The following is a 60,948-nucleotide window of genomic DNA, read 5'->3' on the forward strand; positions in this document are numbered from 1 at the left end:
TTAACTCATTTCCCTTACACTTTAATGAATTTGAAGAAAAGAATATGGTTACAACTGACAACGCTTAAAAATGTTGCTTTAAATAATTACATTTATATTCCTTAATGTTATAAAGTACTAAGATAAAAATAACCCATAATTTTACTGTGCCAGAATCAAATTCATCAAAACATTAATGTTTCCCTCTCGATGGTGAAATTGTTTTTATCTTTTGTTTTTGTTTTACTTTTCCAATTTTTTTTCAGTAAACTTTATTAGAAAAACAAAATAAACAAATAATCAATTACATTTAAAGGACCCATACGTTAGTTTGAGTGATATGAAGCTGCCATTATTACAGGTAAATTACCACCAAATATTAGACATCTCATATAAAATCAGTATGATAAAATAATTGCCACGTTTTTAGTAACACAGGGATACAGCGGCTTTGGGAAGATGCTCTACACATCAAACTCACTATTCGTTTTGACAACACTGTGCCGCAGCCCGAGATCCCTGAGAGAAAGTGCACTTCCTGCTACCTCCTTCCTCGAGGGTCTTGTCATCAGGCACCCGCAATAACAGAAAACACAACAATCTGGTTTTTCTTTTAGAGTACAGGTATCCCCTGCTTTTCAAATTTTGCTTTCTGCCATTTTGCTCTTACAAAAAGACTTATATTTGTACCTTCTTACTAATCAAAAGAAGTCCAAAGAGGATTTTCACTTTTATGGAAAAAGGATGAAAAGTGAATGTAGCATTTAGAGAGTTTTGCAGCCACCGTTACAGAGGCGGCGGCGCGGGGAGCACCGCGCACCCTACCCACCCACCCCAGCTCCTTCCCTGGGCCCACGCTCGCCTCGCCATCTCAGCATCGGTCCATCGCTCCGAGCCCTGTCTGACAGCTACTGGCATTTGTCTCCATCGAGTCTGCGCATCATTAGCAACACGGGGCCTGAGGCGATTGCTTCTTTGCTTTATGCGTTCTCGGCTTACGGAAGGTTTCACAGGAACTCCCTACTTTCAGATGGAGGGGGACACCTGTGCTCACGCAGGGGCAGGACGGGGCGCTGACGTACCGTGCACCTGCCCACTTTACTGCAATGCCATCACCCCCAAGTTGGTCCCATCTTACTGGAAAACTGAGACAAATCCCCGTTAATAATCGCAAGCGTTCATTCATCATTCAGTGTTGTCCTTCCACCTCCTTTCCTCACTCCTTTATTCCCCTTGAGTCTCATGCCGACGTCCAGAGAGCCCTGAGGCCACAGCATTCGGAATCCTTCCCAGCGTGTGCCTGTCGGAGCCGGCGGCACGGCGCGAAGCCTGCACCGCCCGAGCAGCCTCTCTCCACCTCGGAACGTGGCGCCCGGACGCCGCATGCCCGGCTGACCCCGCGCCTGGGGCACCATCCGAATTTGGTTACGTGTTTTAAAACATACTAAATTCAGTCAAAAAGGGAAAGTTTTAGATGCCGCTGTTTCTGCTAGCAGAAACATTTTAGAGGAAGATGATTATATTTACCCACCAAGCAAATTTTCATAAAATATCACAAAAATCAGTTTGCAGTGAATCATCTTTCAGATATATTCAGTAAGAATTTAAATTTCCTTGGAAACACACATGGAAAAAGAAGAGATAACCTTTGTTTTGGAGCTGCTGGCATTATTTTTTGTTATTTCTAACCACGTTTAGAATGCAGACAGCTAGGAACGCTGGACACTGCAGGCGGGGCTTGAACGAAACCGGCCTCTTGCCGTAATTCTTCCACGGCCTTCTCCGCTGGACTCACACACAACACTCGCCCGGCTCTCCGCTTCTGGATTCTTCCTGCGCTGTCTGCAAAAGCCTCGCCCAGACGCACGTCGCTCCGCGCCAGGGAAAACGCGCAGGAGCCGCAGCGTCCCCGCTTCTCTCACTACCCACGCGTCGCGTCTCCCCCGCCGGAGGTTTAAACAGACGGCAAACTCGGCAAACCCGACTCTTCCTTCCATTCATCTAGAGGGTGCCCTCTGGCCGCACCACTTTGTAACATGAGGACACACACGCCCTAGCCTGAGCCTCGCCATCTCTCAGCTTTCATCTGTCCCTTTCCTTTCATTTGGATCTCCGCTTCATATTATTTTCTATAACTGCAGTCACACAGAACAGGACATGTGACTACAGTTAACAGAAAATATGAAACTTAAAAGCGCTGATTCCAGAAGATGCAAACCATGAAAATGGCTACGTCACTATGACCGGGGAAACAGTAAACTCGACAGGGCCGGTGAGGGTGCTCGGAGCGCACCCACCCCGCCCTCCGCTGCCGCCGACTCCGAACTCACTGGACAGAGTGAAGTTCGACCGTATTCGTTCTTACACCCCGCCACCGACCGAGGTCATCTCAAGTGCCCCGGGTTCTCTATCAGGCCACCGCTGATTCCCAGGGCGGCGGCCGTCTCCGATGCCTTTGTGCCCTGACGTTCCTGGCCGTTTCCACGCAGTGATACAGCTTTCTTCGTGAAAATTCCCTTTGCTGCTTTTCTGCACATTTGGGATTCCCAAGTTTCTTGGTTAATTGTTTTTTTTGCTGAAGCACATGTACAAAAGTTCCAAAGTGTTTGCGAGTAAGGCACTTTCTGAATCTTTGCGTATCTGAAGTGTCTTCTTTTTTTGTCCTCATTTTTGAATGGCAGTGTGTCTAGGTATAGAATTCCGGTTGGCAAATACACACTCACTGCTCTGAAGGAGCGGGTCTGCTGGGACGAACCCCACGCTTCCGAACGCTCACCAGGTTCACTGCAGTTTGTTTCTCTCTGGAAGCTTTGAAACTTTCTCCCACCCTCTCCTCCCTTCTCACTTCACTCATTCTCACTCTTTTCCCGGACTCTCTTTGCTTCCCTTTCGGTTTTTGAAAGTTCACACGACATGTCAAATTCAGATCTTGATTTGGTGTGACTAGGCACGCAGTGGATCATTTCTATTTTAATTTTGTTCAACATTCTATTATTCTATTTTATTTCATCAGCCTCTGCTTACTCTGTTATCCCTCTGGAAACCCAAGAAATCTGATGTAGTATTTTCCGGTTCTATCCTCTCTTTTCTGATTTTTATTTTTATTTATCCTTTTGTTCTAACTTTTAGGTGATTTCTTCAATTTTGTGTTACGATTCATAATAATATTTTTGGAATCATATTTTTAAATTCCAAGAGCTATTTGTTTGCTTGCTAATTATTTCTGTTTAGGTTTTCTTTTTGGATGGAATATATCTGATCAGGTAATAACAATGAGGATTAATTTTGTCTGTTCACTTTATATTTATTATGTACCTTTAATTACCTCTTTTTAATCTTTGGTTAGGTTTTCTGTTTGATTTGAATTTTTTGTTGTTATTTTATTTGTTGCTGTTTGTTTCTGTTCGATCATATACAAAAATGAAGCAAAAAAAAAAAAAGATAAACTGAAAAGAATTAGCATTTAGTTCATTAATGATGACCCTAGAGACGGCGGAGGAAGCGGACCCCGGCGGCTGAGAACAGGAGCTCAGAGGCATCTGCCACCTCTAGGTCTGGTTTCAGGAGCTCACCTCGGAGACCTCCACGAGGAAGGAAGCACCACGCAGGCCTTACGCACACCAAGTTATATTAAGACATTGCGCTTAGAATCGCACCGGGTGGAGTTCCAGAATGTCAAAATGGATTTCACATTTGCATATTTTATACGAGATTCTACAAAAGGGAGGTTTTAATTTATGGATAAATTATTCTAGAATCTTCGCGTTGTTGGGGCCTTGGAACATCAATTGTCAACGAGGTGGCTGTCCCCGCTTGTGAGTGTGACTTAGGTATATGGAACAAGAATGGGAGAGGGAAAGGGGCCTGGGTCCCTCTGGGGCACACGGGGAAGGGGACCCCGGCGGCTGAGAACAGGAGCTTGGAGTCCGGGGGCAGCACGCAGGCACCAGCTCCCGCGCCTGGCGGTCGTGTGGTTTCGGATGATCTCTTTTCCTGAGCCTTCGCTTCCTCATCGCTGACACAGGGTGATAACGCTCGCTTACAGGATTACTGCGAACAATAACTTACGTGACACAACGGGATGCGTAACGGCTCTGACACTGTGTCTGGCTCTGAGAAAATATCCCGAATAAACTCCAAAGCTGCTCAGTCTCTATAAACTAAAATAGCTGTTTAACTGCCACAAAAAGTGACATTCATTTTTCTGAAGCAAGATTTTTCTAATCAAATACTTGAATATAAAATATTAAACAAGAAGAAACAAATGCTGCAGATCTAAGGTCCTAAAATTATGCTATTGATTTTTTTCAAGTAGAACGTACTATTATACCTTTTAATTACATAGAAAAACTTTATTCCTTTCTTTCCTTGTTTTGTTATGAATTTTAAATGATGTTATATTTTCAAAACACTTGGAGAGATTATATTTTCCAAAAATGTAAAAATAAATCACCATTAAGAGTACTCAGGAAAAAATACAAGTTAAAAATACATCGGTGAGCGAGTAAAACCTTGGGAGGACATGGGAGGGGAGATGGAAGCCACCAGCTCGGGGGACCCAGGCCCCTTTCCCTCTCCCATTCTTGTTCCATATACCTAAGTCACACTCACAAGCGGGGACAGCCACCTCGTTGACAATTGATGTTCCAGGGCCCCAACAATCTGAAGATTCTAGAATAATTTATCCATAAATTAAAACCTCCCTTTTGTAGAATCTCGTATAAAATATGCAAATGTGAAATCCATTTTGACATTCTGGAACTCCACCCGGTGTGATTCTAAGTGCGACGTCTTAATATAACTTGGTGTGCGTAAGGCCTGCGTGGTGCTTCCTTCCTCGTGGAGGTCTCCGAAGTGAGCTCCTGAAACCAGACCTAGAGGTGGCAGACGCCTCCGATGTGCGCCTCTGGGAAAGGCAACGAACTTGCCCCTACAGCCTTTCTAATAAGTTTAGAAACAGTTTTATTAGTCAGACACAACTGTGCTAAATTTGCTTTCACCACCTTCACAAAAAAGCGCCTTCCAGAGCTGTGATCAACTCAGCTTCGCTAGAGTTAACTCTGCTCCGAGGAACATTAACTATGATGATGCTCAAGTTGGCCGTGAATAACTAAAAAGATTTATCTTGCTGTCAGTCCCAACCTAGCTGAATACATCGAGCATGTGAAATTTAAGGAGTTCAAAAATAGTAAGCTATGCTAATCAGGAACGTCCTCTTCGGTGCACAACTCCCTGGAGTCCTGTGGAGGTTTATACACAGACGGAAACATTTTCATGTGACATGAGAGTGTGGAAAGAGGCAAGAGTGCTTGACCACTGACAATCAGATGATCGCTCCATGAAGTTCTGGGGTCAGCGAGTCGGTCAGGAGCCACGTACGCCCGTGGGCTGGAGCTGTTTCTGACGACACCTCTGCCGCCTCATGCTCCGGCTCCGTGGCTGGTGTCTCTCTACCCTCAGCTTCACCCTCGCTCTCAGGAAGCCTTCCGTCACCACGGCATCGTTTTCTATCAAGCTGCCCCTTTAATTTCCTTCAAAAGACTGTAGCAAGCAGTGATCATGGTGTTTGCTGCTTTAGTCTGACGTCTCTGTCCCCCACGACGACGCGCACGCTGCATGAGGCAGCGCTCTTACGCGCCTGGCTCTAGCTCACCCCACCACGCAGCACAAGGCCCGCTGCACAGTCTGCTGGACACACATTATGACAAAGACAAGACCCAGGTCACACGTTTAACCTATCTGGGGGCTACTTTAACACACTCCTGTGGCCTACAGGGACATAGAAAATGCCGTCAACCCCTGTATGTAAGTTCTGTTATAAAGGAGATTGTACGAGTTAACAGCACGTTAGCCCTGAATCTCGACAGCATAACCTAGTTTATTTCTTGCTCGTGTAAAGACAGCGATGGGTCTCCGAATGGCTCGGTGGCAGTTTTAGGAACTCAAGGATCTTCCTGTGACTCTGCCATCTTTAATACCTGGCATCCGAGGTCGTCTCTGAAAGAGGACCAAGAATGGCTCGTGGCGGGTGCGCAGCACTGCGAATCACGTCTACGGCCAGAGTCTAGTCACCCAGCCGCCCGTTACTAGCGGGGCTGGGAGATACAGCCCTGCTGTGTGGCCTGGGCGGAGAGCAAATGGGCTGGCGGACCTGCCTCTGCCACGGGGATTACATACACATGTATCTGTCGCCATTTCCGAAAACCTTAGGCTTTACTCACACACTGAGTAACACAGTGACGGAAACATAGTTGGCCTGTAATCAGTATCTGACCTAGATACGTTAGACTTACATTTTAAGAATGTCTCAGAAACTCATAATTGCATGCTGAATCTACGATGTTTCCATTTTTTGTCTCATAGCATCAAGTATAAATGTAATACTTTGTTTTTAGATTAACAAAAACACAAACTTAGATGACAGTCTCTGATGTTGATAATTCATCAATGCCACGCACAGTGTAAACCCTGAGTGTCATCTGGTTACACGTTTGGCGAACCTGGATCCTGCCTCAGTGCCCTGCCCTCCGTGGGGGCTCGGACTCTGTAACTCAGCAATTCCACGAGATCATCATTAATCACCATAATATCAAAGTCACACAAAGCAAGCGCTTGCTGGGCCTCTGAACGCGCGTCATCTGCGTTTTCACGGTTCCACTGTGCTAGTGTTCAAGACGGGCTTCAGAAACCGAAGTGAACAAGTGAATGAACCAAAACCCAGGCAGACCGCGGCATCGGGAGTTAGCACCTCGCTCGCAGGCATGTGACACTGAGAGTTACATGACCTGAGTTTGTTTTCTCACCTGGAGAACAGTGATCGTGAAACCTGCTCGAGTAAGCCCTGCGGTGCGGAAACACTGCAGAGATACGGACCTCGCTCTCACCGTGCGCGGTGCGCCTGTCAACGCCCGACCTCATTATTTTTGCCTTATCAACAACTTCTCAGTAAAGCTGTAGGGAAGAGCTTTAATTAGCTATATCACATTGTTCATATGCACATATATACATGGATTATTACAAGATTGTATATTCTGAGTTCGAAATTACTGATCTTTCACTGGGCTTATATGTGTTACAACTTCAAAATCCCACCAGGGAAAGTTAAGCATTTTTAAGGATGAAGGTGTATAAATAAAAAATAATAGGACTAATACAGCATCATGGGTATAAAAGTCTATGTTAAGAGTGTCAAGAGGCAACAATGGATTGGAATCAAATTGAAATCAAGATTAATTTAATTCGTTTTAAATTAGTTAAAATGACTCTCGGAGTTTATCGACCTATTTGTAACAAGAGAAACCATGGGGATTTCTGAACAGAATGGATTTTGAGGTCAGATCAGCCTGAGTCTGAGTCCTTGCTCTGCCGCTTGTTAGCTGTGAACATACACCTGGTCTGTTAGGACTTGAACTTTTCATCTTCCAAAACTATTAAAAACCATTACCACACAAAGTTCAACAGCTGGGAGAAATGACAGGTCTCAGAATAACACGGACACATGGCGTCGGGGAGACAGAGCCCTCCATCTCGCGTCACAAACTGAGCACATTGCAGGCTTGCCATCTCCTCTCGTTAGTCTTTGAGCCTCTCTATTCGGCCTGCACTGCAAGCGGTCAGGGCTGTCTTGGAAGAACTCGCATCCGGATTCAGCACGACCACGATCTCGCTGTTTTCCACCCCCGGAGAACTGCTCTCACTGAGCTCCAACCCCACGTGTAAACGGCTACCCGAGAGCATCGCTTCCGGCCTCCAGCCGCTGACACCGCAGCGGGCTCCCCCGCGAAGAACCCCTGCTCGCCCCAACCTATGCACACGGTGGTCGCCGATCTGGTTCTACACAAACGCCTGGGATTTCTCAACGACGTTGCCAAACTTCGACTCTGCTCTCCCAGCTCCCCAGCACGCCTTCCCGATGCGCTTCTTCCGCTACCCCCGCCCTTCGGGGAATCTGTCTCTCTCCCTTTGCGTTGCTTGTGCACCGACTGTGTGGCGTGGGCGCGTGTCTGATGCTGACACCCTCACAGATGTCAGTGTGTGCATTAATGGGTATATTTTTGCCTATAAGTTTGCGTGGTACTGTGTGTGTGTCCTTTTATGTCCCTTATCATCCAACAGCCCCTACACAGTCCTTGCTTATTTTTTACATGTGGCACTGTTCTTATGCAAATTTCATTAATACTCACTAAATATTTAAAATAATACTTTGTATCTATTAATCACATTATTTTTCTTTATCACATAAATCCCAATATGTAAACACATTGGCAAAAGAGCATGATCATAATGGATTGAATATTTTAATGTGCCTCTCTTTAGTTGGAACTGGTATAACTGAGTCTGGAATTCAATGTGTCATTTACATATTTTTGAACCTCATTAATCCAGGCCAGAAACAAAACTATTTTTTTTCTAACTTGTGAAATAGAGCATGAATACAAGATCCAAATGTATCTTTCAAATGTATCTTTCATGAAAAGGGTTCAGGACACATATTGCTGGTTTTTCCAATACAATAATCCTTCATTCTTTAAATACAAATGTGCTACACTGAGATTTCTAAAACGAAAGGAGCTTTTCTAATAGCAGCCCCACTTCCCATCCGCACGACTGAGACGTCGGGGTGACCACCGGCACGGCACCATCTACTGGGAACAGAAACATCTGCAAATTAATCAAGTGATAGTAATTTTTAAATTACATTGAAAACTTGCTTTTTTAAAAATGTAATGCATTATAGATATAAACCACATACCATACACTTTTCCCTTTTTTAAATAATTTTTTTTTTGTTTTTTAATGCCTACGGCACCTCGTATTTCCAGGTGGTCTCCCATCCAAGTACTAACCAGGCTCAACCCCGCTTAGTTTCAGAGATCAGATGAGATCAGGCACGTTCGGGGTGGCATGGACATAGACCAATTTTCCCTTTTAAAGTGTATAACCTATTGGTTTTTAGAATATTCACAGAGTTGTGCAACCATCACCACAATCTCATTTTAAAGATTTCCATTACCACCCAATAAAAAACCCTGCACCTTACCCCTAACCCTACGGAACCATGTACTCTATTTTGTCTCTACAGAATTGTGTATTTTGGGTTTTAGGCATTACGTACAAATAGAAAAGCATGACATGAGGTCTTTTGCGACTAGTGTCTTTTTTTTACCATACCGTTTTCAAGGTTCATTCACATTGATTTGACATTTAACCTTTTTCTTTTTTTATTGCAGAATAATAGCCTATTGTGCAGCCATATCACATTTTGTTTATCCATTCGTCAATTGATGGACATTTAAATCATTTTTTACTTTTGGCTAATATGAATAACGCTTCTGTGAACATTCACATGCATTCCTTTACGTGACATATGGTTTTAAATTTCCTGGGTATATACCTAGTAATGGAATTGCTGAGTCAGATATAAAATCTGTTTTAACGATGCCTCTTCCCAGCAATTACATGTAAAATATTTTTATAGAACAAACCCGATCCCGTCTGATCTCAGAAGCTAAGCAAGGTCGGGCCTGGTTAGTATTTGGATGGGAGACCGCCTAGGAAGATCAGGAGCTGTAGGCATACAAAATAAAAAAATAAGGGGTTATAAGCTGAAAATTGCCAGACAGATCCCAGCTCAAGCACAGACCTGCTATCTTCCCCACAACGGTGAGGCTGCAGCCTGATGTCTGAGTGACCCACCGAGCTCCATGGCGGTCCAGTCTCACGAACATTACTGCTCCATGCACAGCCCCATCTGGAGACCCCAGAGTGCAGACAGGCGGAACCAAGGAATAGAGGAGTGAGTGTTTCACTTTCCTCCAGAGTTTAAGAAACCTGGGCAAATATGCAATTCCCAGGCACAGCCATGAACAACAGAAAACAAACTAAAATGACTCTGGCAGTCACCAGCTGTGCTCCGACTCCAGAAAACACCTGAAGCCGAAGACAGGCGTAAGCTCGGGAGCAGCGGCCTTACTTCTCTCCTCCAGATGCTCCCCGCAGGACGGCCTCATCTCAGCTTCCAGAGCTTTCATTTTCAGTCTACGCACTGTGCCCGCTGTTCGCCGGGTCCAAGAAAAGATGCTGGCATTCAAGGGACGCGGGGTGCGGCGAGAGACAGATTCACAACTGCCGAGCTCCTCCCCGTCCGACGAGGCCGGTGCAGCGCGGCGCTCCTCATTCACTCATCCTACAGCACGAGATTCCTCACTTGGAGTGGACTTATTGCACCAGTGAAAACACCAAGGAGTGGATACACATCTTGTCATAAAGGGAGGGACACGCTATTTATTTCATAGGTAACACATCCTTTTCTGATGAGAAAGGGGGGTTAAGAGAAGGCTGGTAATAGCCTTATTTATACCTGTGACATCAATCTGAAGGGAAATCACTGGGCAGAAGGTGGCTTTGGATCCATGTGAACAGCTAACCCGCCTCCCCCACCCCCATTAAGAACAATAGCCCACATGTGACATCTGCTCGGAGGAACTTCAGCAGTAGCTCAGAGGGCAAGGAGCGGAGGCAGGTCGCCCAGGGCGTGACCAGGAACGAGCGTTCAGATGGGGAGGTGGAAGGCGGTGGCAGCGCGCCCGGCCCTGAGCAGACAGGACAGTCTGAGCAGCGGGCAGGCGGCGGGCGGGGCGGCATGCAGGGCGGGCTGACGGGAATGCACCTCAACAGCAAAGTATTTTGTTAATTTCCCTATAGCTTCACTTTAAATTATATCTCACCTACATTAACACTTTTCAAGAAAGCATAGATTTATTAATTGTTCTGGTGATTTTTAAGGAGCTTAACTGAAAACTGGTTCCTTGTCAAAGTATCAAGGTGAAAATGAAGTATTGGACTGTAGAACAACTGTTCTAAACGCTTTCGTCTTTCAGGATTTGAAAGTTCTTTCTCAACATGAAAAAAATAAATTGCGAATTCCCACGTGACGGTGTTTGTTAGCACGGGTGGAGGGGCCACGTGCAGACCGAGCAGACGCAGTGCCCACCACGAGGGGTGCCTCGTGCAGCTCTGGCCTCCTAATGTGCTCACCTGTGCCCACGTCCCGAGCACCTGCATGTGCCCGAGCGCTGCCCTTCCTGTGCGCTGACAATCCCACGGGACGTGAAGTGAAAGCTGTCTTTGAGGGCTTGCATTCTAGCAGGGAGGGAGAGCCGACACACACACACACACACACGCACGCACACACTGGTCCGTACTGCAGGTGGATGAGGACCTGAAAGAAAACACCTGTAAATCAAGTAAAACATCAGCATTTCTAAATGCTTCTGGAGACCTTCCTTAGAAAGACTCCCTTTGAAACTGTGATTTTGTTTTGACTACCGCTCCGCATGGCAAGTGGATCTATTTTAGTCATTTTCTTGCCACAATAATTGTGCTGAACAAATCAAGTACTATGTCTCTGATGCTTGAGACAATGTTTTCTTTTGAAAACATTACAACCTGAAACAGGACAATGAGTTTTAGCATTAGATAATACGCTAAGAATACTCAGGATATAATTACATCTTAGGGAACATCCATTCAAATATGTCCTACTTTGAAAAACTATAATAGTGTTCCCTAAGGCAACTACACTCTTAAACCACTTTACAGAAAACCTACAGTTTATAACATGATAAGCTAATTGAAAATTAATAGTCATGTCACCAGATAAACTGTGACAACAGACATCAAAAATCAGGAATAAAAAACATCTGGAACTTTATCAAAGTACAAATGCCAGTAATATCACATTTCCAAGCAAATGAACTAAGCCTTGCTATCATTTTTTTTATCAGCTTGTATTAAGATCAAACATCATTCCAACCTGTTACTATGCCACTGTAAACATCCCCTTAAAGTCCACTGCTTTCCATATATTAAAGAACACCATTTAACTAAATTTCAGCCAATAGAGACTTTCATTTATTTAAAGAATAGCTATTGTGTCTTTCAAACCCTTTTAAAATTACAGGTTGAAATATTCCATTTTGCTTTAAATGAAATTCCATTTCTCCTGCTGAAATCTTCCACCTGTTCATTTCAAGGTTGGAAATATGGTAAATAATCATAATGATAGTGTTCAGCTTTTAATCATCTTGGCTTTTTCTATTTTAAATGATAATTATTTAAAAAAAAAACTCTTAAAGCTTTTAGGAATGAATTGCAAAATGACATATTTTAAAGTGGTACCTGGAAAGAACCTCAAATGAAATCATTACTCTAAGAATCATATCTACCAGCAGACAGTATGGAACATTTTTCTTTCTCAACCCCGTCCTGCCTAATTCCTTTTACTATGCTGCATCGAGTTCCACAAAGGAGAACCTTAAGGCACAGTGAGAAACCTGAACAGCAGGCAGACAGAAAGCAGTATCATTTCAAGCAACTTCAGATGAAATTCACACCACGTACAATGGGAAAAACAATGTGAATACTCAGGCTCTTACTACAGAAGCCCGTCTACAAGCATCACTGTAACTGCTGTATGGCTGGCTAGTCTGTTCACACACCTCGTGTCTCGGCTGCAAATATATGAATGAAATCTAAGATGAGTTCTGGAAATGCTGTGGGCGTAGGGACCCTTAGAGGGAGAACTGGGGTGGTCAGGAATGAGCTGTCACGAAAACCAGGATCTAACCGGCTGGGTTCCTTACGATGAGTCTGATGACCACCATCACGCGCTGTTTCTGTTTACTGAGTGCTAACGGGATGGGGGCCTCCCTAAGCCTTGCACGCACCACCGCGTGCAACTGGCAGGATGTCAACCCCTTCTCTCAGGCAACCTTCTGAGGCAGGCACCATCACCCCGTTTTACAGATGAGCTGTCGCGAAAATGAGGCTTAGGAATATTAAATTACTTGCGGAAGTTGCAAACTTTGGATTTAACAAATGTCAACACTGGAATCAAATCTGAGTTTATTTGAAACTAAAAGTTTACATCCTTGTCCACACCATATTGTTTCCCACTACTGCTTCCCTGTTCGCTGTTGCGTGACTTCTGAAACTTCTGTCACCTTAGCCTGTAGCTCCCACCTCGCATCTGAGACATAATTATGGGTCACTCTGCTCGCCAGTCTGATTTCGCTGTTAGATCCCTTCACTGAGCTGCAGCCTGACAGCTCAGTAAGCTGCTTGGGTATCCCTCTCCTTGAACACCTGTTCACGTGACACTTTAGGGTCAAAACTGTATACTCCTTTGACTTTTCAAAGGGATACACTATATCAGTTTTAAATCATACTGGGTTTTGGATATTTTTATACATTTTAAGGAATTGGATAGAAATTTAATCATCATGTTCACATTTTTAAATGAAAAATAGTAGAAGGGCTATGAAATGACTTTCATTTTTCATTTTTACTTTCCCAAATAGATTTTGAATTCTGGAGATTAATGACTGTAAGTAGAGCTATATAAATCAATTAAAGGCACTGAGACTCACGTTCTCCTTCAAGCTTACACAGGCAAAAGCCGTCTTCCATGGAGGTATTTCCTTTTCCATTTAGAACTGTGATGCATTTTGACTAGAAAAGCAAAGTCCACTGATTTTTCCAGGACAAGTTTCTTCCCAAGACAAAGAAGTTGGCTCTTTCCCATCAGACTTCTTCTGCAGTAGCTGAGTGCACTGGTCAGGAATCGTGGTTACAAGTGACGGAAATCCAGAAAGGGAGTTTTGGCCTCTATTACTGAGAGTTTATAAGTGATAACTTATTCTAGGCATTGCTGGATCCAGGGTCGCAAATAACAGCATCTACCTCCATTTGTCTCTTTCCTCTGCTTGGCTCTTTTTTGGTCTCTTGGCTGAATCCTCAACACTACATGGTGGTCGAAGTATGGCTACACTCATTTTATTTATATCACTAACAGATAACATTTTTTAAAAAGCTTCTTTTTCCCAGAAACTTCTCCACTTTCCCCGGATTAGAGCTCAGGTACATGTCTGCAGTTACAGGACAATTGCTAAACCAAGTAGCAAGAGGGACTAATCTAGTGTCCCAGCCTGGACCACAGGGCTTCCTGTTCTGGACTGTGGACCCCACAGATTCATATGCTGAAATCCCAACCAACATGGCTGTATTTGGAGGCCGGGTCTTTAGGAGGTGATCGGGTTAAATGAGGTCCGAAGGGTGAGCTCAGAGTCCGTAGAATGTGTGTCATGACGAGACAGCAGGCAGGCCACCCCCACCCTCTCTCTTTCTCTGGCTAGTGAGAACAGAGCAAACCAGAAGAGACCTGGCGGGAATAAAATCCGCCAGCACCTTGCTCTGGGACTCTCTGGGCTCTAGGACCGTGACTGAAAGCTCCGTGGGTTAAGCCCCGAGTCCATGCTCTTCTGTTACGGTGGTGGAGCCGACTGACACGCACGTGCACCGACCGAGGCTCTGGTCAGCCCCCCAAGTCCAGGCGCTGAGCGGCAGAAAGGTCACTCTGCGTAGGACAGTGCCAACGGGCACTAGATGTCGGGTGAGCTGGGCTCCCGCACGGCCCCGGCTGAGGCTCGCGCAGAGCGCCCCCGTGAACTCAGGATGGCGGCTGGGACCGGGTGGGTCCCCCACGGGCCTGCAGCAGCTCCACGGGGCACACGGCTCAGGACCGAGGGAGCGAGGCTGGGTTGTGGGGCACAGGGACACTCCAGACAGCCGTCCCCCTTCGCCATCCCGCCCAGCCTGGACTCACCTCGGGGTTGCGGCGTCCAGCCCCAGGGTCACTGTGCCCGTGAGGTATGGCGCTGAAGAAACGGGTCCTTCGTCTCCGAGTCTTTCTCGTGTTACTCTGCTAGGAGAAAGCACCCTGCCCCCTAAAAACATGGCCTAGCCTTGGGAGGTCTAAGAAGTTAGTTCAAAGGACAGTCACTCCAGGAGTCCGCGGGCTCGGCAGACAGTCCTTCTCCCACAGCACTGCCACAGAGACAGAAAGCAAAAGCCCAGAAGTGCATGCTCAGTAATAAACACGGCTGTCAAAACAGGGGCTTTGCGACGCGGGTCCGCGGCGGGCGGCAGAGGGAGCAGACCTCCTCCCGGGCAACCTCAAGCGTTACCTGCTCCTGTCAGCAGGAGAGCAAGAACAAAGGTGAGGGGACGAATACGACTGCAGAAGAACCACCACGGGGTCACGCAGTTACTTTGTGACCAAATGTCTCACAAATTTAGCAAAGATTAGTGAAGCTACAGAATTTGCAGCCTGAACAAAATAACCTATTTCAGTATATAATTTCCAATCATTAAATGTGCTGTTGTATGCATAGATCAGATTCATCCAAAATACAACTGCCCCCCATGTCACGTGAATAAAAGGTGATTAAAAACATAACACCCAGGACTTTCTCAGCAGAGAATAAGACTCTGCTTTTATTCTGACACATTATTTACATCAAACCAATATCTCATTTCTGAATTCTTAGCGGTTTATTTCTCGGAGGATGTTAGTATTTCTAATAGCACAATCTCATATTCAAGCTGAATTAAAAGTATATGCAGATAAATCAAATTGCGGCCTAAATGTTAGAACTTATGAGGATATCACCATTCACTTGGGATGCAGGTGTCGAGAAAGTTCCAAATTTACATTAATTAAATTTAGCACAGTTTCATACACCCATGACATCCATTAAAAGTCACCCTTTTAGAAATTTGGGGGTTCTTCTGTTTTGTTTTTTTTTTATAAAATGCCACCCATAACAAACATTATGAATATAACTAAATTATGAAAGAGCAGAAGGCCCTGGAAGCCATCCGTGAAAGGGAGCACTCCTTCCTGCCCTACATGCTATACTTGACAGCAGCGAAGGGGCAGGGGTCTGTGAGACTCGCACTCCCAGTAAGAAGGGCGGAGAAAATGGGCCGGACCTCTGAGCTAGACCGAGGTGGCAAGGATGAAGGCCTCATGCAACAGCACTGCGGGCTGGGCTGGGTCTACAGACGGAGGTAAGCACACCCCAAAAGGAGATGGTTGAAAAATCGAAGTGTAGAAGATGAAACAGTTAATAACAACTGTGAGTGGGAAACACCACTCGGGGCACAGCCCGCAACCGGGGCCCATCGGAGGCACCGAGGCGGAAGGCGCAACCACAGAAGGATGTCTGTGTCTTTGATGATTCCAAAAGAGAAGGCTGTGTTTTAATTATAGTACATTCGGAAATAAAGCACAAAACATAAATATATGTGATTGATAGCTTACCACATTCAAACAACTACGCTGATGTCTTTTTTCTCCTTTTCTGATACATGGCTTTTCTCTAGCTCTTATGAAAATGTGGATAAAATTTTATAAATAATTCTTATTATAAATAGGATTTTGCATGTCATGGAAATACTTTGAAGCCTTTGCCCATAAGAACAAAGTCAACTATGCTTAAGAAGGGGCACTGCTCTGTCCCGGTGACGTAAAGTTGGGGCTGAGGACAGGTTGAGAGGTGGGGTGGGTGTAGACCACTGAGGGAAAGGAAACGATGTCTACAGGTGAATTTTAGGGATTTCTCTTGAGATTCCAGGAAATGTAAACTCTGAAGCTCCAGCTTCAAGAATACTTTTGTAAAGACCCACATTTTCTTTATTTTTAAATTAAATTCTATTTCTTTTTAAAAATAAACTTTATTTCTTAGACGAGTTTTACCTCCACCACTGAGCAGAGACAGGGAGTTCCCGTACACACCCTGCCCCTCACACACACACAAGGCCTCTCCCACTTTTAAAAGCCCACTCCGGAGTGGTTGACCTGCTATGATGGATGAACCTACATGGACACATCACACCACTACAATTCGCTCCAGGTGTTGCACATTCTATGGGTTTTGACAAATGTGTAAGGACATGTATCCATCATAGTATCCAACAGCAGTTTTACTGCCCTAAAAACTCTCTGTGTTCCACCTGTTCATCCCTCCTCCTCCTCCACCTATGGACGACCGCTGATCCTGTGACAATTGCCATAGTTTTCCCTTTTCCAGAATGTCACATAGTTGGAACCATGGTGTGCAGCCTTTCCGGACTGGCTTCTCTCACTTAGTCATATGCGTTTAAGTGTCTTTTCATGGCTTGATATGTCACTTCTTTTTAGTGCTGGATAAGATTCCACTGTCTGGATGGATCACGGTTTAGTTGTCCGTTCACCTACTGAAGGACATCTTGGTTGCTTTTAAATTTTGACAGTTATGAGTAAAACTGCTATAAACTATGGTGTGTAGGTTTTGCATATACACGTTTCTTTGGATAAACAGCAAGGACTGCAGTTACTGGATCGCATGGTAAGAGTATGCTTAGTTTTGTAAGAAATCACTAACTTGTATTCCGCCGGGGCTGCACCGTTCCCCATCCCCATCAGCAGGGTGTGAGGACTCCCGCTGCTCCCCATTACGCCGGCGTTGATCATGTCAGCATTTAGGATTCCTGTCATTCTAACGGGTCTGTAGTGGTAGCTCATCGTTTTAACTTGGATTTCCCTGATGGCACATGATATGAAACATCTTTTCATATGTTTATTTGCCATAACTATATCTTATTTAGTTGGCCTTTTGTTCAGGTTTTTTTGTCCATTTTTAATTGGGTTGTTGTTTTTATTGTTTAGTTTTAAGACTTCTTTGTATATTTTAGATAACAGTGCTTCATCAGGTGTGTCTTTTGCAAATAGTTTCTCTCGGTCTGTGGCTTATCTTCTCATTCCCTTGACACTGTCTTTTGCAGAACAAAAGTGTTCAATTTTAATGAAGTTCAGTTTGCCAATTGTTTCTTTTATGGATCTTGCCTTCAGTATTGTTTCTAAAAAGCAATCACCATACCCAAAGTTATCTAGGTTTTCTCCTACATTATCTTTCTGGAATTTTGTGGTTTTACATTTTACATTTAGGTCTATGATCAATTTGTGATAATGTTTGTGAAGGGTGCAAGTTCTGTGTCTAGATTATTTTTTTAAACATGTGAATACCCAGGTATTCTGGCACATTTGTTGAGATTAAATTTTATTTTTACCAAATAAATATATGTAAATAGTTTAAAGAATTACTTTTTCAATTGTTCCTTCTAAAATTTCTTCATCCTATTAATGAGCTTAACAGTAATACAGTAATGCTTAAAATTAATACGATACTAATTCATGATTTATCCATTTATGACATTATTTATTGATAAAGTTATCATTCCCTATGTAATTTTATTACAAATTTACATTATTATGACTAGTAAAGTGTTCACTGCAGAGCTGAACACTGCACTTTAGTAAATTTTCCTCTTTTTAAATTTAGTAGCTCCTAAAGCTAATAATTTTCCATCAGATCTTCCAAATGCCTACCGATAGTATTTTTCTTTCTACTGTAAAGAAAGAACTATTGAAACATAATAGAAGATGCATCACGTCAATTTTTTTTCTCCTTCCACAGGTCGTTTATAGTCATTTGCTTCAATCTGTATATTCTCTAAAAAAAAATCTAAACTTTTGAGAAAAAATTAAAATGTTTTGATGATTTAATCTTATTTCATAGTTTCCCTCAATCTTATACACCCGCCAAGGCACCAATGACTATGTACTCACTATCATATTCACAGATGAAATGGTCGCGGATCATAGTTTGTCATATTTAGGCTGTGATTCATATTTAATTAGAGTAAAACTTAATTTATAACATGTTTTCTCCCATAATAACCTATCATGCCATCAAACCATTTTCTGGATTTTAATCGCACATTTATTTGTTTCAGGCTAACATCTGTGCCCTCAGCTCCCTGATTCCTTTTCTTTTTCGATGATTTGCAAACGGGACTTGGTTCATGGTGGGTTCTAACTTCAGATCTGCAGCTCGTCTGTAGACTTTGATGAATATCGCACACATGTCCAACACATGTATATCCGCGTACACCACTCCCTAATCAAGTCCTCTCCAGCCCTTTCCCATCAGCTCTTGTGAGCAAAACAGGGAGTTACGTATGTGGAAATATTTATCGATCGTTTTTTAATTGACATGAAAGAAAATACACCCAACACAACATTACTAAACCCTATTGGCAATGTGTCAGCAAAAGCTAATTTAAATTGATCATTCTTTTTGGAATCCACATTTTTAAGGGAAAAATACATAAATATCATTAAAAATCCACATGCAATTGAGTGCATTTTGGTAGAACTTAATAAAAAATGAAACTGGCTTCCAAAAACGTTCCCTTTTTTGTTGGGAGTGAGTGTAGGTGAGAAGACAGCAGGAGCTCAGAAAACATTCATCATGTTCAACATGCGGAGCGGCAGGGGAGGGAAATTAAAGCAGAGAAGCAGACAAGAGCGGCAGCAATCTCGGGGCCAGCCAGCCCCCTCCGTGGGAGTGGAGCGCCAAGGGCCGCGCCTCTCAGGGCGCCCCATCTCCTGATCTGGCTGCGCGCCACCTGCAGTGTGAAACGGCAAAGCAAACAGGCTGCCAGCAACTGGAAGGAAAGCAGGAGGACAGCAGACTGAAACAGGTTCCCGCTGCGCCCGCGAAGGGGCTGTGCCGGGCGCCCTGTGCCTTTCCGCCTACTTACGCAGTTTCCTCACATACCACGATGAATATCTTTAGTCGAAAGACAGCCAGACTTCCCAAAAAGTGTCATATAGTTTAATAAGCCAAAAAGGACAGAAATCGAATGAAAGAAGTGGCAACCGCCTATCGGCTAATCCTAAGTAGGCACTGCACAAAACCCACTTCCCAGCGTGAGTATCTAAAACTGGCCAGCACATCACAGGAAAACAATGATGCGAAATGAGACTTTGACAAGCCCCCCACCTAAACGGTCACAGAAACGGAACTAGTAGAAGATGACATTTGGGGACTGCAGATTCTGAACCAAATTGTTATTATTTCCAAAGCAAGTAATTTCTCGGAGAGCGAAGCAAGCAAACAATCTAAACCTCATACTCGTGAACCTGTGAACACAAGCTGGTTTTCTGAACTGAAATTCAGTGGCCACCCTGTGTGATGGAAGATAAATTTTGACTGAATAATATAAGAACCAACTCAAGCCATTATTCCAAATCAATCTGAAGCAAAGTCAGCCTAAAAATTCATTATTCAACAGAAGTAGAAAAGAGGAAGAAAACATGTGCCGGAAATTGTAACTGTCATATAACGTGCGGAGCTCTCAGCACTGTAAAAAGAGGGAGCACGGACTGTTTCCACACATATTCATTGAGTAACACACTTTATGAGATTCCACTACATAAAGATGTATAACATACGACCCCAGCTCTTGAGAATTCTATAGTCCAGCAGGAAAGACAAACACCTCAGTACAATTCAATTTTAAAATGTCTATATGAGAACCACCCAAAATATGCGGCAACATAGAAGAGTGAGAATCTTAGAAAATACACCAAAGCGAACATACTGACTGGGGGGCTGTGTGTGCTATTTTGAAATAAAAATAAAAAGAATAGAAATGAAAAAAATATATATGTATTAAAAGTCAGAAGTCCAAAAATATTCCTTTTTCTTTTTCCTTTTTTTTTTGGGGGGGGGGGAGGGGGGCCGGGGGAGGTTGCTGAATAATACTTTCCAATCTTAGAGTTACATCTTATTTCTAAAAAACATCTATAGAGCCAGGGCAGCAACGACTACAATCACCCCAAATTAGCTATGCTGAAGTCACATTTGAAGTAATATTTGAAGGGGTCAAGAGTTGTGAATATATCCAATGTAAAAACAAACAGCATTAGTCAAGGAGTTAAATATTTATTACTCATCTGATTCCCTAAAAAAGCCACCGGTCTATGCATAGGCATTTAGATTGTTTTATCTTGCTCCAAATCCAATATTTTTAAAGTTTAATATGCAAATTTAGATGTTTAATGAAATTTATGTGTGTATATATATATTTAATTTTGAGTATATTAGTAAGACATCTGCATAAGGTTTTAAAAATATAGAGAATTTTTTTCCCTTTAAGTTTTAGCTTTAAGATTTATACATGTTGTCACAGGTTGATTTAGTTCATTTATTATAGCCCTTTCTCAAAGAATATGCATAATCTATTAGTTCATTCCCTGAGAGATACTTGTTTTCTTTTTTTATTTTGACTTCCAACCAGTGCTTTTATTTTCCCATTTGTTGACATATTTTTCATTAAAATTGGGGTGACACTGGTTAATAAAATCAAATAGATTTCAAGTGTACAATTTAATAATGCATCATCTGTATACAGCATTGTGTTTACCACCCAAAGTCAAATCTCTTTCCATTGCCATATATTTGGCCCCCTTTACCCTTACCTACCTCTGCCCTCCCCTCTTCCCTCTGGTACCCACTAATCCACAGTCTATGTTCATGAGTCTCTCTCTGTCTCATTCATTTGTTGCTTTTGGTTTTACACCCCACATGAGTGAAATATATCATACAGTTCTCAACTTTTTCCAACTTATTTCACTTAGCATGATAATCTCAAAATCCATCCATGTTGTCACAAATGGCAGTATTTCCTCACTGCATACGGCTAACATTCCATTGTGTATATATACCACAGCTTCTTTACCCAGTCATCTATCGAAAGACACTTCGGTTATTCAGTGTCTGGGCCACTGTGAATAATGCTGCTGTGAACATTGTGGTGCATATATCTTTGCGGATGTTTTCAAGTTTTTTGGGTAAATAACCAGAATATTGCTGTTCATGTGGTAATTCTGTCCTTAATTATCTGAGGAACCTCCACAGCGTTTTCCACAGTGGCTGCACTGGTTACATTCCCGCCAGCGGTGTATGAGGGGTCCCTTCTCCCCACAACCTCTCCAACACTTGTTATTACTTGCCCTGATGATGTCAGCCATTCTAACAGGTGTGAGGTGATATCTCATCATGGTTTTGATTTGCATTTCCCTGATAGCCAGTGAGGTTGAGCATCTTTTCACATGTACGTTGGCCATGTATGTCTTCTTAGAAGTGTTTAGTTCCTCTACCCATTTTTAAATTGGATTGTTTGTATTATTGTTGAATTGAATTAGTTCTTTGTATTTTTTGGATATGAGGCCCTTATCAGAGGCGCTGTTTGCAAAATCCTCTCCCATTTGGATGGTTGCTCGTCTTTATCTTGTGTTTTTGTTTTTTTGCTGTGCAAAAGCTTTCAGTTTGATATAATCCAATTAATTTATTTTTCCTTTTACTTCCCTTACCTTTAAAGTCAAATTTAGAAATTACTCTCTAAATCTAAGATTCATGAGTTGAGTATGTATGTTTTCTTCCATGCAACTTATTGTGTCAGGTCTTATATTTTGGTCTTTGAATCATTTTGAGTTAATTTTGGTATATGGTGATAGACAGCAGTCTAGTTTCATTCTTTTGCCAGCTTTCCCAGCTTTTATTTTCCCAGCTTTTGACTTTTTCCAGTTTTCCCAGCACCATTTATTGAAGAGGCTTTCCTTTCTCCATTGGATGCTTTGGCTCCTTTGTTGAAAATTACTTGCCCATATATACCGTGTTGTTTTTTTTCTGGACTCTCAATTCTGTTCCATGGGTCTGTGTGTCTATTTTTCTGCCAATACCATGCTGTTTTGATTACTGTCACTGTCACTTTGTAGTATAATTTGAAGTCAGGCAAAGTGATACTTTGGTCTTATTCATTTTTTCTCAGGATTACTTAGGTTATACATATAAATTTGATGAGTTTTTCTTTTACTTTAAAAAATGCCATTAGGATTTTGATGGCGATTGCATTAAATCTGTATAATACTTTAAGTAAAAAGTTATTTTAACTATGTTGATTTTTCCAATCCATGAACATGTAATATCTTTCCATTTCTTTGCATCTGAAATTTCATTGTGTATAGGAATACAGTGGATTTTTGCACATGGATTTTGTATCCTACAACTTTACTGTATGTTTAGTGTTTCTGACAATTTTTTGGTGGTCTTCAGGGCTTTCTATATAGAAAATCATGTAATCTGCAAAAAAGTGACAATTCGACTTCTTCATTCCCTATTTGGATGCCTTTCTCCGTCTTCCCTGATTGCTCAGCTAGGACTTTTAATACTTGACTGAATAATATTAGTGATAGCGGACAGCTTTGTCTTGTCCCCGATTTTGGAGGAAAAGTTTTCAGTTTTTCACTATTAAGTATGATGTTAGCTGAGAGTTTGCCATATATGGCCTTTAATATGTTGAGGTATTTTCCTTCTACACTGATTTTATTAAGTGTTTCAATCATAAATGGATGCTGTATCTTATCTAATGCTTTTTCTGCATCTATTGATATGATCATATGATTTTATCCTTTATTTTATGTGGATACATTAATCAAATTACGTATGTTAAACCATCTCTGTGCCCCTGGGATGAAGCCCACTTGATCATGGTGTTTAATTTTTTTAATGTGTTGTTATATTCGATTTGCTAGCATTTTGTTTACAATTTTTGCATCTGTGTTCATAAGAGGTACTGGTTTACAGTTTTCTTTTTCAGTGTTATCTTTATTAGGTCTTGGTGTCATGGTAATGACGGCCTCATAAAATGAATTAAGAAGTGTTGCCTAAGGGTTCAAGTTTTTGGAAAAAGAGGCAATACTTCCTATTATCATTACAAGCAATACTATAATGAAAATCTTTGTAAAAAACTTTGTGCCAAGTTTGATACTCAAAATATTTAACATTCAGAATCATTTTGGGCTGCCCGATAAAAACAAATGCCCTGCTACTCAAAACTAGCTAGCAATTTTTTTAAAAAGTATTATAACAGAGTAGACTGGCTCAATATCAGACCTTCCTTATGATGGACAAATATTTTTTTCTAGAATAGATATTCTATTGATTTATAAGAACTCTTTATATATTCTCAATATAAATTTTTTACAGATATTTTCTCCCAGATCATTATTTTTCTTTTAACTTTGTCATGGGGTCTTTTATTCTAGGGATTGTGTTGTACTTAAACTTTTTATCAAAATAACATATTTCTTTTTTTTCTGCTTAATTGGTCATTCTGGAAAATTCTTTCATTAAATAGCTCTTCTTCTAAAATACATACTTAATTTTTACCATAAGTATGTAAACAAATTTTTGTCTTCAAATTTTTTTTCATTTCGAATTTCCCTTAAACCTGTTTATTAAAGTTTATACTTTTTGTTCATAGTCTCAAATATTTTTTCTTCTCATAATTTTTGAGCTACATTTTCTTTATCATGTTAATGTAGTCTTATCTATTTTCTCTCACAAGTTCCTCATAACTTTTGGTCTTATTTTTCTTTCCAGCATTGTAAAGGGCACGTTTTATCTATTTCCTTTGAATTCTTAAAATTTTGGCAGAAGCAACTCTATCTCAGTTGATTATCTTGATCTAAATCTTAGTTTTGCAAAAATATTTTTGAATGCAAAAAGCTAACTGCCAGAAATATCAACTACCCACACCAGGGAGCTCTCTGAATAGAAGAACTTCAAGCTGCAAAACTGAGAAATTTCTTCATGAGGCAGACACCCAGACAGGACTGAACACACAAAGATGAAGGCCAGAAAGTGAGGAGGAGCCGGCCAACAGTCACGCTGGCCAGACCCTGAGTAAAGGTGAGGAAGGAAGAAACACCCTCGACCGGGTGCAATTTCAGAAAAAAAGTTGGCACGGCTTTGGGGGTCCTCGAGCCATAGCCCGGCTCCGAGAGATCCCCGCTTTCCCCGAGAATATGTGCCCAGCCCCTGCGCCGCTCACTCACAGACTGGGCAGCCCACATGAAGCCACAATTCCTGAGAAGCTACAGAAAGTGCTTGATGAAAACCTTTGCCTCTGCAGCAGGAGGTCTAACACACATACCATAGCTGCCAGAGTGATAAATCGGTTCTTCCTATTTCATTGAGGAGTACGTTATCTGACCTTTATCGGGTTCCATTAGGTTTTCACTCATTTAGTATGTCACCTTCAGAACGATAGGCATCGTATCCAATGTATTTCAAAAGATACCTGCAGGACCTTTGTCATTCATTTTATTGTAAAAATGTCAATTATTACTAACTTAAAACAATTATCCTATTTGTAGCATTTTATTCAACTGAAATGTTTATTGTAGAAAACAATTTTGTTTTTTGTAAGTATTGGGAGAACAAAATGGCATTTTTATTTCTATTAATGTGATGGACGAATGTAATCTTTTCACTTCATTCAGTTCAACAAGTTTACTCAAGACCAGTAAATAAATGAAACACAAATGGAAATCAGTATATCAGCCAGCACCACTCACCATCGGTAAGTAGCTTTTCTAGAATTTGAGTTCCACTTTCGTAACTATCATAGAATGTTCTGTAAACATTTCCATCACATTTTTCTGTATCCAATTTTTTTTGTCTTTGCTTCATCATTTATAGTTCCTTTTCTCTTTCTTATGACCGTGCTGTTAATTTATTTACAGGTACTTAAGTCAGTTAGTTCTCATTCTCCGTTAAGGCTTCCTTTCCTCATATTTTTCAGTTCTTTCCTAAACCTGCTATAATCTTAGGCTTTCAGTCCTTTGCCTTTCTGCAAGAAACGTGAAGTTCCAGCTGCAGCTGCTCTGTGGTAGAGACAGGCCAGCGACCGCCACCCCCCGAGGCTCGCGATATGACACCTATTCAACCCCAAATAACACAGCGATTTTTAGACGGCAGTGCAGACTGTAAATTCACAGCTAATTTGCTATCCAGTCACTTTCCTCTTCACTTCTGTCTCCTTTGGATGTCTAGACAACGTAGAGAAGCCACACGCTCTTACTGCTTCCCGCTGAGCTTACCCACTTAGCAGACACCCCGCTTCACACAGTCGGCACCCTGCGTGTGGAATCTGGATCTGCTTTCTCTGCTTACCTCTTGCTTGTAAGTTAAAATAATATAACATCAAATATTGCAGATGAGTATACACAATGCTTTGCTGTTATTCAATAAATGTTTGCTGAATTAATATATTAATGTGGGGATTTCATGTGAAAAACATTTTATGTGGCATGAGCTATTTGATAAGTATATCTTATACTATATAGTATTCCTTAAAGTTATATATACTCATTCAACAAATCAGAAAATATAGAAACCACACATAAACATACACATAAGAAAAAAATGAAAATAACCAGATCCTAAGGATATGTGTGAAATGTAAACTGTAGTCATGTTTAATATACATGTACACATATCACAATCGCCCATTCTTACAGTCCCACTTTTAAACATTACATATTTACATGTTTAAACATTTTACGAATACCTATACAGGCAACTGTAATCCTACTGGTGTCGTTTCCTGTAAGGTGAAGTCTGTGAATCTCTGAGCAGCTGTGAACAGATACAACCTGAACGTTCACTTCTAACTCCTGAGTTGCCTTGCGACATACTTGCCAACTCCCCTTACACGGGTCTCTTCTTTTAGACTGTTAGTCTCAAGAAGGCAGTGAGAAAGAACTAAGACTCCACACTTTGCCCAAGAACCTGCACTTTTCTGCTGGATGTCCAAAGGCAATCACCAGCTGTAGAACCACAGCAAAACAGCCACATCTTAATCTTGTCTTGGGAATACAGAGATGAGATGAGCTAAGGAGAACCCTGACAAAAACCATTCAAAATATTACTTAGGAGTGGCTCCATAGTGTAGCAGTTAGCAAGTCTGCTTTGCATGCAGAAGGTCCTAGGTTCACGCCCCAGTGGAGCCATGGACCATACCCCGGGTGTGGTGCGCCAGGCCCCAGGTACAGGCTGCGAGTGTGTGGGAAGGGATGGCCCACCTTCAGAGGTCCAGGTATCAAGGGGAAACAGCAATATCCACAAGTCAGGAGTGGGAGGGGGAGAGAATTAAAGAGGGAGGAAGAAGAAAAAAGAAATATTACTTAAAATGTGGGTCAAAAACGTGAAAGAGACCCTCATGATTGCAGAAAGCCTCAACCACTGGGAGCCTCGGAGTCCTCACATTCAAGTATGAGGAGGGGCGTTAGAGATCAACTAGTTAAGCCACTCATCTGAACCTGGAGGAAAGTGGAGATGGATTCGTGAATTAAGGCCTTTATCAAAATCACGTAACCCGCCTAGAGGGAGACGCATGACCAAGCTTCTCACAGGACTCTTCTGTCGCTAGTGGTCCCCAACTGGAACTCCTATTCCACATGCGCAAATGTTTATTTGGCTAGTCGTGTGTTCTTTTTCTAACAAATTGGGTTATTTGGTAAGATTTAGATATATAATGACAACAATCTAGAAAACTGAGGCCATCAAGTAACAACAGGCCCAGTGAATTAAGCAGGGGCTACCAACTCTGGAAGAGATGTGCCCTCTTGAGTGCGAATAGCTGTCCCCACCTGGCCCATTTAATTCAGTTGTCGTATGTCCAGCCTCTGCAGACCTGTGAGTTTGTGACCTGTGCACCAGTCCAAAGGGCTGCCTGCCACTTTAGAGTTACGTTTATCTCATTTTGGAGATAAATGAGAGGAAAGTAGGTTTCCTGTAACATGACTGGAAGTTTCCTCAGGATCTCAGCGCACTAACCCATTCCTTTCGCAGTGGCAGGATTCTCCTAAGTGCCCCAGTGTCCCAGGACCCAAACCGCCAGTGTACTTTGCTCCCTTGATAAAACCCTTTCCCGTGGATGAAATCAACTCCTCTAACCAGATAAAGGACTTTCCATGCTATGCTGAATGACGTTTGAAATCATGGCTGTCCCAAAGCAGCCACAGAGCAGCTTTCCTGCCCTGGCTCCGGGACACTAATCTCTTCTCTGTTTCCTAGTTTTCTTCTTTCTTTTCATTTGATAATAAGTAAGATGCTAGCACTCTTTGTCATTACGCTTTACAGCTATCAGTGTCTCACCGTCCCTCTTATGTAACAGCGATCACTTTCCCACCAAGAGTGAACAAGGAGAAGCAAAATGAGTCACAGCACTTAACATCCCCTTTGTTTAACACCCCAGTGGTGAAGCTCAGGCCCCCTTCTCAGCCTCTCTCCTCAGAGTCTGCGGGGGCTGGCCAACAACGAGTCGTTCATGTTCTCCCCAGTTTTCCCCTTTGAAATTGGCAAAGAACATCAGTGCCTTGCAGCTAGTATTGGTTTTACGACACGACTCTGGCCCATGCTGGCTTAGAAGTAAGAGATGGATCTCACAATTGCCATAATGTCTGAAATGAGAAAGTGTGATCACATCAGGTGTTGGTAAGGATGCGGCCGAGGGGCACTCTCAGACATTCTTGGTGGGACTATAAGTTGGGAACGTTTTTGGAAACTGGCATCCTCTAGTAACGTTTCGCACATCCTATGAACCGGGCATCTGCATGCCTAGTTATATTCCCAACAGAAACGTGGATGCGTGATTACCACAAAATAAAAGCGAGCGGGACGGTCGACAGCGCAGCTCACAGCAGTCTAACGCTGACGCAACCCAACGCCGCGCGGCAGGGAGGCGGCCAGGCAGCGAGCAATCCCGGCAGAGCGCCCTGTGCGACGGGAACGGGCAAGCCACAGGGCCGCCCAAGGGGACAGCAGCGTCGCGACTGCGGCGTTCGGCACACGACGTCGGCCACGAGAGGCCTCACTGCGTAATCCCGTCCCCGCTGGCTCCGAACCGGGAAAATCCGCCCCGTGGAGTCGGACGCGGGGCCGGGGGCCTCCGGGCGGCGGGCTGCAGGGGGCGCGTGCGTGGCGCGGGTGCGTCCGCGGCAGGACCCCCGCCGGGGCGCGCTCACGAGGGGCGCAGCTACTGCACGAGGGGGTCCTCGCGACCCCCAGCGCCCCGATCCAGCGGGAACGCGCGCGACGACGGACGCGCGGCGTCGCGCGGAGACCGGGGCCGAGGCCTGCAAACCGGGGACACCGGCAACGAGGACGCCACCCCCACCCCGGACGCTGCCGTCCGGGCTCCGCGTCGCCTGAGACCCGTCGGCTCCGCACGCGCTGCCGCCGCCGCCGCCGCCGCCGCTCCTCAGACGCCAAGTGCTGTGACTCAGGCCCTCTCCCGCCGGCCGCCGCCACACCTGAGGGCGACGCGAGCGCCAGGCCGGCCGCGCCCGGACGCCGAGGGCGCCTGGGACAGCGGCCGGCCTGGCCCCCGGGGGCGGGGACCGGCAGGGCGGGGCCCCACGTGCGGCCGCAGGGCCGAGGCCGTCTCCAGCCCGGCGCCCGGGGCTGCGGACTCGCGCCACTCACCGCCTCGGCCGCGAACTCCTGCGACGGGCGCCGCGGGGCAGCGAACGGAGCCGCCGGCGCCGCCCCCTCCGCGCGCAGCCGCCTGGGGCGTCCGTCTGCCTGGCGGCCGCTTCCCCGTCTTCCCGCGGGCGGGCTGCCTCCGCCTCCCTCAGGGCGCGTGGCCCAAGGCGGCCTCTGGCGCCGCGGCCCGACTTCCGGCCTGGACGGCGCGACTTCCGGCCCGGCGCGGCCCGCCCCCTCCGCCCACGGCGCTTCCGGTCCGGGCGCGGGCCGGCGGCGCGCAGAGCAGGGGCCCGCGTGAGAAGCTGCTGCCTGTCCCGCCCCGGGCCGCGCCCAGCCGGTGGCCACCCCTGCGCTGGCGCCGGCATCGCCCGGCTCGCGTGTCGCCCAGGTGGCCCCATCCGCTCGTGTGGCCCCCGCTGCCCGCGCGCCTGGCCCTGGTGGCCGCAGGGCTCGCACCCAGCGCCCGGGACCATGCGCATCGGCGCACGCCGAAAGCTGCGGCTGACGGCCCAGCTTCGGAGCAGCCTGCGCGTAGGTGCCGCGAGGTCTTCCCGCCTGGGACACGGGCAGGCCCTGGCACACCCTCCACGACCAGGGCCCACTAAGGCTGAGGCAGGCCGTGGGACAGCTACGGAGCTGGGGAGACACCAACCCCTGCATTAGCACACGGGGCTCCGGGCTCACCTGCCACGCGAGGCCGCGCCTTCAGGACAGGACAGGCGGCCGCTTCGGCTGATGCGTAGCAATCCGCAGAGTGAAGCAAAACGAACGCAGGAACACGTTCCAAACAAAGGCATGAAACTAAACCTCGGGAACAAACCTTAATGAAAAGGTATCATTTAAAAAAAAAAAATTATTCCTGCTTTAATGATTGCAAAGATGTCTGGTGTGGCAGGTAAAAACACAGTGTGCTCATGTTCGCAGAAAGGTCCTGCAGCCTCACGCCGCCGATGTGCCCTTGGACTCTCCCACGCCTTCAAGTACCATCAATTATAATTGGATGCTTCAGTCTGTCCTCTCAAGTCTGGGAGGTCTCTGCTGACAATGACCTGATATGAATCTCAGCACTTAGCAGTCTTCCAAAGAGCAGATGTATTACATGTACATTTGTTAAATGTTGCATGAATGCTTTCAGAGCACATTATAAAGCCATGGTATATTTGGGGTGTGTGGGAAATATATGCTACCATTTATTGACACCCCTTTTTCTGTTGCGGGAGCATGCAAAGTCTTTCTGTAAGAGGCCAGATGGTAAATATTTTCGGCTGTGCAGGCCAAATGGGCTTGGGTACAACTATCAATTTTGCCATTGGAGTAGAAAAGCAGCCACAGACAGGACTACATGGATAGCTATAGCTGTGTTCCAAAGGAAATTATTTACAAAAACAGGCAACGATCTGGATTTAGTGACCGGCCATAGTTTGCCAGCCCTGTGTTTTACCGCTTCAGGAAAACCTGCCCCGCCCCCTCCTAGCAATGAAGCTCAAAGGATGGGAAAAGTCTCTTTGTCCCCTGCCGTAAACTGAAAGGGTGGTGGAGACCGGGTTGCCAGTGTTCGGTCTGCACTTTACATCTGGAGTAGGTGGCACAAGGAAGAAAAGAAAAGCGGGGAGCCACTTCCTGTGACGACGAGGAGTGGTATCCGGGTGCTCCCCGCCTTCCCACCATTACCGTACTCCTGGCTTCTCACATTTCTGGATGATTATTCTGGAAAATAATCAGCTCTGATTATTTTCATGACTGCCAAATTTAAGATGCAGATTTTATATAAAATCTAAATTTTCAGTTCCCTTGAAATGCTGCTAATTCCCTTGGACGAAGCATGAGTCCACCACACCCCCTCCCCCACCCCAATGCCTTCCCAACTAAGAGGCTTAGTATCAGTACGGTTTTTCATCACACATTCTGTTGTGTTTCTCAGCCTGACCTTCTTTACTCTGTTACGTTCCCTGCCTAGTATGTGGAAAGATCTCAAGGTTCAGCTGCCACATCAGTTGTATACTTTTATTTTTAGGATGATCCCATATCTAAAACACTTTTGTCTGGATAGGCGTGAATACGTTGTTCCCTTAACCTAAATGAAACAGGCTCATCCAGAGGCGAAGGTGAATCTTGTCTGTATTGAGCATATGGCACATCTCAGTCCACATGCTCTGAATGGCTTTAAACCATAAACAAATGGTCTGTGCTCTCAGTTTGGGAAGAAATAACTGGCCCTCTGACTCCCTGACCCCCCACCCACCCACCCCTCCCTTTCTCAGAAGTGATGGTGCACAATCGCATTCCTTAGTTTTTAACTTGGATCTGAGGTTTCTGGACAAAAATTCAACGATCTTAACATTTCTTCCCTAACCCTAACCCTAACCCTAACCCTATCTGAAGTATCAAATCCTGTGAGAGGACCTCCACGAGATCCCACTGCTCTGTTACGTCAGTCCCTGAATGATGAACGTTGATTTACAGGCATCCGCCTTCCGGTTGCAATGCCAGTAGTCTTCTCAGAAAACTCAGCGAATCTAGCCGCATTTTGTTTGGTGCCCAGACAATGTCGTGTTTAGCATTTAAGGCGCTCCAGGTGGTTTCTGGTCAGTGGAGCAGCTATTTATGGCCCTCAGCTTGAAAATGGCAGGAGTCTCACTATGCCTTTTTCATTAAATAGGAAAAGGAGATGACTGGTTAAACGTACCCCCAAGGCTGACTTTTTTATCTGACGAACTTCAGAGGACCCCAGGGCCTCAGTTGGAAATCCGTCTCTGCCTGGCTGCGAGGCGCCCTATGCTGCTGTTCTTGCCAGTGAAAACATTCTTTTCCATTCCCAGATTACATTTTTAAATTGATTTTTCACGTTCTGCCCTCTGGAACTAGATTTTGGTGATTTAATATATGCACACTAGGAATCAGTAGTCAACATACATTTCGTTTGTGGTCCCTAAAAATCGTAATTATCTGATGCATGATGTAGAATACATTTTAGCAACCGCCAGGCTATTAATAGGGGGATGCGTTGCCACAGATTACAGAAAATTCTTATCTTGATTCTTGAAGTGCAAGTCTATGTTTCAAATATTATTAAAGAAAGGATACGGAAATAACTTTACTTAGTAAAATATTGCTTAAAAGATTACTGAGGCAGTCTTCTACTTACATATACTCTGAGAATACGTAGACCAAAACATATGAAGGGAGGAGAACCATATACTTCAATGTGGTACTCTAAGCTTTCAGTTTTTATATTAAAATTTTATATTCAAAATGTAAAAAAAAAAAATTATTTTTAGAATGCTAGCTGTTTCAGCAATTTAAAATTCTGATTCAAAATAATGTTCTTATACATCATATTTTCTACCATTCTTTTAAATGTGCAATTATTTTTTGTTTCTAAATTTGACGTTTGGGTAAAAGCGTAGTGTCTATTCCACTGTATCAAGTCCTGCTCTTTTAACTTTCTAAATAGTCCATGAATAGCTAGTCCTTAAAATCTTATTTTTCCTTCTCCATGGAAAATCTGTCCTGCATCTAATTTGAGTGGTAAATGCTGAGCTCTAATGACGCGGGCAGGTGGCCTGGGAGTGTCGACCCAAAGCAGGACACAGGAACAGATTCTTCCGAAGATGATCAAGAGACTAACAAATCTTTGCTACAGCCCTCTCAACCAATACTACTTGATTCATGAAATTTCCCAGAATTTGTTGCATGCAGATTTTTGTTAGTGACTGAACAGAGTACTTTGCAGGGGGAAAACATGGCTGCCTTGGAAGTGCTACCCAGAGTAAATATTTACAAACCTGCCAGCCTGGCATTGATTTTTATAGCGCGAATGCAAACAAGAAGTCCAAACCTGTCTTCTTCCTACACAGAAAAATATTTTCTATAGAGACTTTGTGCAGAGAACTTGGCCAGTTTACCCAAGCAAAATGAGGTGTATGCAGAGTTTTACTGCATTGTACGATAATCCCTCCACAAAAATAAAAAGACCTACAATAGAAGAAATCACAGGTTTTGAAAGTTTTCCTTAATGATATGCCTTATGTCATTTTTATGTATACCGCATTATAAACCAGTCCGTCTACTGCAGAAAATGTATTATGAGCAAATCCAGTCAGTTCTACAAATTCTGTTTTACAGTAGTAATAAATGCCGCCATGATTTATACAGTATATGAAGTAAGTAAACCCCAAAGAAGTCACTTAAAATCCTCTATACAGACCTATATTTTTAAAAGACTGCAGTTACCTATTAATATTCTTATCTTAATTTGATTTTTGCTCTCAGAAATGGAATGAGTAGATGGTCTTGTGAGCTCTTCCTTCTTGGCCAGAACCACCATCGTATACAACACACATACAAAAATCAACTCCCAGTACCATCTGTAAGAAAACAGCCTAGGGAGAACTAAAAAGTTTTAATTTCCCCATGCCTCGACCGAGCCGCGGCTGCAGAGGCCCCCGCGCCTGAGGAACTCGTAGGCTGGCAGAGCCCCGCGCCCGGGGAGGGGATTCGGCATCGGGGGTGCGCAGCGCCGTGCTGTGGGGCGCTCCTGCCTGGGAGCTCCTGGATGCCGAGGGCAGAGGGCCCGGCAGGCGGCCGTCCTGCTCCGGGAATTTGCCAGCCACACAATGCGGGAGCGCGCTTCACAATTTCACTTTAAGGGGTCTTTAGCAGAGGGTTGCTTCCCTCCTGTGTCTAGCATCCAGTCTGTCACCATGTCTGTCAGATCTTACATCCAAAGTGCCTAATCCCGTCCCTGGATAGTTTGCTAGGGCCACCACAGCGAAGTGCCAGGGACGGGAGGCTCGAACCGCAGAATTGTACTTCTCACTGTCCCGGCGGCTGGAAGGCCACGGTGTCGCCGGGTTTGGTCTCTTCTGCGGCCTCTGCCGTGGCTTGTGCACAGGTGGCCTCTGGCACATTCTCTCAAGTCCAGATCCCCCCTCCTTAGAGACGCCAGTCACACTGGGGTCGCTCACCTGAAGGACCGCCTTCTAACTCAGCACCTTTTGAAAAGGCCTGCTTCCCGATGAGATCGCTTTCTATGGAACTGGGGTTTAAGATGTCAACATATGAACTGAGGGAACGATTCTGCCCATGACACTCCCCAATCTTCTCCTGATGCAAAACCCCTTTTTCCAAACAAAATTTTCTGCGTCTGTCAGGTACGTTCCTGACCGCCTGCCTCATTCTCTGCTGAGTGTGCGTCCATGGATTCCGCTCCTCCCCGGGAGAAGTCTGGATGCGGAGCCCGGCACGGGGGCTCCTGCTCCCCGCCTACCTTTCGCACAGCCTTTCAAGGGATCGAAGATGCTAACCAGCGTCTTCACACATACATCTACTAAATTAAAAACGCAAGGAAGACAGAACATACATCTTTTATTCTCAATAACCTCAGGTTAATGTTCAGGACTGAGCTACATGGGTCTCCATAAGGTTATGTTCACACGTCTGAACACACGAGCGTGCCAACGAGACAAGGCCATCTGACCGGCCAGACCTGGCGCCCGCCGCCGAGGCAGGGGCGGGAACGGCCCCGCCCAGGCAGCGTGTGCTGACCGCGCGGACGCCGTTCCACCAGGAAAACCAGGGTGCCGCTGTCACGGGCGGGGGCAGGGAAGGACGGAGGACGGACGCCCGGCAGATTCAAAAAAGATGTCCGCCACATCACGCCTCGATCCTGCTGTCGTAAGCCAAGGTAAATGGCTATACGAGACGGCCACAGACAGTCTAATCAGGTGAGTTGCCACCCAGTCCCTCTTCTCAAATGGAACTAGCCTTATAATTCTTGAATTCTAGGTCTCTTTTACCACTTATGAATGTGAGTTTCCAAACTTTAAGAATAATAATTGGCAGATGCATTAGAAATTCTAAACCATAATCTCCAGAAAGGAGTGCTCTGACTTAATGTATTTTTCAGGGTAGTGATCTTGGATTCCCCAAGATGGCTTGGAGTAAGAGGTCAGTCTAAGAATCCAAATTGACATGCTATAAGTATGTGTCTGCTTGTGCACGTGTGTGAATCCAATGTAATGACATTATATGCAAACGGGATATGTGTGTACAAAGTCTGTGACGATAAAATATCAAAACATATCCCCCACTCCATTGCCAGCACCTAGCAAAGAGCCTGAAAAATGGTAGAAACCATAAATATTTGATGAATGAACAAATGAATGAAACTGAGGCCGAATGCCTTTGAGTGCTCTCGAGTTATGTAGGTGATATAAGAACAGGAGGAAACGACCTGTGAAGTTTACCTGCACAGCTTAGAGAGTTCCATATTCCTAACTCAGGCCCTGATTCAACTGACAAGATATTATAAATAAATCAAGTTAAAGGTTTTCTCTTTTTTTCCCACTTAGGGAACACAGTGGTAAACAAAAACATTTATCAAATACAGAGCCATAAATATCCAGGTAGCTATATTCTGCAGCAATGATTCAATCCAACCTCATTATTATAATGCTTGAGTAAGTTCAATGGAAGCATAGAATTCATAAAAAGGCAGAAAAGAAATAGCAAAACAAGGTGCTGTAAATATAGATGAAAAGTGCATCTTATCATTACATTTCTCCCCAGAAACACACAGGAAACCACCTCACCGAATGGCCACAGCACGGGGCGTGACCGTGACTCCCGAGTCATCCTTCCGACGTGAGTCCCGGCCTGCACACGGCCACCCTGTTTCCCTCTGAGATGCCGGTCACTCCGCGTGAGTGCGGACAACCCCGTTTGGTTGCACTTTGCTTTACTGTGCTTCGTAGATAATTGTGCTTTAAAAATTGAAGGTTTGTGGCAACCCGCGATGAGCATGTCTATCGGCAACATTTTTCCAACAGGCCCAGGTGACGGGCAGCACTTTTTAGCAATAAAGCACTTTTTAAAATTGAGGTATATACGTTGCTTTTTAGATGTAATGCTATTGCAGACCTAAGAGACTAGAGTATGGTGTAAACATGCCGTTTCTATGCTCTGGGGAACCACACCATTTGGGTGATGCACATTATTGCAATATTCGCTTTACTGCAGTGGTCTGACCAAGCTGTGATATCTCTGAGGGATGTCTGAGCCTACTTTGTATGAACTATTATTTCTTTGTTTTTCTTATTTCTTTGTAGATTAAGTTCCATTTCCCATAAATTCAAATTTAGAATTATTAAAGTAGGCATAGGCTTTATCGTGGTATTTAAGTAATAAAAAGAAATATCATTCCTTCCTACCCCATATCGTGAGTGTGATCACTAACACAGATGTTGTCTCCACTTATTTCATTTATTAATGATAATACCTTAAGTAAACTGTTTTTCAAAATGCAGTTTTAGAAGGTAAAAATCTAAAATGTCAGAATACTTTAAAAATATGTTAAAATTATCAATGAGGCAGCATTCCAAATATGTTAAAAGCCAGGAATATGTGTTTGTGTGTGTGTGTGTGTGTGTGTGCGCGCGCGCACGCGCGCACACTTGCATGCATGTGTCTAAGAAAGAGAAAAAGAAACTGAGACCAACTGTATTGTCTGGAAGGAAAAAGGAAAAGTGATCATCTTTTAAAAAAGTATGCTTTATTCTTTTAATTTTGTTTTCCTATTTCTTTTGCAATAAATGTTTGCCACAGAATTAAGAAGACAATATTTCTAATATAACAAAATGTAATATTTAGTTCTAAATATCTCTCAATAGCTCCACTGGAAAAAAAATACAATTCATTGAAATTATTTCTCTATTTTTTTTTAATTCTGTGGTTAATAAATTAATAAAAAAAGTGAAATAATTGACAGTTAAATATGATGATAGAAAATAATGGAGAAGAAAACAAACTCAGGAAAAAAAAAGACAAAGATAAAACTGTGGAACAATAACAAAATACCCAATCTCATTAGAAAAACAGAAGAAGAGGAAGAGATTGGGGCTGAAAGTGTTTGAAGGAATAATGACAGAAAACTTCCCAAATTTGGCTAATGGAAACATTCATACACATGAAGCTGCAAGAACTCCAAAGAAGATAAACCTAAAAAAAAGCCATGTGAATACATCCTGTTGTTAAACTTAAAAAAAAAAAATACAGAAATCTGAAAAACAGTCAGCAAAAAATGATGCATTGCCAACAGACAAAGACCAACATGAAGGGCCATAGATCTCTCCTCTGAAACCACAGAGGCCAAAAGGACATGGGACAATAGTTTGCAAGTATTGAATAAAAAGTTGCCAACCGAATTCTACATCTGCCGATTGAATTATACCTCTGTTGAAACTATTGTTCAGGAATGAAGGGGAAATGAAATCATTATCAATGAAGGAAAACTAAGAATTTGTTGCTTTCAGACCTTTCTTTAAAGATCGACTAGAGAAAGTTCTTCAAACAAAAAAGAAATGATAAAGGAAGGGCTCCAGGGGCCTCAGGAAGGAAGGAGGGACAGAGGGTGAGCAGAATTACGGGCACCTGCAACAGACTGTCCTTTTCTTCATAAGTTGTATAAATCGTACTTGAGATGAAAAGAAAAATTATAACACCATCCGATACACGAGACAATTTTTAAAATAGGGAAGATAAAAGACCCAAATGGAAGCATAATACATCAAAATTGGTGGGACACAGTTACGGCGGGACTGAGGGAGATTTATAGCGAGAACTAGATGGTTTCATTCATATGTGGGTTATAAAACTGAAAGCAACAACCGACCGAGACAGAGACTCATGGACGCGGACAACGGTTCGGTGGTCACCAGAGGGAAGAAGGGTGGGGGGAGGTAGATGAGGGTGAAGAGTGCCAGATGTGTGGTGACGGCAGGAGATGCGGCTTTGGTGGCAAACACAGCGCACTGTGCTGATGATGTGCTGCTGAGGCGCACACCCGAAACCTACATACTTCCATTAACCAATGTCGCCCCTGTAAAGTTACTTAAAAAAAAAAATGAGGAAAGATTTCAAACCAATAACCTGAGTTTCTACCTTAGGAAATTAGATAGAATAAGATTAAAAAACCTAAAATAAGTAGAAGGAAACAATAAAAATAAGCAAAATTCAATGGAACATGAAAATAAGGAAACAAGAGAGAACATCAATACAATAAAAAACTTGTGCTTCAAAAAAATTAATCAGATTGAGAAACCTACAGTAAAAATCATGACAATAAAAATAAGGCATAAATTACCAATACCAGAAATGAAACGGGGAACATAACTATAGAGTCCTCATTCATTTCAAGTCATAATGGAATACTGCAAACAACCTTGTGCTCACGGTTTTGACAACTTAGAAGCAACGGACTGAGTCTTCAAAAACCACAAACTACCAAAACACAGACAATGCGGAACAGATCATCTGAATAACCCTACAACGATCAGAGAAAGCGATTTCATAATTTAAAAGTTTCCAAAAAAAGAAATATACAGGCCCACTTTGTATCACCGGAGATTTATACTAAGCATTTAAAGAGGAACTAACACCGATGTTACATAATTTATTCCAGGAAATAGAAGAGGAGCGAACACTCGAAGCCGATTATATGAGGCCAGTATCATCGCAGCTTTACACCAAAGACATCCAAAGGGCAAAATTACATCGAACTTGATTCTAAAATCCTCAACAGTACATCAGCAAAGTAGATCCAACAATATATGAAAAGAATTACACTGCATGGCTAAATGGGATTTATGCCAAGTATGCAAGGCTGTTCAATATTTAAAAATCAACATAATCAATATAATCCACCATATCAACAAGCTAAATATGAAAGCATCCTATTACCATATCAATTGCCTCAAAAATAAGCAATCGATGGAGTCTGATACCTATTTATAGTAAACATTCACATAAAAATAGGCGTAGAGGATCACGCGCACAAGCACACCTTGGTGAAGCACGCTTCCCTGCGAGTGACCAAACGCGTTCCCTCTAAGATCAAGCACAAGATTTCGACCATCGTCACTGTCCTTCAACATTCTAGCCAGAGAAATAGCAAGAAAAAGAAATGAATCTATACAGATTGCAAAGGAAGAAATAAGCCTATCTCTACTTGTTAAGGACATAAAAATCCCCCCAAATTTACCAAGCAACAACAAAAAATCCAAAAACCACACGTAACTAATGAGTTTAACAAGGTCACAGGGTACAAGGTCAACCCACAAAAATCAGTCTTGTTACTATACCCTGGCTAACCTCAAACATGCAGAGACTAGAATTTAAAACAATACCATTGACATCTCGTCCAAAAAGACAGCTACGTCCTTAGAAAATGCATAATGGATCTGTCTGTATGCTTAAAGTTACAAAATGCTAATAGAAAAATCAAAGAAGACCTAAATAAATGGGGAGACAAACTCCGTTCATGAATTAGTTGATGTAACATAATGAAGATGTCCGCTCCTTCCCAACTGATCTAGTGATTGAATTCAATTCCTATCAAAATCCTAGCACAATTTTACATACACGCAAAAGATTATTCTAAAATTCATTTGAAAAGGCATGGGCCGTAGCAAAGCTGAAACCATTTTGACAAAAGAAGAATCACGTGGGACACGTTACTCTACACACACTGTCCCCTCATGTAACCGCGGCGATCAAGACAGTGTGACATTTGTGGAAAAGACAGGCGCATAGGTCAGAGGCAGAGAATAAAGCCCGGGAAGAAATACCCGGTTGGTGTTTTCACAAGCGGCAAAAGCAATTCAATGGGGGTGGGGGGCATCAGATTGGCTATTTCTACAAATGAGCAATTGGACAAAGACCCAAAAACTTAGACACAAACCTCAAACCTCACCCTGCTGTGTCCAGCCCGCACCGACAGCGTGCGCGCCAGCCCGGCGGCGGCCACGGGTGCCACCGCCACAGTGCACGCAGCGACGGTACCGGGACCGCCCGGCAGGGGCCAGGAGGACACACGGCGGCCACGTCTGGTCCCCTCGCCGCTGTGGCTCAGCGCGTGGCCTCAGGATTCCCCGGGGAGCAGGTTCACGGTCCGGCTGGCACCTGGTCATCTCGAAGGTACATGGAGGGAGCCGAGAGGGCAGAACGTCCTGTCAGCGGAATCTGTAACTCGAATATTTGGGACTTGCTAGGTCGTGTAAGGGGCTCTTGCCGTGAGCCCCTCCACTACGGGGCGAGGCCGGCCCAGGCCCGAGCCGTGTCCTCACACCTCCCTAGGGTAGACGGAGGAACCGGGGGTCAGCCCAAAACACCGGAAGGACTGGGGGCTCAATCCCCTAAAGGATCAGCCTGTAATCGGCCCGCCAAATCCTCCTGGGTTCTCACCAATAGCTTGAGACTGGAGATTCCAGAGAGGAAGGAAGGGTGTGGCGCACAGATCCAGTCACACAAAACCGTGGTAAACGAGTACCATGACACCGGGCCCGCAGCAGGTGCTGTGCGTGAATTATGTGGCACAAGCCTCACGACTACGAAGTGGGGTGCAGTTCGCCTCAGCATAGAGACGAGGAGGCCAGGGCTCGGGAGGCATGTCCCAGATCACAGAGCGAGAAGGAGACAGAACACCGCTCCCAAGGCCGAGGCCAGTAACCCCATTCTCCGTGGCCAGAGGTCGCGGGTGTCGTACGCCCCGGAGTGGGCGTCGGATGGAACATTAGGCTGCAGCACCCCAAGGAGACATGTGCACCGGGCTGGATTCCAAAAATCTATTCCAACTGTAAGCGCTTATCAACTTAGCTTAAACCACCTCTGGATTTTTGCATGTTACAGAAATATTTCTAAGACATCAGTTCCTGACATCAAATCTAAGAAAAGGGGGAAAAGTCAGCAAAACGAGAAGAAACATATAAACCAAAAATTGGATTTATAGATATGAGAGAGAAGAATCTTAAAGTAAAACCGGGTACCCCCGGAGACGAGCATCCACTGCCTCACCTGACTGTTTCACGTGGCGCCACCGTTTAATGCAGAGAGGCATGCGGACTCGGAAGTGCTCATACCAACGTGCTCACGGATGACACGGTCACCCTCATTACAGCCGGCCACACATTCTGTATTTAAATTACTCCGGCCTTCCGCCTGGTGAGAGTGGCAAGGACTGGACCAAGTTAATGTGAAAGCAACTCCTTAAGTTAAGATTTAAATAATTCCTATTTTGTGAGAACCGAAAGCCACTAACCAGTGAGTTGAAGAAGGCAGACGTTTACGGAGGCGTGAAATACCACTCGGAAATGATCAGTATTCTCGTTAACACTTCATGTAACGAGGCGGCTTTTAAAAGCATTGGCTGCATGGTTTAGTGCACTGTTTTTCTCAATTTTACACAGAAGATATTACATTTCGGGGCTAAAATATTCGTGCTGTCTAAATATCCTAGCATCTCCATCTTGGAAGTACATGTCCATCAACCTTCCAGAAGATTAGTTTATATTAATTTGCCATGGAACAAATGATACAGCCCTTAAAAGAACGTCAGGACTTTCCTTTCCCGGCTCCGCTTTTCAGATAGAATAATATTGTGTCATATCATCCCATGTTATTACTTCCATAAACTTCTCTCCCGGGGTGAAATGCGAGGTGAATGCTAAGTTTCCTTCTGAGCTGACACCCTCACCTTGGAAGACGGGCCTCTAATATGCTGTGAAATCACACACGGCCTGATGCGACAGATTTCCTCGGATAGCATTATCTTTCGCCTACTTATTTCTTCCATCTTTCATCCATGGAGTTTTCTATTATTTTCACATGACACACAATGAGCCTGTCACACTTCACCACTAAACAATCTTTGCCCCTGACAAATCCATTAAGCAGAAGAGTCACACCCTGGCCCTAAGCGGGTCAGCACTTGTCCCCTCGGACAGAGTGCACACGTGAGCCGCCACCCAGGAGTGCAGGCACCTCGTCCTGCTGAACCCATCTTCCCTGCCCTGGTAGCCTCTGTCCACTTCCTCTCACATTCTATTACTTTTGGACAGAAAGATATAGAAGAAAGTCACAGGCTCCTAAACGTGTAGATGTATGTAAACTCCTTTCAGTTGGCCAAGCTATCCTGTGAAAATATTTTTCTTCCCAAATCCAAAAGTAAATTTCTAAATCCTCTTTTGCCCTCGATAACTTCCTAGTATGCCTGTCAAAAACCCCTTAGGTCATTCAATGGCACAGCCTCCCAATCACCAAATGTAACTGCCTCGTGATGCCCGGACACAGCTGCACACGATGGCCAGCGACTCGCCTTCTCAGGCCCTGATGCAACTCGGCACGCGTTTATTTTCAGTTTATATAACCAAAGGTGTTTTTTTTCCATTGAACATCAAACAAAATATAAGAATAAATTTAGAGTCTCCTGCTTATATTCCAAGAAATTATCCCACGAAAGGTGACAATGAGGTTTCACTCCTCTAGCAAAGAAACCAATCTCAAGAATAATGTCCTAGGAAATAGCTTTTCACCGAGATTTTCTTCATTTTTCTAAAGGAAAAATAACACAAACAGAGGTGGCAATGGGGAAAATCAAGTAGTGAGAAGTTTCCATGTCAGGAGCACAGCCCTTTTCCCTGCTCGGAAAAGCTTATCTCATGCAGTAAAGACGAACAAATATTCAGAAAGGCTTTGTTCACACTCCTTTTTTTCCTGAAATATTTTAGTGTCTTTCGTAAGGCTTAGTTATTACTTAAATAATCAATGATCAATATAACCATTACCACACCTGAGATTATTTTTAGTGAGCATAAAAGAGAAAAATATCCTTGAAATGATCTTGAAATAACTAAATCTTAAAATACTGACCTTAAAAATGATCCTTGCAATAACAGAATTTTTATGTTTGCGAGAACTTCAAACCCCCAACAACTTCCTTTAACATTAATTTACATTGGGAACAATCAGTTCATGTCAACTAGAAATGCAAACCTCTGTCAAGGGCGATAGAGCTGTTGTTTCCGGATCGGTGTGGTGATATAGATTTTGCAGCAAATGTAGCTATATTGTAATATTTTCTAAACTTGTGATAGAAATGGCGACCAGCCCTCAGTTCATTCACAAAATCTAGAATGTTTTCAGAAATGCTCCCTTCCTTCCAACTGCACTAGAATGGAACCTTGCCTGTCGTAGTTGTAAGATGAATAAGTCTGGGGTTTGGAGTCAGAGTTCGGGAAGGAGTTCTGGGCGGGTGACGGAGAGGCGACTGCGGAACCTTCTGGGCGCGCCCCCGGGTGAATGCGGGGCCGGGCGCCGAGTGCGCAGCGCCGCCTCTTCCTGGCTCCTGGGGCGGTTCAGCACGTGCCGCCTGCTGCCGCCGTCCCTGCCGAGCCCCGGGGACACGTGTTCTTTTAGTCCCCGGAGGGCGCACAGGGGACGCGCCTGCCTGACCGCCAGGCCGACGGCCGGCTGCAGGGACAAGGGAAGCCCGGCCCCCGGCCACCGTGGGCGCGCCGGCCCCCCAGCCCCCGGCCCCGGGCCTTCACGCCGCCGCGCAGAGGGCGCTAACGTGGCCCGAGTGGGACGAAGGGAGGCGGCGCGGCGGCCACCCAGCTGGGGGAGGCCGGGCCTGGACGCGCAGCTCCGGCCCGCGGACAGGGAGGGGGACGCGCTGCACTGAGCTTCGTCCTCACGAGCTGCGTGACGCGAGGGCACCTGCCAAGCCGCTCCGAGGACACGAGTGACTCGGAGGCTCTTTAGCTCGCGTGAGCTGCAAACGCTCCTTGGAGCGCGTTCTCCCCTGACGCTTGGGCAAGGGCCCCCCGAGTGACCCCTGAGCGCGCACAGCTGGCAGCGCGGAAGGACGAGTCGGGGCCGCGGGGCCGACGGGGCAGGAAGCGAAAGGAGGGCCCGGGTGACACCGCGACACGGACCGAGAGGACGACTGCGCCGAGCGCTCAGCGCGGGACACGCGCGTCCGGATCGCGGCTGGAGCAGAGACGAAACGACGGGACCGGGCCCCTGACTCCGCCGCGGGGCACACTGCTCCCCGGGCCGAGGCCCTCCTTCCGCGCGGGGCGGTCGTGACAAGCTGGGGGACACGCTAGCTCGCCGGGACACACAGCGGGGCCGGGTAGACGCAGACGGTCCCCGGGAGCCACCTGACCGAGCCCGCAGCTGCGCAGGGGGCGCGCGCGCGTCACAGCGCGGCCGGCGACAGTTCCCGGCGTCGATCACCGCGTGCTGCGTCTCACCTGGAGGCGAGACACAGAGCGACGCACGGGGCGCGAGCCCGCGGCGCCCCAGCCTCGCGCCAGCACCCGCGCGAAGCGCGCGGCCCCCTCATCTCCATTTCGGGGTGATGCGAAGGCGGATCCAGGGCTCCGGCTCGCGGGCGCGAACGCACGCGGATGACAAGCAAGCGCCGTGCGTTCACGCGCACAAAGGCGTGCGCCTCCCACTCGAGTTCCCGCCGAAGCGGGTCTCCGGGGAGGAACCCCATTTCTCAAATCCCAAGGAAAAGCAGAATTAGCTGCCGGCAAATCGCAGGGGTAGTTGCAGCCGGCGGGGAGGTGTTTGACAGGGAACGAGCTTCAGGGGACCCCGGGGCCCGGAGAGCTCGTTTACCAAGGAAGCGCCTTCTACTCTCAGTCTCGGTCACCGCATGGTGAGGCGGGCCACCCACGGCGTCCCACGGGGCACCCCGCCAGCCTGACGTGTCCCCAATCGGTCACAACGGCACTATGCAACACTCCTTCACATCCAAAGCCCTTTCTTTCAAAAGTGAATAAATGATGATAATAATAAATAAAAACCCTAAATTGTGAAATTTAGACCTATTCACATTTTATTCTAATAATTTCCTCTTTCTCTTTTAGGCGAGGCAACCCTTGGTTGACCTCACAGATTGCGAGGACCTTGCCAGTTTACAACCCCTTATTTTTTATTTTTTCCGCCTACAGCACCTGGTCTTCCTAGGTGGTCGCCCATGGAAGCGCTAACCAGGCCGGACCCTGCGATTCCTCCACTTTGAACGTCACTGAGTTCGTCCGCTGTGGCCCCTGCTCTCCTGTCACCTCAGATCTTGCTTACGTCCATGGACAACATCAGGGGGAAAAGCAAGCTGAATTTGTTGGGCCAATGAGGATTTGGATCTTTTAGTTACTACAGTAAGCACAAAACAGGATTGATTGCTCCCTTCAAATTGCTCTCATGAATTATCAGCGATTGCGCCGTAGGGCACCGTGTGTGGGGGGGTGCGGGGCAGAGTTGCAGAGGGAAGGCGCACGTGACTTACGTGTCACGTGTGATCATGGCACACCTACTTGTTACTTGCTCGAACAGCTGCAGAGGGACGGGGGAAAGGGGGATGTCGTATTCCCACGTGGACGCCCGAACTTCCCCTTGCCAATGTTGGGGTGCACCCAAAAGCCTCGCCCATGAGGCCTGAGACCACTGTGCTTCTTTAATAAGCGACTCGATTTTCAATTTTCAGTTCCAGTAGGACCCAGCGGTTTCCCTTTAGAAAACAGGGACAGTGGGGCCAGATCATAAAGCACACTCGTCTCTGGGCACGGGGGATGGGCTCTGCCCCCCAAGGCCAGCGGCGCGGCGACGCCCATCGGCACACGCACCGCCCGCCATTCCTCCCGCCGGAAACCGCAGCTTCGCTTTTCCGGGGAAGCGAGGTGAGATTCATTCAGGGACAGGGACGAGGGATCATTTAAGTCTATTTCCCTCATAAGCCCATCGTTCCATGGTTATGAAGACTGTTAGGCCTAGGACTCATCATTCGTCCTGCAGGTAAACTGACCCTAAGGTGTGCCATCCCTCGAAACGAGGAGAGTTTCTCTGCACCCTACGTGGAACACGACGAGCACATCCGGGGCTGCCAGCGCCATGGGAGGCTGCGGGGTGAAGTCGGCCCCGGCCAGGGGTGAAAGGCGCGCCGGAGAGCGAGAGGACGTCTGCGGCTCACGAAACGTAAAGAGTAAGTCCTCCCAACAAACAAACAAACAAACAAAAATGATACGTAACGTAATAGGAAAAAAAGTGACAAAAGACTTGAATGGGCATTTCCTAAAAAATGAAATCCAAATGGCCAATAAACGAATAAAAACCTGCTTGCCTCATTTGCAAATTAGAAAATGAATATTAGAATTGCAATGTGCTATCAACATACACCAATCAAATGGACCAAAACCTAGTGACAGAAAGCGCCGCATGCCGGCGAGCACGTGGGACAACGGGGGACTCGCATGTACTGTTCGTGGGGAGCAAATGGAACTTGGAACGATAATTCAACATCACATTGAAGATGGTGATACGTACGTGGGTGCCCTGGGACACAGCGCCAGACACCTGACCGGGAGGAGCTGCTGCACAGCCGTCCCAGGACAGGGGAGAAGGTCGCAGTGGCTTTGTGCACGATGCCACCAACAGGAGTTGCCCCGTGCCAGTGACAGCAGAGGGGGCACGCACACCCTGGTAGCTCGTGCAACAGCTACACAGAACCACGTGAACACGTCCCGGGGGCACACTGGCACTAGGCGAGCATCGGGGCGCCACCGGTTCCGATCAGGACGCGACCCGGATGTCACCAATTCACAGGTCTGCTGTGAGCACTGAATAAAACACCATGTTGCTCAGAAGAAGATAAAACAAACACTAATATTCTGTGATGTTCGGGAACAAATAAAATTAAAGTCGATTTCTTTAGGAAAGCATAATGACATACAAATAATAAGGCGGGGGTGTGGCTTGGCGGGGAGGGGCTCAAGGGAGGGGACAGGCACGTACATGGGTCGCAGGAGCCCGGGGCTGATGGGGGCTGGCAGCGGGCCCTCCTTTCACGGAGGACGTTAAGACAGTCGTTCGCTACCCGGTTGTATTCTCACGCCTGAGATGTGCGCCTCGGGCTGCTTTCTACGCACAAAAAACACTTTACAATAAAAACGCGCGAAGGAGCAAAATGAAGCCGGTCATGTATACCTTTGTGGGTATTTCCTCCCAGCGTTGGGCAGACATTTATTGAACTCATAGTTTGAGGCTGTCGTTTGTTTTTCCGAGGTTTCCGGAATCATGACTCAGTTCGTAGGGTCGAGCTCGCCTCCACCGCGTTTAACCGCCAGCCACGCGGACCCTGACGCTGCCTCTTCCGCGCCCGGGTGGGGGCGTCTGAGGAACCCGCGTAGGGGCACAGACGGGGTGGCGCCCTAACTTCCCACCAGCTCGCCTGCCCTGTGCCAGGGAGAGACCCGGCTCCAAGACCCGCCTGGAAGGTCCCCTCCCCAGGGCCAGTTCCGGCGCAGCCACAGCCGCGTTTCCCGGAGCAGACACTGAGGTGACCGTGGGGACAGCGATGCCCGCAGGGGCGGGAGCGGCAGGGGAGACCCGCGTGAATCCAGGACCAGAGGCGCCTAACGCTCAGGCTCGGGGTACCCGGGGGCGGGGAAGCCGGGGCGTGTGCCCGGGAGCTTCTGTCCCAGGGGTCGAGCTGACCCGAGGGCGCTCGGCTGCTTCGCGTCTCCGCGCGGGACCGCTGCGGCGGGTCGGGCAGGAGCCGAGAGGAAGGACACGCGCCCGAGCGCAGGTCGCGTCAGGCTGCGCGTCACACGGCCTGCTGACGCCTGGCAGGGAGCCGGTCACCGCAGGGCGCCGGGGGGGGGGGGGGAGGGAGGGGCGGGGCAGCAGAGCCATGTGGCGGGGTCCGCGCACCCCCTTTGTTAAAGGCCCCCCCACGAGGCTGGGCCCGGCCGCGCCCTGCTCTGGGGCTGAGTTCTGGAGACCAGCTGGCTACTCACCGCCACGGCGACTCCGCCGGGACCACCGCCGGACCTGTCACGAAGGAGACGTTCCAGGTTCAAAGCTGGGGGCGCATGCCCGGAGCAGGGGGTCCTCCTGCTGAAGCGAGGCCGCGGGGGCAGGCGGCGCACAGGGCGCAGGTGCGCGCAGGTGCGCACAGGTAGGCGCAGGTGCGCGCAGGGAGACGCCGGGGTCCTCGCCCGGGTCCTCGTGAGCGTCCGCGCACCACGTGCCTGAAGCCGGCGCGCCTGAGTGTTTAAACAGCCAGCGTAGGCGGGTCGCTCTCACCCCTACCAGGTCTCAAACACCCAACGACAGCCCTCGTGTCGAAGATGCTTTAAATGTGTGTTCAGCTAAGAATGAGATTTGAATGAACTCAAAGTGGATTAAAAACTTGGATGTAAGACCCGAAGCTGTAACGCCCGAGCTCCCGCCACCTCGGTGCGCAGAGCGAGAAGACACGAGGGCGCTGTGGGCTCTACAAAGTGGGTCCAGGGGACCGTGACAGTGGTGTCCCCTTGCGCAGACGGGGTGCCCAAACCACAGAGGACAGCCGCCTGCAGCGCTGGTCAGGAGGCTCCCCCCGCCCAAGGCCCGCATGCGCGCAGCGCCCCAGGCAGGCAGGCAGACAGACGCCCACGCCCGACCCGCAGCATCAGGGGCGCCGTGTTAGAGCCACAGGCACTGACTGGACCAGCGGAGCCCCCGGCCAGGACCGCAGGCGGCTCTCTGCCCGCAGGCCGCCGGAGCTCGTGCGGGCGCCAGGACGCTGGTCCCCGCTCTGCCGCGCGCGCTGCGCACGTCCCGCCGTGTGCCGAGCTGCGGGCGCTCGGGAGGCCCGGCGCGCAGGACGCCAGCACGATGGGGAGTGGCCTCGGCGGCCGCCTTCCATACTCGCAACGCTTGCAGATGGTTTTGCGGATCCGGCACCAAAGTGGCGGCAACAAAAACCAATATAAACCAGTGCGATATGTCAGACTATTAAGCTTCTGCGGAGCAAAGGAAACCCCGAAGGACATGAAATGGCGACCCGCTGGCCAGGAGAAAACACCTGCGAATCGTACGTCAAAATATATAAATAACTCATGACTCAATAGCAAAACACAAAATAAACAAAAAATTTGATTATAAATGGGCAGAGGATCTGAATGTTTTTCCCAAGAGGACTTCTCGGTGAGCAACAGGGACACAGATGATGGTCAGCCTCACTAGCCGCCAGGGAGACGCACATCGAGCCACATGCGCTCTCGCCTCACCCCTGCAGAACGGCCGGAAATCCGCTAGTGTTGGCAAGACCGGGAGGGACCGAGCCCTCGAGCCCCGCTGGCGGGACCGGTGCAGCCACAGTGGAGAACAGAGCGGAGCCTCCTCGGAAAATGAAAAGCAGAAATGCCCTACCATCCAGAAAGGCCACTGCTGGGTATGTATGTGAAGAAACCCCTAACCTGAAAAGCTATATGCACCTTATGTTCAGTGTAGCATTATTTACAATAGCCAAGACACAGAAAGAGCCTAAGTTTGCATCAACAGATGAGTGGATCTTAAAAGGTTATTCACCCATACATGAGCGCATGCGCACACACTCACACAATTCAGCCATAAAAAAGAAAATCTTGCCATTTGCGACATGGGTGGACCTTGAGGGCATTCTGAAAAGTGAAATAAATCAGAGAAAGTCAAATACCATATATATGATTTCACTTACATGTGGTATCAAACAACCAAAAAACAAGCTCGCAGATACAGAGAATAGATGAGTGGTTGTGGGGTGGGGGGCGGGAGGGGGCGTGGGTGAAGTGGGCAAAGGGGTCACAGGTACAGATGTCCAGTTATAAAGTACATGAGTCCTGGGCACGGCGCCGTGGCAGACAGCGCCGCGGCAGACAGCGCCGCCCGCGTGGAAGCTGGCGCGACCGTAACAGTTCTCGCCACAAGAAAAAAATTCTGTGGCCACGTGTGACGATGGGTGTCAGCCCGATTTATCACGGTGATCATTTTGCAATATATGCAAATATCGAATCATGTCCTACACCAGAAACGAATACGTTATGTCAGTTATAGCCCAGTTTTTAAAAATAGAGACTTGAAACTAGATGAATTTGCGGTGTCTTTGCCCAGTTAGTGTACGCGTCCAGTGTGGTTCGTGCAGGCGTTCACACGTGAGAGGCCGGTCTCCCTAACGACATCCACCATAGCCACTGGCCATCTCAGTAGACACCTCGGGCTCCTTAGAGAAAGGAGGAATGTAAACAACATTCTAAGGACCTGGGGGACGGAGAGCATGACAGGGGGCCTCAGGGTCTCTTCTAAGTATTTCTTCAACCAGCCCTATTGTCTAAGCATTAAAGTTAGTACCTGCTTGAAAAAGAAAGGTTTCCTCCCAAACTTTGAGAATGCACAACGTGTCGCAAGGACGAGTGTGCGGTTACCTGGAGAGAGCGCCCTTATGTTTTTAAAAGCTCCAAATGCGCCAAACCCACGTTCCTGCCCATGGAGCGCGGGGTATTGACACCCCTTTTACATGCACGAGTTCTCACTGGCTGCAAAGTCAGTTTGATTTTATCCCCTCTAAACAGTTTTGATTTTCTGAAAATTATGATGAAATTGACTGCAGGCAGCTCTGCGAATTCATTACATGGCGTTAACAAGAGGGTATTATAAAAATAGGTGTGTACCTTGATATTGACTGAATATCCTGGGGAGAAAGATGGCTAAATGGACAGATAGGTGTGATACATGTACGTTAACAAATACCATATTTACATAGGAAATCTGTGTTCATAAATTGTTTTTATACACTTATCCTATGAAGTTTCATAACCCACTCATAAGAATTCTCATCTAGATTTTAGATGTGGGGACATAACCTTAGCCATTGATATAGACTCAGAAATAAAGCAGAATAACCAATTGTTTCTTCTTTTTGCTTTTTCTAACGTTCTCTCCTCTCACCAGGAATTGAGGTTTTTGGTAATAAAGGAATGATATTTTGATAAAAACTGGCCAGAGATTTCGATTTGTTCAGCCTTCTGTGAATTCCTGTTGCCCTTACAGTCAGTACTAATCAACTTGGCAAAAGTAATAATAATGCTAATATTAATAGTACTGTTTTGCATCTTCAGATCAATCTGCAGAATTTCAGAGGGTCTTGTATGTACACCCCCTGCCACACCGGCCACCTTGAATCACACCTGTCACATCTGCCGGCCTTCCGGTGGCCCTCACGAACCCGCCCCGCACCCTCCTCCTCTGCCAGTGCTCCTGCAAACCCTGGCAGTCTATGCCTCCTGAGGCCGGGTCCCTCCCCACGCCCGCGGCGCAGTGCGAGGCGAATCTTGGCTGCTGCAGTGGCGACTCTGGAAAACCACCTCGTATTTCCATCGCCCTCTTAACAGTGGGTGTGGAAGCAGCCATAGGACACAGTTCTGACCAGTGAGAAATGCGGGGCATCTGCTGAGAGGCATCTGAGCAATCTGCGTTTACCTTACAAAAAGAACTTGAGACAGCTCAGACCCACAGTTCTCCCTCTCACTCCTGGCTTTCAGATGCTGTTGAGTGAGGAGGTTGTGCTTTTTGCTGCTGCTCTGCAGGTAAAGCCTATATATGTGTATATATATATAAAAAAAGACAGCTCATTAAGTGTGGCAGAGAGAAAAGCTGAAAACAGAAATTGGAAGCACAGCGCTGTTTGAAGTGCTGCGTTTTCCAACGTTTATTGTACATCATGTGCACAGATTGTGGTTCTTGCAGCCAAAAGCCTCATGTTAGAAACATGGTATACATTTCCTTGTAACAATGTAGATCTCGAGTCACTTGAGGACAGAGAGCCACCCTACTGATCTTTGTAGGGACGGTGTCTAGCACGGTGCCAGGCGCGGGCCGAGCTCCCGAACACCGCACCTGCATGAACGCACGAGCGAGCAGCTTCTGGAACACCAGCAGGGAGGAGCCACCACGCTGCCTCTGCCCCCGTTCAGCACAGAGCTGCAGTCGAATTCTCCCGTAGAAAACTTGAGAGGCGGAACTTCTGAGAATACTTGTTCTACAGGATTAGCAATTTAAGCTTTTTCAAGTGCACAGTAATTGAGGTTTATTGAATTCACCCCGAAGTCCCTGGAAGCCTTTGTGTTTCAGACGGAGGACCCATCGTTCACTGAAGCCGTGACTCCTGCCGTCCTCCTCCTAGACTACAAAGCGGCTCACCAGCCAGGACAGGGGGCTGCTGTGTTCTCCAGACTCTCCGCCTCTCATCTACTGAACAGCTGATATGCACGCGACGTTGAGAACAGAGGATGAAAGGAAACAGGGACGTACACAGATGGCTTTAAAAGAAGCTCCTCAGACGACTGATAAGTAAATAGAATCATTCAGAAGTTTTATCCGTAAGTGGAAAAGAGAATTTAAAACAAAAAAGGATTCAATTTTCCACATGGCCGGGGTGCTGAGCTTGAGGTGACCTCGCACTCTCTTTTCTTCTTGTGTTTCTGAACAAGGGCTGACATTTTCTGTTAAACTTTTCTTTTCTTTTTATTTTTTTTTTATTATCTTTTTTCACACCTACAGCACCTGGTCTTCCTAGGTGGTCTCCCATCCAAGTACTAACCAGGCCCGACCCTGCTTAGCTTCCAAGATTAGACGGGATCGGGCACGTCAGGGTGGCATCTGTTAAGCTTCTCTCATCCCTTTGAGCCATCAAGGCAGTTTTGCCAACAGACTTAAATAGATTGTCCACAATAATTTCACTTAAAATACGTATAAACATACAATGTGTCTGCTTGCCAGAAAATTCTAAATTTACTTTTTTTAATGAAAGAAAATTACCTCCAACAAAAGATATATTTTATCTATTATATCTCTCATTAGGAAGTAATATTTAATCTATAACTTATGTTTTTTCATCCACGCTTATGTTCTTCAGTTTTTTTAAACTGCAATGTTAATAAAAATCAGAGATGCAATTACTTTTATTTGTCAATCATAGACTTCATCCTACAGTGACTTTACCATGTGATTTAGCACCCAAAACGGAAACTTTTTAACACCGGTAATGATAAACGGAGATAGGTAGGTAGGAAGGGAGATGACAGATAGACAGGTAGCTAGACAGACAGACAACAGAGAGAAGAAGGCGGCAGAGGGATAGATAACATAATCTGTAGGAATCTACCGATGGGGAAATCGAGACAGACGGGGATAGCCTTTCTCGAGAAGGACGAGAAACGAGGCAAGCCAGGTGACAAGGGGCGAGAACTGGTGCTCGGTGACCTCAGGGCAGCGTCCGAGGAACAGACTGCACACCCGGGGGTCAGTCCGCACCGGGGGACGCCGAGCCTGCCTTCCCGTGCCCTCTTCCAGCACAGCCTGCACGAAGGCGGGTCGAGGAGCTGCCACTCACACACTCAGGAGGGACAGTGGCTGAGCAGGCCCAGGGGCAGTGGGCTCCACGGCCTGATCACCAGGCTCCCTGGGCCTGAGCTCCGGGCCCAGGTCGTCAGGCGTCCTGTGGTCGCTGACTCGGATCTGCTGACTCTTCTCCTGACTTTTGACTGTTGCTTCACAACTCACACTCCGAGCCTGGCCCCCACCACCCGTGTGAGTCTCGGGCGGGCCGCGGACGAGGGCCTGTGTCTCTGTCCTCCGGCTCACTGAGAAAGGCCCACGGGACAAGGGATCCGCCACCAACGTCTCCTCAGACCTGATGGCGGAGGGGCAGGGGGCGATGTGGGAGGGGCACCAAGCTGAGCCTTGACGTCCATGGCCCTGGCCAGGTGGGGACAGACATCCAGGAAGGACTCACGCGGTGACTGTGCAGAGAGCTGCGCCATGGAGTCCCCTGCTCCAGGACGGGGAGGCTTGGCCGGGCCCGGAGGTCGGGACCGATGTCCGTGAGGAATGACAATGGGATCTGAGGAGGTCATGGGAATTCAGTGGGTAAAGGGCCGGGGAACATCAGCAGAGGGGCAGGGTTTGCACAAACCCTGGGGTGGACAGCAGGGCGGGGAGGGGGGGCGGGGCCGAGGCTTCGCGCTGCATGGGCGTGGAGGCCACTGGGACCTCGGGCGGGTGCCGAACCGCTATGACGGCGGGACGTGGTCGTGGGGCGCGCTGCCCCTCGGTTCTCGCCCACCGACGCAGCGCAGAATTACAGGCCAGCGACGTTTGGGGGAAGTGAGGTTTGTGGAAAGCGCATTTTGGAGGGAGACGGGCCGCGGGAAGGCAGGCCGCAGCCCTGCGCAACGCGGCAGGCGAGGAGAGAAGGCAGCGGGTTCGCGGCGAGGAGCCGCAGCCACGCGGCGGCGGGGAGGGCGGTTCACAGGGGGGCCGCGGTGGGCCGTCCTAGGCGATCCGGCCGCGCGGCCACCTTGACTGACCGCTGGCTGCCGGATCGCCCTTTGCCCCCCGCGCATGCGCTCGCCCAGAATTTGGGTGTTATAATCAGATTCATGAGCACAGACTATGGGGGCGCAGGAGGGGTTCTCTCACTGCCAGTGGGGTGTTCTCCGGGCTGGGCCTCCATTCCGTGTTCCCCTGTCGCCCATGCCCGACGAGCCACCCAACAAAACCACCCCCGGTTTCACAAGACACGTCAAAGACAAGATCTTGATTCACAGACTAATAAAACGCCATTGGACTGTTCTGAACACGGGCGATGCGCGTGGAAGGAGCCGGGCCCTCCGCCGGCAGAGTGGAGACGAGGCGCGCGGCGCCCTCGGGAGCGGGGACCGGGGTCCCACCAGCGTGACGCCTGGGCCGAGGCCACCGACGCGAAGATGCGCGATGCGTTCGCTGCGCGGCGCGTCGGGCGCGGGGCGCGGGGTGCGGGGCGCGGGCGCCGAGGGCCAGGGCTCCCGGGGCCCCTGCCGGGTGGGTGGCGCCGCCCCTCGCTCGGAGAGCCCGAGCCCCGCGGCGACGTGGGCTGCGACCGCGGCCCCGGACGTCTTCATTTGGAGATGTCGGGGAGACACAGAAAGAGGGGTTCGGCCGCGCGGCCGCGAACTCGCTTCTGCGACTGATCCCAACGGCGACGGGAACGTGACCGGCAGACGACCGGCTCCGACTGACACGTTCGAGTCAATTCCCGCGTGCCGACCCCATCGGATCGGGCCTGCAGGGCGGAACGCTCTCCAGGACCCCCGAGCGTAGCCTGACGATGAGATGCAGATGCGGCAAGGCGGGGTCACGGGAAGACGCCCCGCCCCGCGCGAGCAGACCCGGGGCCCGGGGCGCCTCCAAAGTGGCCTGTGCGCTGCGGCCGGTCGCGTCCTCACTCGGCATTCAGGCCCCTCTGGAACCCAGCAGCAAGGACCCCCCGCCCCCCACGCTGCTCCCCCGAACGGCGTGGCCTCCGTGGTGCGCCCCGGCACCGCGCCTCGTCGGCCACTGCAAACGCCCGTCCCGCCCCATCCCCAGGTCCGCGGCCGTGCGGCGCGCACGTCCACTGGGCGCTGGGTGCTGGCTGCGCGCCACCCAACGAGCGCGGGAGCCACGCGAGACACCCCGCTCTGTGCCCTTCACCCCCATAGCTCTCGCCATTCCCCCCGATGAATGACCGTGCAGGACGCAGAAGAATCCTCGCCAACCCGCGAACAGCGGCGGCGACAAAGTGTTCTCCGTTTAGTTTCTTACCTTCTCTTAAAAGACCGAGCTTTGAAACGGCTGTGAAGGTTTTTTCAGATAAAGGTCTGTTCGGCTCTGCCCCGCCCACCAAGTGCCTTTGCGGAATCCGCTCACCTGTCCGCCCTGCCCGGCGTCTCCCCCAGGGCCCGTGCCTGTCAACGCAGAGCCTCAATCACCGGATCCCGGTGATAACTTGCGGAAAACGGCAGCGGCGAATCCATTCTTTAAGACTGTTTCTGATTTACGACGTGAATTTCAGCCGATCTGTCAAACACCGCTCCCTGCATCTGCACAACGAGGGCGTAAATTCCAGCGCCTTCCAGCAGCGCGTGATTTCGGGCTCCCGAGGCTGAGACGGGCAGCAGCCGGCTCTGCTCTCCCGCGGTGAGCCGCGCGCACCGGCCCTGCTGCAGCTCCGTGATTTAGAGGCGGATTTCACATCCACGCTGGACTCTGGCTCCTCATCGAATTGGGAAAACTCTGCCGCGTTCCGTGGAGTAACACTTCCCCAGGCTGGGGAAGGAGCCGCTGCCTCCTCCTGGCACGTGGTCCCCAAGCTCCTCGTTGTTCCCAGCTGGGCCCACCTCACTCGCTGGTGTCACACGGCTATAAGTTTGCACCTCCGATTTAGAAATGAAGATGAAGATCACATTACCGAAACCATCAGAGCACTACGGGCATGAGTCTACGAAGACTCCAGAGACCGCAGGTCGCAGCGACCTGCGTGACCTGCACGTCTACACGGCGCGGAGACACCTGCCAGGCCGCGTTGGGCCACGCAGTGCACGACGTGAAATATGTTAATACATTCTGCAGCCATGGTGCGTTCACCAGCTTGAGTTGAATGGTATTTTTACTTTAAGTAAAAGCATTATATGAAGTAATAAAAGCCTCATAAATTTAAAATTGCTTGGGTAAAATACTAATGAACTCCATAAAATGTAAACTAAAACAAAGGACTCGAATATATTAGTATTTTGTTACATAAAATGTATGTTTTCTGTAAGTTCAAAATGATTCTTCTAATTAATATTTTTTAATCTGAAATTATTAGAGGGCTGCAGTAAAAAAAAAGATAAAATTATTTGGACAACGGAGCTGTTGCTGCATTTCATGGACAGTCTCATAATAAAACAGATTAAAAGACAAATTAATCATATGCTTCCCCTTCAAGAGAAATACACTGTGGGAGTTACTATAGCAACTACATACATTTCCAACTATTAACTTTCTTATTACAGGACAAAAATCAATAACGACAGGTCACTTAAGATAACATATAGCTTAGGAAGATATCTATTTATTTACCCAATATTATCACAAAAACCACTTTACTACAAAAAATCAAAGGCAAATACTTTTTTTAAAAAGGAGTATTTTCAGAAGTGAAACAAGTGTCGCAGAAGAGACAGACTGGCCTCTTCGAGTCGGCTCCGACCCACGTCCAGACTGACCGCGTGTGCGATAACATCCACTCGGCCGTTGAGCCCACTTCGGTCACGTTATGCGCATAAAGACATTCCACTAACCTCTGCCGTTATCTTTAAAATGGCAGTTAATTTCTTTCAGTTCAACTATTTTTGCCCTGAAAAAAGAGAAAAGAAAAGAAAAGAAAAGAAAAGAAAAGGAGAAAAGAAAAAAGAAATCAGCGAGGGTGTTTTCCCCCCTTAGAAAGGCTGTCCAGTGAGATGTTACTTATCGTTTGGAATTTATCTAAACAATGGCTTGATCCATGTTATACTCAGTAACAGATTCGGCTCCTGGCATTTTGTTTTGTCTGTAATTTTGTCTCAGATTCGAACACTTGGTTTTAAGATCGAGCAAAGGAAGCTTCAGTGGCAGCCGAAGGGGAAGCGCGGGAACACAGGGCCGGGGCCAGGGAGTAAGAACCTTCTCACCGCCGCAAACTCGTCTTTACCCGCCCCGTGCTGACGGCCCCTGATCACGCAGGATAAGACCCCAGTGTCCCACACAGTGCTGTCTTTGCTCCGAAAGGAAACTGTATGATTAAAAAATACTTCCCACTTTTTATTGTCACCTTATTCATTTTATTAACCAGTAATATTTGGGTTTTTTTTTCAAAAGAAAAAAACCCCACAGTCTAAAAATCCACTACCTCTAATACCCTCATCCCCTCTTTCCCTCAAAGCGGAGAATCAAAAAGGAAATGAGTATCTGGCTCTGTGCGTGTGCGCGTGTGTGTGTGCGTGTGTGTTGTGCGTGTGTGCGCGCGTGTGCGTGTACGCGCGCACACACGTGCGGCCGAGGGCTGGCACGCAGGGGAAGCCGCGTGACCCGTGCTGGCCACGGGGCGGTGCCGGCCTCCACGCGGAGCTCGCCTGCACCCACGGGACGCGGGAAGAACACGCTGCGTCTCCATCTGGGCTTCTCCTCTCACGCAACAACAGCGTCAGTCACCTGGCCCGGCGCAGAAGACACTTGACTCCCACCGCAGCCTCGAACTTGCAAAGGGAAAACCGTGAAGCTCGGGCACCGGACACTTCCTGCCTCTGCGTGCCCCGGCCCGGAGCAGCCGCGGCTGTGCTCACTGTATTTCCACGCGGACGGTGGCGAGGTGTTGCAGGGGAGCAGATCCTGACACCCCGAAATATGCCACTTTGGAATACTGACCATTTTGAATGAAAGGCCCCTAAGAAACACCAGGTCCACGGAGGACACCCGGACCCTCCTTTCTGCTCCCGAAAGCAGGAGATGAAGCTCGCACGGAAAGGTGCCCTCCCTGCCCCAGGGGGAAAGAGGGCGCTCCCACCAGGGGCACCTGCAAACGAGCTGTCCTCCCTCCGTCTCCTGCCGGACGTCTCCCCACAGCTGGCCACCCTGGAAGACCGAAACTGCTGCCCCCTGTCCCACCATGTCTCCCCACGCCTGCCGCGCTCGGCCGAGGATGCAGCACGAGCCCGAGCTCCGAGCCGCCTCGCAGTCACTCAGCCGAGGTCGCTCCCATGTGACGTGTGGGGCCTGTGTCAACAAACCTCGTCTTTCTGTTGATCACAGGTCTGTGTGCCACAGAGGTGTCAGTCAACGATGCGGCACGGTGGAGGGAAAATTACTTCGGTAATAGAGATAATTCTATGGGACCCCACTTTAGCCACCACGTGGAGAATCCCATTCGCCCCGCGGCGACCGGACGCCCTCGGGAGACAGCACCGCACACTATCGGAGGCTGAAGAAGCTGACTGTCGCGACCCCTGAACTGACGACTGTTCCATTCATCTCCACTGGCTTCATAACCACCTTAATTTCTACCTTGTCACTATAGTCCCCCAACTTATTATTTATCCATCATCTTTTCTCTCACTGAACCCTCAAAGCAAAGACGACACATAAATCTTATTAACTAACCTGGACACGTTTCAACATTGGCTTCCGCCACATTTAGCGTAGCTCTACGAATGGGACAGGCAGCGACAGCCACGTCGACCCGGGGCGAGAGCGGCTGCAGGCGGGACCGGCAGGCGGGTCGTCGGTCGCCACGAGCCCAGGCAGGCGGGTCGCTGGAAGCCGCCCCGCGACACAGGCCTGGCGCGCTGACAGCAGCGTCTAACGGACGCGGAGGTCGGAACGGCGGCAGAACCTCGCCCCCCACCGCGTTCCTCCCGCTTCCTAGGAGCGGTCCGCGTCCCCCGGTCCCTCACAGAGATGCTTCCAGAAGAGCGATCGCTCCCGCAGGCAGCAAACGCCACGGCCTGCGTCGTGGCTGACGTGGCGCAGCTCGCTGAGGGGTTTGCCGAGGGCTGGCACGGCGCTCGGGGAAGAGGCTCCGGCCGCGCTTGTTCGGCAGGTGACCTCAGGTCGGATTTTAGCCAGCCCGGCGCTGTCCACACGGCAGAGCTCTTTCTCTGAATGGCCAGGTGGTTTGCCTTAGGTAATAGCGATTTCCAGACAAGCGCGACTGAGCTGACTTTGCCTTCGGGAGGCTGGAATCTCCTCCATTGGTGTTTCAAATGGGGCAAATATTTACATTTGTTTAGATCAGACAGAGGGCTTCCCTGAGTCCCAGAGCAGACTTAAGGAGGGGATAAAACGCATTGACTCGAGCCCAAAACCCGCGAGCTGACCATTAAGTGCTGCAAATGGGAATTTAAATTCCACGCTGTGTTCCATTCATAAATTGTACATACTCGAGTTAGGTCTGGCCATTCCCAAAGCAATCATTTTGTATTACAGTTTGTCTAAAGCTATGAATACGGCCATTATCTCCCCGATTTTCGGTGGACTTGGAGAAAAGCACATCTGAATAGTTTGGTACGCATATCCATCTTATTCCAGATAAGGGAAAGCGAAAAATAAAATGGCATGTCCAAAATAAAATACTTAGGTGGGTTTTTTTTCTCAGTGAGAATGCTAGATTTTAAATTTGCTTTCTATATTGATGTCTCAGAAATTCACTTTTTGATATTAAACCTTTTAATTATAATGCACAGAAGTCACAACAGAGTACATACATGTAATAGCTATTCATCTAAATTACACAGATTTTAAAAATCTTTTCATTTAGTTAATGATTTAATGTCATACATTCATAATTCCTGGGTGATACTGGACCCATAATTGCTTCACTCAGTTTATATATAAAGAAGGGAAAGTAACATCTTCATTGAGTAAAATCAGTATTTCAAAAAGAAATTGCAGAAATATAATCCTTAAAACTTTGTGCCTGATTAGAACCCCTAAATCACATGCCGCCCCCCCCACCTCTCACACACACATTACTGTGTATTCTCTAGAAAAGGAAAATGTCTTCCATATGAAAACACAAATCAACCATGGTTTTGAAAGTAGCGATTGTCTTATAACTAGATTTTTATAAGCAAGAAGTTGGCCGAATCAAGTTCCATGACACAAAATGGCCACCTATTTCCATCTGCAACCCAATGGTACTAAGGAGGGTTTTCTTTTTTTTTTTGTATAATATTGCAAATGGAACTTACCTGTAGCTGCTTATCAGATGTATTCCAGACTGTGAAGTGTTAAAAAAGAAATACTCAACTGAATTTAAACCTTCAATTACTGATGTCAGATTGCTCAGAAATAAGTGAGATTAAAAATCAGTCAAACTGAAAGCTATCTTGATCACTAAAACTGATAAACATTGAATTTCTGAAAACAGTACACTATCAAGTTCAAAAATCGAGGTGACCTATTTTACATTTAATTGTTTTTGAGAAATTACTATCACAAAGATTGTATTTAAATTTAGGTCCCGTTCCTATTTTTTCTCTTCAAATCAATGGCCCCAGTTTCGTTTACTTATCATATTTCTGTATTTAAAAAAAGAAACGCGACTTTATACAGTGATTCTTTCCTTCAGTTATGTTTTATTACACATTACCAAGATTAATTTTTCTGTGCCACTGGACTGGAACATTGTCATCGCCACTCCACATTCCGAAAGGTGACACTGAGGACCAGGCCTGCGTGTCGGGTGCCTAGAAACATCTGTGCGCGGGGCCCGACGGCAGGCGTCCGGGGACTCGGCTCTCCGGCTGTGCCCTGGAGATTCGACCCTTCGCCCACGCTATGCAGACGCTAGCGCAGGGACAGGGGCCCCCCGCCCCCCAGCTCACGCGCCACCAGCAGCTTGTTTTCCGCAGGGCGCCGGGGAGAACGCGAGAAGACCGGG

At 47.1% G+C, this 60,948-nt stretch overlaps 2 pseudogenes; both read right to left on the reverse strand.

Moving 5' to 3' along the window:
• Window positions 1-8,776: 8,776 nt before the first annotated feature.
• On the reverse strand, window positions 8,777-8,895 carry LOC118602272 (annotated as a pseudogene).
• Window positions 8,896-52,241: 43,346 nt separating this feature from the next.
• On the reverse strand, window positions 52,242-52,357 carry LOC118602178 (annotated as a pseudogene).
• Window positions 52,358-60,948: the final 8,591 nt, after the last annotated feature.

Source organism: Rousettus aegyptiacus, unplaced genomic scaffold, assembly GCF_014176215.1.
Source record: "Rousettus aegyptiacus isolate mRouAeg1 unplaced genomic scaffold, mRouAeg1.p scaffold_m13_p_4, whole genome shotgun sequence".
In the NCBI taxonomy this organism is placed as follows: Eukaryota; Metazoa; Chordata; class Mammalia; order Chiroptera; family Pteropodidae; genus Rousettus; species Rousettus aegyptiacus.